Consider the following 72,089-nt stretch of genomic DNA (forward strand, 5'->3'; position numbering starts at 1 on the left):
AATAATTTTCTAAGATCGGACATCGGGATTACTAAATCTACAAGATAGATCTTTAAAAAACTTTCCCGTTCATCGGCAAAAAATGATTTTATTTGGGTTTGACTCGAGCAAAGAATAATGGAGAAACACATATGCAAAGACTTAAAGCGATAAAGGTACAAACTTTTACCTTTTCTACTTATTTTCCTCTTCGAGAATCACGTTTTTTGCTCCGATTTGCTAGTAATTTCTGCTGTTTATTTCGTATATCGTGTCTTACAAATTGGGAGGATTACATGTATTTATAGTGAAAAAAAACTAACAATAGAATCCTAATGCAACTAGACTCCTTGCTCGGTTGTTGCACGTTTGTTGGTGTGGTTGTTGCTTTAAAAGATATGGTGGTGGAAGAGTCCTCTTAGGAGAAGAACTCTTGCTAGCTCTATCTTTTAAGAAAATTGGTGTCTACACAATGGAAATGGTTTATGATACATGGTCAAAACTAGAGCAATGGAATTCACATAGCGAAAGGCTATGCCAGCCATTGGAGCCGCCCGTATAACTCAAAACTATGTCAAAGAAATGAACTAGTACCTTTCTGGGGTTAGTGTTTGATCAATTCTTGAGGTGGCCAGTCTTGTTTTGGTACCACATTTTCACAGGTTAAAATAAATGAGAATAAAGAAGAGGAAACTTGAAGCAATTATTTAGCAAAGACGTGGTTTCACACCATTTTTAATATTTGTAATTGGAGCCTCAGTTCTTGAATTGAACAAACAACGTGATGGCCGATCCACTTGCCAAATCGCTTCGTTTAATGCTTCTTGCTGCCTAAACACAGCCTGCCTTCTTCCTCTTATATAAGTCTCAAAGGCACACAATCTAGTCTGGTGATGAATAAGAATATATGAAAGTTATATCTATGACTCTGTTAAAATAGCATGCATTATGCTTACTGTCGAAGTTTGGTTTTCATTTGACACTTGAAATGTTTCTTTTTTTTTCAGTTTGGGGATTGGATGGGAAAGGTAGGAAGGAAGATAAACGGAAGAGAAATTGGACTCAAATCATATGATTTATGTGGTTAAGGGATTGTTTGTATCCCTTAAGATCTCGGGTTTGAACATCACTGCATAGTTGAAAGTATTTAAACAAATATTAATTTGTACTTACTCTAACATTATAAAGAAAAACGCAAGAGAAATTAGGAGATACAATGGTTTTTGTATATTTAAAAAAAACAAGTTCATGTAATATTTAATTTTATTTTCAAAATTTAATTTATAATTTTAAAATTCATATTTCAAAATGTTACATAAAAATTTAACAAAAGAAAAGTTTAATTAGATTAATAATTGAACTTAATTTTTTAAAATAAAAAAAATTAAAAAAATTAAATTTCAATTATACGAAGAACACATAAACTTGAAGCATATTTTAACCTTCTCGCAATTATATCATAAACATATAACTGAATTTATAAATAATTAAAAATTTATTTCGAAATAATAAACAAATGTAATTCAGTAATTGAACATATTTGTTATTTTTTAGATTTTAAATTATCAAATATCAATATTAATAATCATATTATAAATAAATTAAATAAACATAAATATTCTTTTAAAAATATCAACTTTACTAAATTAATTAATAAACGAGTTTATAAACAAACTAATTGAACATAAATGAGTTTTCAAATAAATTTGTTGATGGCCATAAACTAGTCGACAACTTCTACTCAAAATAATTTGTTTAATTAAATGAAAATATTTTTTATTTATATCCATTTATTTAGTTTAATAAACAAAACAATATACATTATAACAATAATATTTGATAAATTAATAACCTCTTTAATATAATATTTTTTCTCGATCCCGACTTGGACCTAAAGTCTAAATTAATAATTTCGATAAATTAGTAAGATAATAATTTTTCGGAAGACTCTTATAAAAATTTATGGTCCATTCGATATTATAAATTAATAATTATATAAAATTAAAAATATAACTATGACAACTTAGTAAAATATGATTCTATTGTTGATTGTTTTTTCTTAAAATTTAAATATAATTGTATTTCATTTCTAATTTTTCTTATTAAATCTAAAAGTTCCAGTGTTATATTCTTATACTACAATAAAAAAAATTGTAAAAGAGTTGTTGTCATTAAGAATGCTTCTTTTTGTGTAATTGGTTACAAATGCATTGTATCATCTTTAGTGTTGTCCTCAATATGATTTTCAATAACACTAGATAAAATTTCTTCTAAACTTCGAACCTTTAAACATGTATCATTTTTACTCGAATAATCTAATAATTAATTGACATCTAAAATTATTAATCTTCGTATCATGTTAATCAATGCATTCTTCAGTATTGTTAGTTCGTCAAGTAGTTCCTTCTTCATTACATGTCCGTAGTCATTGCCACGTATGGATACCGTCTGAGCTTTTGCCTGGAGCAGACACTTTTCATTGTATTTATTAGCTTTATTTCATTGTAGATTTATAAAATATAATATTGTAAATATATTTTATAAATTTAGATTATATTTGATATATTAAATAATATTATAATGTGAAACAAATATGAATATATATATATATATTATATGGTTAGAAAAAAAATTAAAAAATTAAAATTAATTCATACTTTAATTCTATGAATAATTATAATTAAATTTGTATAAGAATTCAAAAGACTTAAATTAACTCGATTTGAAAAAATTTCAAATAAAATTTGAGTCATAAAATGCGACTTATCAACTTTAATAACTCAAAACTTAAATTTGAATCATAAAATATGATTTATCAATTAGAATAACTCAAAACTTTTTGACTCGATTTGATCGAGTACTCGGAGGTACACATGACACGTTTTATTATGGACTAACAAAAGGAAGGGACTTATTTGAAAAAAAATAGTCATAGATCTTGACATGACTAAAAATGTAAAAGGACAGAAATGGAGAAAGAATATAGTTTGGAGACCAAAGTATGCAATAGCCCAAAGATAGAAAAGGAGTTTGGCGCTTAAATGAAATTAGAAAATCAAAACTGATAGCAAATAGCAATAGCAGAAGCCGATCTCAAAGAAAATGGAAGAATTGATAACAAACTTGGGCAAAAGTCTGGGATCATTCTGCAGCCACCTTCAAATCAGTTGCGACGCTATGAAGCAATCCATCGACCGCCGCCCCATCCCTCTTGGTTATCCCCTTTTCTTCTTTTCTAATTTCTCAACTTCTTTTATTAACCAAACTGTTCTTATTTTGATGATCGTACTATTGGCAACTCAGATTCGGCTTCATCGACGTTCATTCAATGCCTAAATCATCGCGTTTCAACCGCCACCGCCGACCTCAACCTCCTCGATTCCATGTCCTTCGGCACCGTTTCCTTCAAGGAACTCTTAGGTCACTGTTGTCAAGTCTTCGACAATAACCAAACCCATCTCCTTCATCTCCAAGATCGCCTCAAGCCTCTGGGTTATACTCCCCATATGTATCAACATTTTCAGTTACTTTTATTCCTCACTTGTTTTTTTATGCAAGTAGAAGTTGATATTGAAGATGAAGAGGAAGAGGATATTTTGGATTCAAAAGAAATATCTTCAACCGTAACGAGTTCAGCTTTGAAGAAGATACTTCGTTGTATCCTTCAACTTTTTAAAAACTTAATTTGCAAAAATTTTACCCCTCCTTAAGAATTTGACTAATACATTAAAAATCACGATAGTAGAATTGTAAAATTATCACGTTTAGTGCAAAACTTATATCATAAAATAGTACATTAAATTAATAAAATATTCTTTTATTAAGAACCGATGAAAAAGAAATTGGTTTTTTCCCTTGATGCTATTTCTTGTAGTCTCGATGAATCGCTGAGTCTGAAGAATTTCGGGCTCTCTGATGTTTGTCTTGCCACTTTAGCATCTCAAGGTTTGCACTTTTGCTTGCTTCTTTCTTTCCTACTTTCCCCCTTTCCTTACACTATTTAAATCATTATTTGTTGTAATTATCCGTAGAAGATGAAATGAATTATTGAAAAGTCAAATTTGGCTTTGTCAATTATAGTGGCAATAGCCGACTGCTAATTTAGTCTAAGTGGGCAGCCAACTTTGGTTGATTTTAGTAAGGTATAATTATAAAATTTAATCACTAAACTTTAGGGTATTTACAAGATTAAGTCCTTAAGATTTAGCTATAAATACCCTAACCCATTTAGCTTCAAAATCATCCCAAAGCATTCTAGCTTTCTTCCAATACTAGAGAGAATTTAAAGAGTTTCTTGAGAGTTGTTTTCTCCTTTTTATCAAGAGAGAATTATCATTGTTTTCTCCTTGATAGATCGAGAGAAGTTGTAATTCCTATTTTCTCATACTGAAATTCTTCTACCGTTGTCCGTGGTTTTTACCCTATATTATTTAGGGGTTTTCCACGTAAATTTTGTGTCTCTTTTATCTTCAATTTTTATTTTCTCAAATTATCAGTTGCGTTTTTGCTCTATCCGATAGCCGTCTTCCGAAATAATTGGTATCCGATCCAGATTAGAGTGTGTAATATCTGCTTATTGTCTTTGTGGCTGCCACCAAAAGGTTGATCCTCTAACATAAGAAAGTAAGAAGTTATTACCCATTCTTTGAAGGTTCCAGAGAACTATTCACGATAGTGAATAGTGGGAGCTATCCGTAAAAGAAGCTATGGCAACGAAATTTGATATTGAAAAATTCAATGGGAGAAATTTCTCATTGTGGAAATTGAAGATGAAGGCTATCATGAGGAAAGACGGTTGTCTAGCAGCTATCAGTGAAAGACCGATGGATTTCATAGATGACAACAAATGGAACGAGATGGACGGGAATGATATGGCAAACTTTTATCTAGCATTAGAAGATGAAGTATTGTCAAGCATCGAAGAGAAAAAGACAGCTAAGGAGATATGGGATCATCTCACCAAATTGTACGAGGCCACATCGTTGCACAATAAAATTTTCCTTAAGAGGAAATTGTATACTCTCCGGATATCAGAATCTACTTCAGTGACGGAGCACTTAAACACATTGAACACGTTATTTTCTCAGCTTACATCCTTAAGATGTACAATAGAAGAACAAGAACGTGCTGAACTTCTACTTCAAAGTCTACTTGATTCGTATGATCAACTCATCATTAACTTGACAAACAGTAATGTCACCACTCTAGTCTTCGATGACATTGCAGCTGCTATTCTACAAGAAGAAAATCGGCGCAAGAACAAGGAAGACAGATAAGTAAATCTGCAACAAACAGAAGCGTTGACAACGATGAGAGGAAGATCAACAGAACGTGGCCAAAGTAGCAGTCACAAACATGGTAGATCAAAGTCGAGAAGCAAGAAGAATTTAAAGTGCTACAACTGTGGAAAGAAGGGTCACTTGAAGAAGGATTGTTGGAGTCTAAATAAAAACTCCAATCCACAAGACAATACCGCAAACACTTCTGATGATAGAGATGCTCTATGTTGTGAAACGTCAACCACCGTGGAAGGTAGAAAGAGATATGCAGATATATGGCTCATTGATTCGGGAGCAACATATCACATGACCTCAAGAAGAGAATGGTTCCATCATTATGAACCTGTCTCAGGAGGATCTGTCTATAGTTACAATGATCATGCCTTGGAGATCGTTGGCGTGGGAACCATCAAATTGAAGATGTTCCGTGGAGCGCTTGTGGTGTTGAAAGGTGAAAAGATAGTTGCAAACTTGTACATGCTGAAGGGAGAGACTTTGCTAGAAGTAGAAGCCTTCGTTGCCTCATGTAGTTCAGATTCTGCAATGTTATGGTATCTGAAACTTGGACACATGTCAGAACAAGGAATGAAAATCCTTGTGGAGAAAAAGCTACTTCCAGGCTTAACAAAGGTATCACTTCATTTGTGTGAGCATTGCATAACAAGTAAGAAGCATCGGTTGAAATTCAACACATCAAATTCTAGAGGCAAATGTGTTCTAGAATTGGTTCATTCTAACGTATGGCAAGCACCAGTTACATCCCTAGGTGGAGCAAAATATTTTGTCTCATTTATTGATGACTACTCCAGGAGATATTGGGTGTACCCTATTAAGAATAAGTCAGATGTGTTTTCAACTTTCAAAATATTCAAAGCGCGGGTGGAACTTGATTATGGAAATAAGATCAAGTGTTTCAGAACAGATAATGGAGGAGAATACACAATCGAAGAATTTGATGACTTTTGCAGGAAAGAAGGCATCAAAAGACAGTTCACAGTGGCGAACACTCCTCAACAAAATGGAGTGGCAGAGCGGATAAACAGAACCTTGTTAGAAAGAACAAAAGCAATGTTAGAGATGCAGGCCTAGAAAAATCATTCTGGGCAGAAGCAGTCAATACCACCTGTTATTTGGTGAATCGAGCTCCATCAACTGCAATAGAGCTGAAGACACCAATGGAAATGTGGACTGGTAAACTGCTGATTATTCAAACCTCCATGTATTTGGAAGTATTGTGTATGTGATGTACAACTCCAAAAAAATTTCAAAGCTAGATCCAAAATCCAGGAAATGCAAATTCTTGGGGTATATTGATGGTGTACAGGGGTATCGCTTGTGGGATCCCACTGCCCACAAAGTGATCATCATCAGGGATGTTATCTTTGTAGAAGATAAGCTACAAAGAAAAGAAGATGATGATAGCGCTGAAAAGTCAGAGACTACACAGATACATATGGAAAATGAGGTTGAACAAGGAGATTCTTCTGAAGCAGAACCAACACATGATGAACAAGAACCAGAGAGTTCTGAAGCTCCAACAACTCGTCAATCAGATCGTGTTAGAAGACGTCCCAATTGTCACTCCGATTATGTTATAGAAGGTAATATTGCATACTACCTTTTAACAGAGAATGGTGAGCCATCAACATACCAGGTGGCAATAAACAACTCAGATGTTTCACTGTGGATAATGGCAATGCAAGAAGAAATTGAAGCCATTCATAAAAATAATACATGAGACCTTGTGCCACTACCACAATGAAGGAAACCAATTGGTAGCAAATGGGTCTTCAAAATCAAGCGAAATGGTGACGATCAAGTGGAGAGGTATCGTGCAAGACTGGTGGTCAAAGGATATGCTCAAAAAGAAGGTATTGATTTTGATGAAATCTTTTCTCCTGTGGTTCGACTAACAACAGTTCGAGTAGTATTGGCAATGTGTGCTACATTGAACTTACATCTAGAGCAGCTAGATGTTAAAAAAGCTTTTCTTTATGGAAATCTTGAAGAAGAGATTTACATGCTCCATCCTGAAGGTTTTGAAGAAAAAGAAAATAAGAACTTGGTTTGCAAGTTGAACAAATCTCTGTACGCTCTAAAGTAGGCGCCGAGGTGTTGGTATAAGAGATTTGATTCCTTCATTATGTTCCTTGGATACAACAGACTTAATGCAGACCCTTGTGTTTATTTCAAGAGGTCTGGTGATAACTATATTACTGTTGTATGTGGATGACAAGTTGGTTGCAGAACCCAACAAAGATCATATTGACGAATTGAAGGCACAACTGGCTAGGGAATTTGAATTGAAGGACTTGGGATCAGAAAACAAGATTCTAGGGATGCAAATTCACCGAGACAGAAGTAATAGGAAGATTTGGCTTTCACAAAAGAATTACTTGAAGAAGATTTTTTCACGATTCAGCATGCAAGATTGTAAGCCAATTTCTATCCCTCTTCCTATTAACTTCAAATTATCCTCCAGTATGAGTCCTAGCAGTGAAGAAGAGATGATGGAGATGTCTCGAGTACCGTATGCATCAGTAGTGGGAAGTTTAATGTTCGCTATGATATGCACAAGACCAGACATTGCACAAGCAGTGGGAGTGGTTAGTCGGTACATGACAAATCCAGGCAAAGAGCATTGAAATACAGTAAAGAGGATCCTGAGATACATCAAATGGACCTCAAATGTTGCATTATATTACAGAGGATCAAACTTACTAATCAATGGGTATGTAGATTCTGACTATGCATGGGATTTGGATAAAAGCAAATCTACTACAGGATATGTGTTCAAAATTCCTAGTGGAGCTGTAAGCTGGGTTTAAAAATTGCAGTCAGTTGTGGCTACATCCACAACAGAGGCAGAATATGTAGCAGCTACACAAGCCAGTAAAGAAGCAATTTGGTTGAAGATGTTATTGGAGGAGCTTGGGCACAATCAAGAGTATGTCTCTCTATTTTGTGACAGTCAAAGCGCCTTGCATCTAGCAAGGAATCCAGCATTTCATTCAAGGACAAAGCACATACGAGTTCAATACCATTTCATTCAAGAAAAAGTGGAAGAAGGGACGGTAGATATGCAAAAGATCCATACCAAAGACAACATAGCAAATTTCATGACGAAAGAAATCAATGCTGATAAATTTACCTGGTGTCGATCCTCTTGTGGCCTGTCAGATACGTAAGTAACATGATGATACAAGGTAAAAAGAATGGTGTGAAGATATTATTTTTCTAATCAAATCTTCAAGTGAGAGATTGTTGAAAAGTCAAATTTGGCTTTGTCAATTATAGTGGCAGCAGCCGGCTGCTAATTTAGTCTAAGTGGGCAGCCAACTTTGGCTGATTTTAGTAAGGTATAATTACAAAATTTAATCACTAAACTTTAGGGTATTTACAAGATTAAGTCCTTAACATTTAGCTATAAATACCCTAGCCCATTTAGCTTCAAAACCATCCCAAAGCATTCTAGCTTTCTTCCAATACTAGAGAGAATTTAAAGAGTTTCTTGAAGTTATTTTCTCCTTTTTATCAAGAGAGAATTATCATTGTTTTCTTCTTGATAGATCGAGAGAAGTTGTAATTCTTATTTTCTCATAGTGAAATTCTTCTACCGTTGTCTGTGGTTTTTACCCTATATTATTTAGGGGTTTTCCACGTAAATTTTGTGTCTCTTTTATCTTCAATTTTTATTTTCTCAAATTATCAGTTGCGTTTTTACTCTATCCGATAGCCGTCTTCCGCAACATCTGGGTTATACTCCCCGTATGTATCAACATTTTCAGTTACTTTTATTCCTCACTTGTTTTTTTATGTAAGTAGAAGTTGATATTGAAGATGAAGAGGAAGAGGATATTTTGGATTCAAAAGAAATAACTTCAGCCGTAACGAGTTCAGCTTTGAAGAAGATACTTCATTGTATCCTTCAACTTTTTTAAAACTTAATTTGCAAAAATTTTACCCCTCCTTAAGAATTTGACTAATGCATTAAAAATCACGATAGTAGAATTGTAAAATTATCACGTTTAGTGCAAAACTTATATCATAAAATAGTACATTAAATTAATAAAATATTCTTTTATTAAGAACTGATGAAAAAGGAATTGATGTTTTCCCTTGATGCTATTTCTTGTAGTCTCGATGAATCGCTGAGTCTAAAGAATTTCGGGCTCTCTGATGTTTGTCTTGCCACTTTAGCATATCAAGGTTTGCACTTTTGCTCTTTCTTTCCTACTTTCCCCCTTTCCTTACACTATTTAAATCATTATTTGTTGTAATTATCCGTAGAAGATGAAATGAATTGTCATCATTTTTTGAGGGGTTTCGAGTTAAATAATACCCACTTTCAATCTATAGAAGATGGATTGGAATTTTACCATTTCAGAATATGAATGAGCTTCTACTATTGCCATTTTTGTCTCCGCAGCTAATCAAAAGGTTGATCACTCTGATTTATCTTTTGGAGAAAACATGAAGTGAGTTTTCAGAGTCTTGAAAGTTCTTTATATTAATTGTACAAGGACCACTTGCTCTTTTGTTGGTCCTCTTTTTCTTTCCTTTACAAACTATTACTGACCCTCAATTGAAGGTACGATGGAGACAAAACAAGCTACAGATAAGCCTATTACAGACACAACTGAAGTAAATAGTGGTAGAAATTACTGAGTTTTACTACACTTTTAAGTTGCCATGGACCATCCATTTATTGGGTTTATGACTGACTAATAGCGGGTTGTAATCAATATTATGTCATTTATTTTACACCATGTTACATTGCAGAAGAGGAAAAGGATCCAAATCACGTTCAAGCTCAAGTTAAAGGGCCAGTGTTACAAGTTTCTAAGGATGCTTATGAAAGTCTTCCTTCGTATATGACAAATCTATCATCGTGGGAGGTATGTAGTTCATGTACTATGTTTTAAATTTCATGTACTATGTTAGAGTTTTGCCCTTATGTTAGAGCTACATCAGGATGGTTTTATAAAAACTCTGCACATTTGAAGAGGGCATGATAAAAACTTGGAACATTGGAAAAGCCGAATTAAAATGGTAAAAGAAAAAAATTACAACCTCTTCTTGAATTGATACTATTGCTTCTTGACATTGTGCCAAGAAAATGTATCATGGGATGAAGGATGAAGAACTGGGCAGAGCAAAAAATAGAAAATCTATTCGAACAGTAAGAATTGTATGTTCACGCTCCTGTTGTGATGCTTATATTATTTCTTTGTTGTATGGATGCACCTGACTTGGGTTAGCTAAGGTATTAGAATGCTGATTTCTGATTTAAAGATCTCTCCATAGGTGCTTAAAATCTGAAATATATTGAATACCAAATCCTGCAGATTTTTTTTAATCTTAAATTCTTAATTACCTGTTCTTTATAAGGAAAAGCATAACTGCAACATTCTCATTCGTAATCATCCAATACAGAACGTGTTCATTTATTTGTGGACTTTCAGGATCTACTTGCAGCCGTGGAGAGGATCAACTCAAGTTTGAGCAAGAAAGAGAAAACAAAAGGTTATAACTGCTTCCACCAAGATGAAATTGAAGCCTTGGACTTAGGTAACCCACTGCATCCTACAATTTTTCTCTAATTTGATTATAACTTATTATATTTTCATATATCACAGATTCAGGTGTAGCGTCAAACATGGTTTTTTGTTCAACATGATATGTTCATTTTTTTATTATTATTCTGAAGATTTTCATATATTTAGAGGGTCTTGGGAGCATTATTCTTGTACCTATATCCGAATATGTTTCTTGAGAGCGGCATATCCCTATATCCTATATCAGGACTTGATATAACATTGGATGTGGGTGCCGGATATGGATATTTCAATAAAAATAAAGAATGGAAACAATAAGATGAATATGTTCCGTTGGTTCAATAAAGCATGTGTCCTAAATTAATTATTTATTGTCCTAATATATTCCTCAACGAAGCATCATCAGTTCACACATATGGCATGTGTAGTCACCATTTTTCATCCATTACCTTACATTATTATTATTATTATTATTATTATTTTAAAAAAATATATTATTATTACAAACCCAAAATGCCCAACACCCAAAACTAGGCCCAGTTACAAACCCAAATCTGAGCCCAAACTAAAACACACTAGCCCAATACCCTAACCTAAACAACATCCAACCCTAACCCTAATATATCCTAAGTTGTCGCTGCTAAGATAGGTTCCAACAGTTTCCGCTCAAGTTTGTCCGAGTCCAGTCGCGTTGATCGTTGTTGCCATCAAGCCTACCCGAATCAAATCTCATCAGAGATCTCAATAAAGCTCGAAAATATGGGGCATTAAAAGAAAAATTCATCACAAACAGTATTTGTCAGAAGCAAGTAGGATTAGATTTTTTATTGAAAAAAACTATGTAATTTCGGGTATAAAACCCGAAGGAAAAAGTTGTAAAAGGGGACCCCTTTTGGTTTTTCAGAAAAGCAATAGAAAACAATTTTTTTTAAGGTAAAAAAAAAATATTTTTCCAGAATATTTCGAAGTACATAAAAAAAAGAGGGAAAAAAGAAACGTAGAGAACTTTACCTGTTTTGGTGGGTTTCATCGGAGTAGGGAGGGTGAATATGGGGTTCATTTTTTATCTATATTTTAGGTAGTCTACGCGGTGACCGGAGGTAGGGAAGCCGAAGAGTTTATAGGGCCTTTTGGGGTGTTTAGGAGTAGTATTTGGTGATTTAACCCCAGATCGGGGCTTAGGAGTGTAGATGGGAGAGAATAGTGTCGTTTGGGGTAGGTTTAGGAGCACCGACTATCGTGTGTGGTGGTCGGAACGGCAGTCGAGACATTGGCGTGACAGGTCGGTAGGGGGGACGGCCGAGAGGGAGAAGGGAGAGTTGAGAGAGTGCTTTTAGGTTGTTTTTTTAATAGGTTTAAAATTAAAAAAAAGTGTGTTTATAGAGGAGTTTAAGAGTTATTTACGTTTAAGTATCCCATAGTTAGTTGTGTTTTTGCCCTTTGGTCACCTACGAAGACCAAATTTGTTATTTGCCCTTCTTTTATTTGCACCTATATTGTTATTTCCCCTTTTTTATGCATGTTATATATTGTTGGTATATTTACTTTTTAGTCCCTCTAGTTTTAGCGTGTTTTTGCATTATGGTCACACGTAGTGACTATTTATTTTTTTTAAAATCTTATTGGTCTAATTGTGTAATTTTTGCATTTTTGTTTATTATTGCATAGGTGGCTTATTAAAAAACGAAAAATCACTCTTTAGTCCCTGGTTTAGGTGTGTTTTCACACTTGGGTAATTGAATATTATGTTTTGTTTTATATTTAAGGTTTGAATTAGGATACATTCTTTGAATAGACTTGTGATAATTACATGAAGTATTATATTATAATATATTTTTGTGTCTGTGTTTACAAATGTATATATTTTTTATTTATGGTAATTTATTATTATTTTAGTCTTATTTTTAGTGTATGCCATTCGTAATTTGCTTCCTAAATTGATTTAAAATTAATGAGATGACTATCCAGCTCAGTTGGTAGAGCACAAGGTTCTTAACCTTGAGGTCGTGGGATCGAGTCCCACGGAGGGCATTTCATAATTCGGAGGTCTTCTACGGAAGCTGCTCTCAATCTGGTGGTGGGGGTAGCCTACTATCTTACCTCCCCCTTACCCCATTACATATGGGAACAAGGGACAACCAACCATAAATTGATTTAATTAATTGATTTTGTTTTCCATTTTTTAACATTTCCTCTTAATTTGTCCGTTTACCCATCCTAATTTTAATTACTTCCCTTAATTTAGTCTCCATTTAATTTTTTAAAATTAACTTATTCATGTTTATTATGTTTCTTTCCCGTTTAGTATTTATTTATATTCTGTTAACTTTAATTTAGTTTAAGTTTATTTCTCTTTATGTTAGTTATCCTTTTTTATTTCTTTGCATTTATTATTTGTTTATGTATCTTGATTTTTTTTGCCATTTACTTGTTTCATAATTTTTGGTAATTTGTTTTTGTTTATGACTTCAAGTTTGCGTAATTAGTACTATGTTACTTTACTTTAAATTTCGATTTTTTTTTTGGATTTAGTCTTTGAACTTTAGAATAGGGGAATTCTAATTTGATCATTGCTTTCATGTCCAAGGGTTTAAATTGACTTTTCAATTAAAATGATTAATCCAACTAATAAATAGAGCCTTAGTTACACTTTAGTCCCTATACTTTAGACTTTTCACATTTTAACCCTTAAATTTTAATTAGATTATCCTTTTTGACATAATTGATTACGTTAACAATTAGAGCCCCCACTTAAGGTTAGATTTCAATTTAGTCCTATTAATTTAGGGACTGATATGAGTTGCCCTAGCCTAAATGCTCAAGAGACCATATCAATTATTCAATAGCTGGTTAAAATTAAGTAGGATTAATATTAGAGCCTACATTTTTAGGTTTGAGCCCCTAGGTTCTTTAATTTTCATAATTTGACACTCTAAGATAAAGAAAGTCTTAATCTACTCTTAGTTTAATTAGGGTTAATAATAAACTATTTGATTGCATCATTTTAAAATCTAAGGCAATGTTCACTTATTAGGGAATCAATAGTATATCTCCTGCAAGTATGCTTAGGGGGTGACTACTGGTGATTCCCGAAATAGGTTGACATCTTTTTCAAGACCGCATCATGATTTCTAAAATCGAGACAATGTCTGGTTATTGGGCACAATAGTTGATCTCCCGTATTCATGTTAGGGGCGAATGTTCTTGGCTTTAATAAATGAATACATTTTCAACTTTGCATCCATAATGATTTTTAAATTAGATAAAGTTCGAACTCAGAAGTTTAAATTCTAAATATGGGGTAATCAAATAGGTACCAATTTTTGGGTACTGTGGGGGTACTAATCATTCCCCACGTGTAACTGACTCCCGAACCTATTTTTTGGTTTTCATAGACCCTAAAACTTGGTATTTTGATAAAAATAAAATGTTTTATTAAAATCACTCGATTTTTATGGTGTCTCGGTCGCACCTTAAAATGATTGGTGGTGACTTCTAACATTTCAAAATCTTTTCAAAGAAAAACTTCCAAGTCGTACCATTTTATTCCCCTACCTGGCGAAAACGGTGTCGACAGCTTGGTGACTCCGCTGGGGACATTTTGTTTTCTAAAAGAAATCGAGAGTCAAGCCACAAGTTGATTACCCTACATTTGGAATTTAGAAATTTTGAGTTTGAATTTATTTAATTTACAATTCATTATGTTATTTCAAAAACAATTCTCTATGGTTAATGCTTACACTTCTGTGAATATTTAGGACTGTTGCATATCATAGCTCTAAACCTGAGCTCAATTCCAACTTACCTAAATAGGGGAAACGTCACACCTCATGGGGAACATTGAGCTTCCTCTTGTGGGTCTGACACATTACCCTTGGAAAGCATCCTAGGTTGTTTGTTTGGATATCAGTTCCGAGGCACACTTGCTGTTAGGAATCGTAATTGCCTTTGTATGCTTTATTTTTCAGTATCATCTTTGAGTCGTATTAAATTATTTTTGCTAAGAAAAGATGAAGACTTTGATTAAAAATCTGAATGTTGGTTGCGCAGCTAATATGATGACAGAAGATGAAGAGCTTGTTGGGAAGTATGGTAATCCAAGTCAACTCCAAAAATCGGGTATGATTTTAGAAAATGTGACAAAGATCATGCTGGGAAAAGCGAAAATTGAGATTGAAACTTGTAACATGAAAGTTGAGTCTCACTCTAAGAAGAGAGACATAGAGGTAATTCAAATGAATCTAAAGAAGGCTAAAAGGAATAAGAATAAAAAGAGGAATCAAACTTATTACCATTTCTCTTCAAAACTTGCCTTCTAGTACATATTCCTCCAAGGCCTAATACTTATTTGCGTCAAGATTGGCAAGGAATCAAAATTCATGCAGCTACCATTATGGAGATTTTAGCCACTTTATGGAAAGTTGTGCGGTTATGAGGTTAAATGTTCAAAACCTAACCATGGAAGGGTTGTTATACTTTGAAGATGGAATACTACCCGAAAGCTTAAAACTTATTGATAAGGGGAGATCTGCAAGCCAATGTCTCCCACAGATGTTAGTCAAAAGTTGAACCTTCAAAACGAATATCTCAATTATCATTCACTATGTCTTCAAGATGATCATAGTAGTGGCAAAGAGAAAATGAAGTCAAAAGAGCTTATACTCAATTTTCATTCATTTTCATACAGAAAATTATATCCCAAGTTGCTTGAATCCCAGCTAATCACTCCACGTCTGGCTAAGCCTTTGTTACCCCTTTATCCGAGTTGGTATAATGAGAAAGTGTCTTGTGAATATCATATCGGAGCCCAATGACACTCTATCAAGAATTGTGGTAACTTCAAATGACAAGTCCAAGATCTTTTGGCTCATGGAGTTATATAAGTGGATGTTAACAATTAGTCTGTTTCAGTCAAACACTTGGGAGTTAGCCCCTAGAATGAAGTTGATAGGGTCAAAACAAATGAAGTGCAAACGGAAAAAAACGTGAAGAAAGAAAAGAGTAAAATCAAGGAAAATAAGGTATGTGAGGTAGAGTTAAAGGATTCAACTCTATAGACTTCTCTGATGTCAAAGAAGAGAAGGAAATAGGAAATGATCAGAAGGAAATTAAAAGAGAAGTAATTCGAGACTTATTGCAAAAGATGTCTTGGAAAAATACGACCCTTAAGTTTTTTCAAGTGCCAATTTCTGACTTGTTATCCCCTTTAATCAAGAGTTAGTACCTCACCCCAAGGCCCTTTAGAATAAGGAATAGCCCGTATGCTTATGGCTATGACCCAAATAGTGCTTGTGATTTTCATCCGGGAGTATTGGGCCATCCCACTGACAAGTGCATACCATTGATGGAAGAGATAGAAAAGCTCGTCGATAATGGAGTCTTGACAAAAGAGATGATCGAGAGATAGGGATCAAATGAGGGTAAAGACCCTAATCAATTAGACACCCAACATTTTATGAGTAATAGGGCATTCTAGATGAATAGGTGGAGGTCGTCATCCACCATAGTTTGGGCCTTATGTTGAAAGCATTTTGTTTGAATTTATTTTTTATCCTTTCTCAACTTTCTTGTAAGGATATTTAAATGAACTTATGTTACTTTAAGATTGTGAGCATTGAATCAAATTTGCAATCTTGCAGTTCTTTGAATATCAATTGAATTAAAAACTCTTTAAATGATTAAAATTATGAACCATTGACCGAGTGACAAGATTAAACCCATGCAAAACAAAAATCCTTGAGTTTATTGCAGAACGTACCCAAGCACCGTACCATTTTATTACAGGGACCAAGATAGCCTTCTCTTTGCATGAAGAGATAATCGAAAGGCTTGGCATTCAAGTGTGTGTAGGGGCAGACAAAATGGGGAATATGACATATGAGGGTGCAAAACTGATTGGTTTCTATTTTCATTGATGACGTTCAATGATGATTCTAATATATTCAGATGGAATAGTTGAGTAGATGAATTTTGTTTTGGTCAGCTGCTTAGCAATTGAACTCTAAAGATGAGATTTTCTGACCATCAACAACACCTAGACTATAACAGTTTCTCCTCGACGAGCTTAAGAAATTGAATCTATATACCCATGAACGTAATTATATACGTATACAATAAAGCTTGAGTTATTCCTCTAAAGCAATTGGTTAAATGTCCCGACTTTATGAATACATTCAAATAGCCTAATAAGCGTGTTTTTGCATTCTGGACACACGCGATGACTATTTAATTTTTTTTAAATCTTATTGTCCTAATTGTTTATTTTTTGTATTTTTGTTTATTATTGCATACGTGGCTTATTAAAAAATGAAAAATCACTCTTTAGTCCGTCTGGTTAAGGTGTGATTTCACACTTGGGTCATTGAATATTGTGTTTAGTTTTATATTTAAGGTTTGAATTAGGATACATTCTTTGAATAGAGTTGTGATAATTACATGAAGTATTATATTATAATATATTTTTGTGCCTGTATTTACAAATGTATGCATTTTTTTATTTATGGTAATTTATTATTTTTAGTCTTATTTTAGTGCCTACCATTCGTAATTTGCTTCCTAAATTGATTTAAAATTAATTGATTTTGGTTTTTGTTTTTTTTAACATTTCTTCTTAATTTGACCATTTACCCATCCAAATTTTAAGTACTTCCCTTAATTTAGTCTCCATTTAATTTTTTAAGATTTGACTGATTCATGTTTACTATGTTTCTTTCCTGTTTAGTATTTATCTATATTCAGTTAACTTTAATTTAGTTTAATTTGATCTCCTCTTTATGTTAGTTATCCCTTTTTATTCTTTGTATTTATTATTTGTTTATTTATCTTTAGTTTTTTTTGGTCATTTACTTGTTTCATAAGTTCTGGTAAATATTTTTATTTTTAGTTTATGACTTCAAGTTTGCGTAATTATTACTGTTACATGACTTTAAATTTAGATTCTTGTTTTTTTTTTTTGGATAGTCTTTGAACTTTAGAATAGGAGAATTCTAATTTGGTCCTTACTTTCATACCTAAGGGTTCAAATTGTCTTTCCAATCAAAATGATTAATCTGACTATTGTTTAGATCTTTACTTACACTTTAGTCCCTAGACTTTAGACTTTTCACATTTTAACCCTTACATTTTATGTAACAACCCTACTTGTACCTGAGCCGGATACTAATATGAGGTGTCACATTAACTTTTTAACTCTTTGACTCTTTGAAAATTTTGACTAAACGTTTGAATTTTATTGGAAAAATGAAAACACATTTACAAAACATATCAGAGCATATACAATTTAAAACATAATCAGTACATGCCAATAACCTTTCAAATCAAAACTTATACAATTCAAATTTCTCTCTAATCTAATAATTGTCACTAGTATGTTGTCCTGCCCTTGCTTATTTAACTTACTCCTCGAATATCGTGGATCTTGCGTGTAAAAACAATCACACGCTAAGTCTATTACTTAGTGAGGCATAATGAGTATAATAAAATCATAACACATTTATTTACACATTTCATAGAAAACATTTCTCAAAGAATTTAAGTCACTTTTCATAAAAAAAATGTATACTTTAATCAATTGTTCAGTTTATATTACTTTATTTTTAATAGCCCAACGCATACTAGTGAGAACGCTAGGTATTTGAGTACATTGAGATTGTGCGCTAATGTTGTCACCACAGCTTAGATAATTTGCACCGAAATGCCACATATTTATCTCGAAGGACCACATAGTTTTATCTCGAATGACCACATAGAATCATTGACTCTTGGCATGTCAACTATACCTCTAATTCTCATACATATACCTTGGGCTTTAGCTTTAGCTTTACCATTATTTTTCATTTCACTATTTAAAGTGTATCTTATTCTCATAAAGTACATTCACATATGGTTCACTTTCACGTATATCACTTTTGTTGAGCACTAAGATTATTTTCATATAGAACATTTTCACGTATCATCTTCACGTAGAAACCTTTACATAGTATATCACATAGTATTATATTTAAATTCATATATCATTTCATGTCAAATTTCACAAACAAAATATATCAAATATCAGAAAAGATTATGTCATACTTCAAATCATTTACATTAACAAATCTTCAAGATTTGGCTCTTCACAAACCAAATTATTCACAATTTATTTATCAAAGTATGATAAAAGTGTTTCATGGTAAAATTCAAAACATTTTCTTTCAAAACATTCGAGGTTGACTCACCGCAAATATTCCTCTTATTATATTTAAAAGAATAGTAAAATGCACTCACTTTTGCCTCACATAATTTCTAAGCAAACATCATTTAACTGTATCTTACTAACTTTACATATCCATTCGTTCAGCACTTTCTTTCAATCAAATCTACACATTTAATATGACCCATGAATATCAAAACTCAATTACATTGAACCAATTAACTTTTACCTAAACAAAATGAAACACCAAATTTAACATTTCATCCTAAATAGTATTGGTACTCTTCCTGTAGTATCGATACTTCTCTTATATGGTACTGATACCTACTTTAGTATCGATACCATTTTGACATTCTGGAATTTCTTCTTTACTTACAGTATCGATACCTTATCCCTTATATCGATACCTTCACATCAGTATCGATACTTCTTCAACCATTATCGATATTATTCATCCAGTTCATACTATTTCCTTCAATTTAACCTTATAGTATTGGTATTGTTCTTCCAGTATCGATACCTTTACCTAGAATTCATCCATTTCACTTTGAAAATTTACCTAACTTCACTAAAATCTCCTGCTTAGACTCCATTCATGCCTTTAAACTCATTGACACTTATTACCACTAACTTATATCCATTAAAACCCCTCTAACACCTCAATTTCTCCATAAAACTCTTGAAACTAAAAATCTTATCAAATCTTCAAACTTGTTCTTAATCCTTTCTAACACTTCTAACCCCTTAATTAAACCCTTGGCAAGTCAAATATATCTTTAAAGATCCAAAAACAATCAATTTAAATCAATTCTTTTAAAAACTCATTTTATTAAATCACCATTAAATCATTAATCTCTTAGTTTCAATTCATCCTTAAGCTTTATTAAGCTTCAACATCACCCAAAGAACCAAAACCAAATCAAAAATGAAAGAAATAATCAACTTTGAAATCTCTTACCTTAGCATAGAGGTTCACGGGGAAGAGGAGAAGAGATGAGCAAGCTTACAGAGTTTTCCTTTCTTTCTTTCTCCCTTGATCACGTGTTAAATAACCCTTAAAAATGAATTTTTAATTCATTTCTTGTCAAAAGATCATTTTACCCTTCATTCCTTCAATATTTGATAATAAATCCTAAAACAAATCCCAAAATTAATACTTGAACTTTTCAATTTATTAAAAGATTACTGCTAACTTTTAAATCCTTACACTTTGGTCACTGACCCGATGTTTGGGGTGTTACAAATCTCCCCTTATAAGAAAATTCATCCTCAAAATTTCATTGTACAAAAAGATAAAGAAGTTTTCTCTTTACATCCTCTACATGCTTCCATGCCACATCTTTCTCTTTGTGATTACCCAAAATACTCTTACTAATGAAATCAACTAATTTTTTATTTATTAATCTCTATATACCATTTCTTCTTTACAGTCGATTAAATTGAACTTCTATTTCTTCTGGTTCTATGATGTGAAAAAGATTGGATCAATATCTCTTGAGCATTGAAACATAAAAGATACTTGTGAATCCTTTTCATTCTGGTGGCAACATTCACTAATAGGCTACTGGTCCAACTTCTTTAAGATCTCAAAAGATCTAATAAATCTAATATTGAGCTTTCCGTTGTATACAGAACATAAAATTTTCTTTCAAGGTAAGATTTTGATTTGGAATTCAATTGCCTTTCTCTTCAAATCCATTTAGGACTTTTGTTGATTAACAACTATCTTAAAATTGTCTTAAATAATATTCACTTTTTCATCAACTTCTTTGATCAAATCTAGTCGCACTAAGTTTCGATCTTCCAATTCGAACCAACCTAATGGTGTCCTATATTTTCTTCTACTTAAAACTTCACTTAAAGCTATCTTGATATCATTCTTAGACTTACTAAAATTCCACTCACTTAAAAATAACTCAATGACAATTTTATCCATGGCATATAAACATTCATCAGACTTTAGTCCTCCATTTTCCTACTTATTTGTACTTAACAAGTACATAAATTCCATCTTTCTCTTAAGATCCTTAAATCGATCAAATATCAAAGGCTTAAATTTAATTATACAATCAAAACACTATCTATCTAAAAAGACAATTTCATATTCATAACTCTTAAAATGAAAGTCTCTTGACCCTATCGTATTAGCACCATACTTCTCCTTTCATGATTATAATTGATAAACACATCCTCATTCTTCAAAATTTCAATCTATATCATGTCTTTACACTTCTTCTATTCAACACATACTCTTGGCTTTTAAGATCCTGATAGATATAACATCATTTACCTTGAAGTTAGTAGTTTCTTGTCAACAAAGTATCTTCAATTATTGCTAACTAGATATTGTGAATCAGATGATTTCTTCCATACTTCTTTAGTAGCTTAACAGTGTAACTATAACTTTTCTTCTTATACAAACACACACACATCCTATAATTATAATACACATTGTTATGAATAACACCATCTTTCCAAATTCTAATCATACAAACCTTGGAATTTATATCAATATTCTTCGTAACCTCTTAACATTTCTTGACACTTACCAATCCAATTAAGTAATATGTCTATCCTTAATAACTTAGTCAGAGAAAATACAATTATTGATTGTATTCTTATCAATCCTTGTAATTTCATTCAACTATATCTCAAGTTTCCTTAATACACATATCCTTTTCCTCTTAACTGAGTTTACAACACCAAGGAATATAACCTTAGAAAATCCTCACTTATGCTTGGTCAATTTAACATAAAAAATTTCTCCTGATCCTTGAAACTCAATCACACATGCCTTAATATAAATTTTAAAATCTAAATAACCTGATCGGACTAACCGTCTATATGTGGACGGAAATTAATGCTAAATTTAAATCGAATTTTAAAGGCCTTGCTCAATTAATTCTAAAACCTTAAAGTAAACCTTAGATCTCATCAGATACAATTAAAACTGGCATTCCATGCAGTCTACTATCTCCTGGATGTATAGTTTCATATACTTATCCATTGAAAAATCATTTTGAACCGAAATGAAATGTGTGATCTTTACTAAATGATCCACTAATACCCAAATTGAGTCATTTTTATTTCATGCCAAAGGTAACTTAGTTGCAAAATCCATGGTTATATTTTTCTCATTTCTACTGAGAACTAAAAATTGTTTCATTTCATTTCAAATTTATGCAATACCTTATTTCTAATATATCTACCTTATGAGCTAAACCTTTTAGAAAAATCTTTGTCATACTTAGTGCTGCAAACCATTCACTTTAATTAACAAAATAAATTAAACTTTATCTTAGCATTCTTGGTTCTATATTCTTCTTCTTCCAACAACCAATGGGCATAGCATATGAATTTCTATAACCTTCTTAATATCCTTAGAGAGTTCTATCTTTCTTTTGTTTTATTTTCGACTTTGTAATTTGACCAACATTTCAAGTTTCTCCTCTTTATCACTAATGTCGTTGATCCAATAATTTGTCATCATCCTTAAACAAATATAATAATTTAAAACTTCCTTATACTCATAATTTCTCTACTTCAAACGAAACCCACTTGTTTTATTTTCGATACTATTTATAATCATTTTCAAATATTCTCTGCTACATTGCATTTATTTCTCCAGCTCACTATTTCAAACTATAAATTTCAACTGATCTTATTATTATTACCTTCATTGCATTTCCTTGTTTCTTACTAATCCAAATAATTGTTGCCTCATTTCAAATTCAAAATAACTTTTCTACTTTCTACTCAGACATTGTTCATACTTACACTATGCTTTCTACTATATATATGTGATGGTTGCAAGATAATGGAAATATAGAGAAGATATTTCAGGAAGAAGAAGCAGAAAAGATATGAGAAATCAAGAATTCATTCAGAAAATATGCATAATTCTCTCTTTACAGGTACCCGTTTTATTTGTATACAATAGTACTAGAGAATCTAACTAGTCAGCTGGCTGTCCTTGCCTAACTAATTTGGTTACTTCAACATGAATTGGGCTCCACATTTGGGCTGTTCAATTGCTGGATTAATGATCGTCTGTGCCTCTCACGTGCCAATGCCAGGTATCAATTCCTAATTTTTCTTTCAATCCCTGACCCTTGACTCTCTCTTTCCCCAAATTCATCTTCGTTTTCTCGTCCTTCTCCCCCGACTGTGACAATACCCGCCGCTGGAGACGATCCTTGTCCCCAAGGATCAAAGTTTGGAAACTGTCCTCTGAGAACGGTATAATCTTCCTAGGTATCACTCGTCTCATCAAATCCAATATCATTGAAAAGTACAATTATTGTTGGCTTTCGTGTACAATTGGGAATTCAATTCCCTAGCACATAAACATCAACGAAATCTAGTTCAACTCCAAATTTTTCGCCAAAATATCCTTAATCCCTTCTAATTCTAATATTCAATCAAGTTTATAAATAAATATTTATATACTTTTAACTGTGAAACTCGTTAATCTTTAACAAGAATCTTTATCAATATGAATCCTTGTTGCATCTTATCATGGAATTTAATTATTCACACTTGTTTCCTATAAAATCTTTTTCTTCTGAACATTTCTAAATTATTAACCTTGAACAACCATCTATTAGGGCTTAATATGGAAGAGGTCCAATTCGTAACCAAATTTATCCTGAATTCTTAGTAGAGACTTATATACTATTCATCATTTCTTTTTTGACCTAAAACATTTAACACTCACTTTATATTCTAATATAAAATTTAAATCCATCAGTTCTCAACTTCTTTTTTACAATCAAATGTTTCTAAACTTCATATCCTGTTTTACCTCGGGAGCTCTCGTAGTCTGACATCTATTAACATTTAATTTCATAACTAGACTAGCAAGGACATCATACTCATTACACCATCAGATTAGAGATACTTGTTATTTTGTTGGCATGTACAAACTAAACATTTTTTACAGTCGACCGACCGGTCTATTTCAAAAACATGTACTTGAGCCAGATACGAATATGAAGTGTCACATTAACTTTTTGACTCTTTGAAAATTTTGACTAAATGTTTGACTTTTATTGGAAAAATGAAAACAGATTTACAAAACATATCAGAGCATCTACAATTTAAAACATAATTAGTACATGCCAATAACCTTTCAAATCAAAATTTATACAATTCAAATTTCTCTCTGATCTAATAATTCTCACCAGTATATTGTCCTGCCCTTGCTTATTCAACTTACTCCTCGAAGCTCGCGGATCCTACGTGTGAAAACAATCACACACTAAGTCTATGACTTAGTGAGGCATAATGAGTATCATAAAATCATAAAACATTTATTTACACATTTCATAGAAAACATTTCTCAAAGAATTCAAGTTACTTTCATAACAAAATGTATATTTTAATCAATTGTTCAGTTTATATTACTTTATTTTTAATAGCCCAACGCATACTACTGAGAATGCTAGATATTTGAGTACATTGAGGTTGTGCACTAATGCTATCACCACAGCTCAAATAATTTGCATTGAAGTGCCACATATTTTTCCAGAAGGACCACATAGTTTTGTCCCAAATGACCACATAGAACCCTCGACTCTTGGCATGCCAATTATACCTCTAATTCTCATACATATACCTTGGGCTTTAGCTTTACCATTATTTTCCATTTCATTATTTAAAGTGTATATTATTCTCATAAAGTACATTCACATATGGTTCACTTTCACATATATCACTTTTTCTGAGCACATAGATTATTTTCATATAGAACATTTTCACATATCATCTTCACGTAGAAACTTTTACATAGTATATCACATAGTATTATATTTAAATCCATATATCATTTCATGTCAAATTTCATAAACAAAATATATCAAATATCAGAAATATTATTTCATACTTCAAATCATTTACATTTACAAATTTTCAAGATTTGGCTCTTCACAAACCAAATTATTCACAATTTATTTATCAAAGTTTGATAAAAGTATTTCATGGTAAAATTCCAAACATTTCCTTTCAAAACATTCGAGGTTGACTTATTGCGAGTCTTCCTCTTATTATATTTAAAAGAATAGTAAAATGCACTCACCTTTGCCTCACATAAGTTTTAAGCAGACATCCTTTCACTGTAGCTTACTAACTTTACATATCCGTTTGTTCAGTACTTGCTTTCAATCAAATCTACACATTTTATATGACTCATGAATATCAAAACTCAATTACATTGAACCAATTAACTTTTACCTAAACAAATTGAAGCACTAAATTTAATATTTCAGCCTTAATAGTATCGGTACTTTTTCTGTAGTACTGATACTTCTCTTATGGTATCGATACCTACTTCAGTACCGATACCATTTCAACATTCTGGAATTTCTTCTTTACTTAAAGTATTGATACCTTATCCTTGGTATCGATACCTTTACTTCAGTATCGATACTTCTTCAACTAGTATCGATATTGTTCATCCAGTTCATACTATTTCCTTTAATGTAACCTATTAATATCGATATTGTTCTTCCAGTACCAATACCTTTACCCAGAATTCATCCATTTTACTTCAAAAATTTACCCAACTTTACTAAAATCTCCTATTTAGACTTCATTCATGCCTTTAAACTCATTTACACTTATTACCACTAACTTATCCATTAAAACCCCTCTAACACCTCAATTTCTCTATAAATCTCTTGAAACTAAAATCATATCAATTCTTCAAACTTGTTCTTAATCCATTCTAACACTTCTAACCCCTTAATTAAACCCTTGACAAGTCAAATAATCTTTAATGATCCAAAAATAATCAATTTAAATCAATTCTCTTAAAAACTCATTTTTTTTAAATCACCATTAAATCATTAATATCTTGGTTTCAATTCATCCTTAAGCTTTATAAAGCTTCAACATCACCCAAAGAACCAAAACCAAATCAGAAATGAAAGAAATAATCAACTTTGAAATCTCATACCTTAGCATGGAGGTTCACGGGGAAGATGAGAAGAGGAGCAAGCTTCCAGAGTTTTCCTTTCTTTCTTTCTCCCTTGATCACGTGTTAAATAACCCTTAAAATGAATTTTTAATTCATTTCTGTCAAAAGACCATTTTACCCTTCAATCCTTCAAACCTTGATAATAAATCCTAAACAAAATTCCCAAAATTAATACTTGAACTTTTCAGTTTATCAAAGATTACCGCTAACTTTTAAATCCTTACACTTTGGTCAATGACCCGATGTTTGGGGTGATGCATTTTAATTAGATTATCCTTTTTGACATAATTGATTAGGTTAACAATTAGAGCCTCCAACTTAAGGTTAGATTTCAATTTAGTCTCTTTAATTTAGGGAGTGATCTGAGTTGGCCCTTGCCTAAATGCTCAAAGGACCATATCGATTATTCCATAGCTGGTTAAAATCAAGTAGGATTAATATTAGAGTATAGGTTTGAGCATCTAGGTTCTTTAAGTTTCATAATTTAACACTCTGAGATAAAGAAAGTCTTAATCTACTCTTAGTTTAATTGGGGTTAATAATAAACTTTTGATTGCATCATATTTTAAAATCTAAGGTAATGTTCACTTATTAGGTAGTTAATAGTATATCTCCTGTAAGTATGTTTAGGGGGTGACTACTGGTGATTCCCAAAATAGGTTTACATCATTTTCAAGACTGCATCATGATTTCTAAAATCGAGGCAATGTCCTGTTATTGGGCACAATAATTGATCTCCCGCATTCATGCTAAGGGGCGAATGCTATTGCCTTTAATAAACTAGATAAAGTTCAAACTCAAAATTTTCAATTCTAAATATAGGGTAATCAACTAGGTACCAATTTTTTGACGTTGTGGGGGTGTTAATTCTTCTCCACGCGTAACCGACTCCCTAACCTATTTTATGGTTTTTGTAGACCCTAGAACTTGATATTTTGATAAAAATAAAATATTTTATTAAAATCACTCAGTTTTTATGGTGTCCCAATCGCACCTTAAAATGATTGGTGGTGACTCCTCACATTTCAAAAAAATTTCAAAGAAAAACCCTCAATTCATAGAAGTGTTTTTTCCCACCCGAAAAAACAGTGTCAACAGCATGTAATGGTTTATAGCTAAAAACTGAGTTCACAAGTTCTGGTTGGTGCATACAGGGCCTAAAGGACGTGCTTACTTGCTGCTACTGGTGCGCATGAATCATCTGGTTGTAGAGACAATTGATGGGCTGATTTCTTATCGAGTCTTGTGAATGAGAGTCAAACTGATGGGCATATCAACTTTATCAAGTATACAAATTGCAAACAAGATCAAAGTAGACAACCAAAAGACAAATTTGCCTTGTGTGTAACATTTGAAACTATCACTGGTTCTTGAGAAAGTAAACGAGGTATCTATTTTCACAAGCTATTTGAATTTAGTTAAAATTAAATAAATATCAAGTTCAGCTCGATTGTTGTTTAGTCCAGGATCCTGATATCAAGTAATTTTGTGTTTTGTTTTTTCTGTATGACCTCAATTCACGATTGACAATATGCATAAGCAGTAAGTGCAATAGTATCTTGTCTTCTTGCATCCACTAGTCCATGTTCTTAACATCGTCCGCTATATGAGGCAATTTTTCTACATGCGAACATTCTTTGACTGAATGATGCATATTTCAACAATTTTGCCCGGTCTTCCATCAAAGTTCGAGCCAATTGTGGTGGTTATAACGTTGATTCGATTGCCTTACATGCTTGATAGAGTTTGCAACGCCTTGTCCGATACAGAAACCCGATAGTAAGACTTGCTTAGCCTGAATATTTTTTCAGTTAACTTAACACATGGAATTGTTCAAAGTTCAAGTTCAGTCAATCGGAATTATAGTCTAGTTGGAGCGTATTAAAACTCTAAAACAAAAATATGATATACCTTCCCTTGGCTGAGGTCCTCCGACTATATCTGAATGCGGCTGAGTATCTCTTCGTCTTGTTGTTGTTTCAAAATTTAAACTTAAAAACTATTAAAGCTCTGTAAACAGCATTTGTTTGGACATCCACGTATGTGAAACTTGAAATGTCTGCATACCTGCTCCAGCATTTGTTGGGACATCCCATGTTTATAGCCGATGTAAATAACATAGTTTCACTTTTATTCATACAATAGCCAGCGCAATCGAGTTAAAAGCTATGTGGAGCTCCATAAATGCTCTTTCTCAGTTCATTGCTAGAGAAGTGGGCAATTTTTGACACCCGAGATGCTTGCTACATGATGGTGATAGGTTTTTATTGGTTCTCAGCATGTTCAGATGTCTTGTAAGCGTGACTAGCTTTAGCATTATTTCATGTATAGGTTAGTTTCTATGTCAGAATTTGCATATATAGGAAATTTCCTTGAGAATATGATTGAATGTCATACTGATGCAGCTTTCATTAAAACCATCTATTCTGTACTGCAGAGTAATGGTATCTGAACATGTGGAATGAGTCCAACCCTTTGTTGAACTCCACACTGACAGGTCAGGATCGAAATTCCTATCTATGCTTTTATCTGGTAGGGGTCATGCCATGCTTCCTACATGCATTATTTGAAGGTTTTTGGCCTTTCAATCAGTTACTTGTTAACCTTATTGATAACAATCATCAGTCATTAAGGTATTAATGATTAGCCACATCCTTCACATCAAAACCATTACCTGTTTCTCAGGTTTACTGGCATCAGCAGGGATTATGGTGCTGAGTTAGCACTTAGAAAGGTGCACATTTGTGCTGTTATTGTACTACAAAACACTGATAAAAATCATTCTAAAACCTACCAGTGCTCTGTGGTTTGTGCATTCAAGGGAAAAGGAAGGCCCGTTTGCCACTAAAATCTTTGCAAATTGCTCTGCATCAAGAACAAGAGAAGGCAATATGATCACATGGCAGCTACATAAAAGACAGCACGCAATTGCTGGTCCACCAGCTGCAGAATTCTCAATAAAAACAAGTCAGCTTTTTGTTGTTGTATATCATTCAGTAGAAGAAGTTTTTGGATGTTTCCAATTGACGTTATCTTCTCCGTATTAGTTTCATGCATTACAAAGCAAAAATACTTTTGAGAATGAATGGCTTTTTTCTAACCCGTAGAGCAACTAGAAATAGCCATTATGGACCACATCGACTTATTGACATTGCTACTAAATATTAATTTACAACTCAAAATGTCATTCTTGACGTTGTCCAACTACAACGTCATGAGCTGATTTCAGTGCTTTTGGGAAAATGCTATATTCAGTATTTTTTACAGTGAAAAAAAAACCCTTTCTTTATGGGAAATGATTGTCAACATTCGGTGAAAGCTTGAATCAATCAATGCTGTAAGTAGGGTTTAATGAATTGAAAAAGATAGTATGAAGCATAACATACTTTTCATCCCATTAAAAGATGTAAGATGCTTTCACCGATTATGAAATAAGAAAATGTATTATTGTATAAACTTGCACGTGTAAATCCATGTCAAACTGATGTGTAGTTTTTCCAAATTTTAATGGATTGTGTATTATTCTTTTCCTGACATTTTATAGAGTTTCTGATAATGTCAATTCAGAATTCATCTTTCAAGCTGTCTTTGATTGTATCCATCCACTCAACTCCTCACAGGAACAAGGCTGCCTGTTTTTCTGCTTTAAAGCTGATCTCTACTAACTTTAAAAGAGGAAGAAATTATGCAACCTCTGCTTTTCTTTTCCGTTTTCATTCAAGTTTAACACCTGCTACTTTTTTCTCCACCATTAATCAACTTGTTTCTCATAGGATTGCGGAAACAATAACGATAGAAATTTGTGAGCAGAAAAAATAATCAAAGTGATATTATCGTAAAATAAGACATAGGTATCCTATCCTCTTATATGAACCAAAAGTACTTGGACATTGATTTTTTGTTAACTACTAGGTGAATAGACTCTTAGTTGTTAATCCCTCAGGTAGGGCCTCATAATAATCATCATCAATCAGAAAATTAAAAGAAATAAAAGTATTTAGCAATCAAAGAGACTAATTGCAAAAGAAAAGTCTGGGAGAAAAAGGGGGGTCCAATTCCAACTACAGATTTGGTGTGATGGTGTTGAGCCATGTTAGGCCAAATCCAACCCCATCTTCTTCTTCTTTTGCAGGTCCACTAAAGTTATCTTTTGGCAAGGTTTTGGTATACATGTATATAAGGACGGATCGAAGGGGTGCGGTGTCCCCTGAAAATTTTAAATTCCTATATAGTTTATATATTTTCTATAATTTTACATCTCCAAATTTCTAATATAACTTTCAAAACTCACATCATAAAATCTTGTTTACGCCCCTGTATGTATGTATGTATGTATGTATGTATGTGTATGTATATATATATAGGTCAGATTATGGTGGGGTTAATGTTTGTATAAAGGTCATAAGGAAGCATTCTAAACTCTCACCTTTTTTTATCAGATTTATGTGGTTACAAACTACGGTAGACTATTCAAAGATAAACAAAGGTGTAAAGTTTAAAGTAGTCCCCTTTCATTTCAAAAGAGAATTTTAAATTTGGGTTTAACTTAATCAAGTGTCTTTCAAGGACTAAGATTACAAGGATTAGAGTTTTTTTATTAGTATGTATGATTAAAGTGTAGTATTTTCAAAAAAATTCTTAGTCATTGATATGTATTTACATTTTGTAAATTTAGCAGCTCAAACTTTTATCACGTTTAATAGATTCATATAGATTAGAGATTTTTTCTATGGGAATTTTTTATGGGATTTAAAGAATTCGTAAAGGAAAAACGATGTAACGTGTTCAGGGTTGCTTTTCAGTTAAGCAAATTTATAAGGTATCAAACAATAAAACAATGATGTAGAAAAAAGGTGTTATAAATTTAACAAGCTGGGCATCACCTTGAAGCATAAATTATTTTATGGTTGAGGTAGTGTGGCATTTCACCCACAGTCCTCTTTCTATAATCCCAAAGGCAAAATCATGTGAACAAATTGTGGTCCCACGAATCCATCCAACATCCCCAAGTTTAAGCTTTTTAAAGTCTTTGTATTATGTTTTAAATAATACATGAAATATTGGTTTTCCCAAAAACTAGTTTTATGTCATATTTTTTATTTTCCCAATCTACAAAAATCAAAATCTATGAGTGTTGGGTATATGTTGAATGTTTTGTTGTCTTGAAGCATGGTGGGACAAATAGTCCAAAGCCAGCATTCCACTAATGATGTTGAAAGAAATCGAGGAAGACAAAGAACAAACAATACATGGGAATATCTCTACAGCAAAATAAATTCTGAGGCAGAGCCACCCTTCACATTGGAGAAACAAATCAAACCACAATAACCTCACCTCTGCTACCATAGCTTTGTATTTTGTTGTCCCCTAAAAAACCCAAGATAAGGACAAAACCGGGAACCTTCCTATACATTTAAAAAAAACTCAAATTTTTGTGAAATTGTGAATGTCAAGGTTTAAGACTAAAAGTTGAAGACAATAGGCAAGGAATTCAATTTGAAGGAATTGGGGGAGTGACATTGGAGAAAAGGTTAAGGTATGCATTTATAGTTTTGGATTTTAGAGATCTAATGAAATAGATTAGATAGAGTGTTGGTGTTTTTGAAGTGATTAGTGCTAACTGTGTGGGTCTAATAATAGGAGTGTGGGAGTGGGAATAAAGGAAGGAAAGCGAAGGTGCATGCCATTGCCCTGGGGAAGGGTAGATTATGGTAATATATTTATATGACAAATTGGTAGTATGGGATATAGTGTAAATAGTATAGGAAAGGGAAAAGTAGGAATTTTGGCAGGGTTTGTGAGGGATTAGGAGGCAAAGAATGTGAAGGTATTGGGTTGGTGATAGTGGGTTTGATGCCGCCCATGCACGCCGGCAGCTTTTACTCTTTTTTCCTTTCCATCTCGCACGCCTACTCTCACTAAATCTATACCATTTTTCATTCTCTTTCTTCCCCAATAAAATATGCACAATACGTCATGATATCTACATAGTACCTTGTATATATATTTGATTATACAGCTATTCAACAACCCATTTTATGATATGGGCTCTCTTCTCTTTTTTCTTTTCAGATAAATTATACTATTCCCTAAAACACCAGCTTAGCTGATGTTAACTAGCCACGAAATAAAAGGAAAATGAAATTAGAAAGCAAGCATGCCCTAAAAGAATAAGCTATGCTAGAAAAGAACCCTCGGCCACTACCGGCCACCTCCATTTTACTCATCGATTACACAAAAGAAAAGCATATTTTTGACTGTCACAACATAGATTCCCAGCCCCTTTACTTTTCTTTTTTCTTAATAAGTAAGTGATTGTGTTTGCCAAAACCCAATTACATACATAGTTTTTAATATCCTCCTTCATAGACTACATCCCATGTAGTATATACTGCTAGAAAACACAGCAACTCACCGGTCTTCCATCTCTTCAAACACGCTTTCTCTTTCCGACAACCTGAGTCCAAAGTTCATTGATGTGGGTCTGTTGGTGTTGGATTTAGATGGATACCTTGTTTAGACTTGTGAGTCTTCAATCATCCGATCAATCTTTCAATTCTAGAACATCCAGCTCTAGATCCTCCAGACAAACAATCACTACCAACAAGAAGACGAAGAATGCTTCAACGTTTTCATGATGAAGAAGACTTCTCTTCGTCTTCTTCAAAGAACTATTACCCTATTATCATTACCCTCAACAACAACACCAGACCACCTTTCCACCACCACCACCGCTACTCCTACAAACACCTCCCACCACTCACCATGCTTTTGAGTCGTCTGATTACTCCACCACTTTTCCCCCGCTCGTGACCTCAACAACTTCGATTTCTCCGGAAAGTGGGCTTCGGATATCCTCCTGGAAACGGCGACGCTATCGCCGATCGGAACAGCGGACGGTTTAAACAGCTGATGTGGATGCTTAACGAGCTTGGATCACCTTACGGTGACACCGATCAAAAACTGGCTTCTTATTTTCTTCAAGCTTTGTTTAGCCGCATGACTGACTCCGGCGAGCGTTGCTATCGGACGTTAGCCTCGGTGTCTGAGAAAACATCTTCTTTTGAGTCGACGAGGAAGACGGTATTGAAGTTCCAAGAGGTAAGCCCTTGGACTACTTTTGGTCACGTTGCTTGTAATGGTGCAATCATGGAAGCTTTCGAAGGCGAAAGCAAATTACACATAATTGATATTAGCAACACTTATTGCACACAGTGGCTACTTTGCTTGAAGCCCTAGCAACCCGTAGTGACGAAACCCCGAATCTAAGGCTAACCACGATCGCCACTAGAAAAAACGGTGGCGTTTCAGGCTCATCATCACAGGGCTTAGCCGTTGTCCAAAGGTAATGAAAGAAATAGGGAAAAGGATGGAAAAGTTCGCCAGGCTTATGGAGTTCCTTTTAAATTCAATGTTATACACCATGCTGGTGATTTATGTGACTTAGATTTATCAGAGCTTGATATCAAAGAAGACGAAGCCTTGGCCATCAACTGTGTCGGCACGCTACATTCGATCACAGCCGTCGATAATCGTAGAGATATCGTGATATCAAATTTCAGGCGATTGCAGCCGAGGATAATCACGGTCGTTGAAGAAGAAGCTGATCTTGATGTGGGGGTTGATGGGCTTGATTTCGTTAAGGGTTTCCAAGAGTGTTTGAGATGGTTTAGAGTTTACTTCGAAGCCTTGGATGAGAGTTTCAATAGAACAAGCAATGAAAAGTTGATGCTCGAACGAGCGGTCGTCGAGCCATCGTTGACTTGGTGGCTTGTCCGCCGTCCGATTCCACCGAGAGACGAACCGGCCACGCGCTGGTCCAGACGGTTCCATGCAACTGGGTTCAGCCCTGTGGCTTTGAGTGATGAAGTGTGCGACGATGTGCGGGCCCTATTGAGAAGGTACAAGGAAGGTTGGTCAATGGCACAGTGCCCCGACGCCGGAATATTCTGTCTTGGAAGGACAGGTGGTGGTCTGGGCCAGTGCGTGGCGGCCTTGACGACGGCCGTCGGCGTTTCCTTTTTCGTGCATGGGATTGGGATGGGGAGGGAGTGCTTCACACGTGTGTTACGTTTCTCGTACGTGTAATGTGTATTGGCGTATTTTATATGGTGTATGGGATATATTTAATTTGTGTTTTTGAATGAGAAAAAAAAGAGAGACAGAAGGGTGGGGGAGTTCCTATGAATTCGCTTTTGATTTTCAATAGGGTTGGGCATAATTAAATTGATTTTCACTAATTATAATTACTCATGGTTTTCCACATTTTGTGATTATTTATTAGATGTAAAATTAGAGGTAGTGGGTTTGAAATCATCAAGTTGAGATGTTTAACTTCTTCATTTAATTGCTCAAATAGATAAATACTGCATGCGCATGTAAATTGATAGCGAATTTTCTTATCTAACAATCAAAATTTGATCGTGAATTAAATTTAGATTAATCAGTATTGAATAATTAAATATTTAATATTTTTAATAGATGGAGATAGATTTATTTAATATAAATATTATAAAAGTAATTAAAACTTAATTAACATCGCTAGCTTCATTTGACTGAATTGGCTTGCTGAATTGATCTTAAGACTAAGCAAAAAAAATTATAAAAAAAAACATTTTTTAGTCTAAACATAAGGTTGGTGTTGTACACAATAAATAATTAGCATTGCTAAGTAGCTTTTCTATAAATCATAGTTAGCAAGTAGGTCAAATTTGAAATGCGGTTGGTAGTTGGTTTTAAAGGGTGACATCAGCTTAAGGAAATTACTTAGTTTAAAATTATAAATTATCCATCTTAAAAAGCCATCATGTCGTTTGTTTTGGTCTTAGGACGGCCATTGGATTCCAATTTTGGATATTTCATATAAAAGAAATGTGTTGAATGGAACTAAATTCAGAATATTTTTAAATTATTATAATTATAAAAGCAAACCAATTATATTTCTACTTTTTCTTTTAATTCTTAGAAAGGGAAAGCTTTGTTTGGTTTTTCACATATAAACTGGACCCCACCATAACCTATAAAAATGCATTCATGGTGGTGGTAACGTTAACAAGTCGGCTTTTGGCCCACCAAAAAAGAAGCAAATAATTTTAAAAAAAATACTTATCCAAAAAAAATTGCGTAGTGGGGGCTTCTTTTCTATACTTTAAAGTCGATAATAACCAAACATTGTGTTTATCTATCGGAAAACATCATCTGAATAATTATTTATGAAATCTAATTTATCAAAACATTTAATCGTTTTTAAGATTATGCATTCCATCTAAAGCCTTTTATAATGAGTTTAAAAATGGGGTGTTTATTGTTGGACTAAAAAAACTCAGCCCATGAAGCCCGCTTTGATCGGGTTTAATTCACTGATTATACGTGCACAAAGATTTTTTATGTTTTAGCATATTCATTTAATTTTTTAATAAATCACTACCCTTTATTCTTTTTTTAATAATTAAATTTATATTTTAATTTTGATGTTTGAACGTTTATTAAACACGTGTAATGGTGAAATTGAGACACCAAGCAGTGGAAGTGTTTATGAGAAGTTTAGTTATATTTATTCATTTCGAAAATTCATACATATGTAAATATTGACGTTAATAAATAATCAAAACTATATACAATGATCAAATTAAAAAAATAATTAAATGTTATTGTTCCTATTTTTTATTAGGTTAGATTATTAATATATATATATATATATATAATAGCCTTTGGTTATTTTTCCCAAAAATTATATCAAGATAATATGTTACTTGAAATTTAACTTTAACATAACTCATATTAATTTTATTCATTCAAACTTATATTAATTAAATTTAATATTTTTCGATAACGAAAAAGAGTCGTTAAGCTTAATTTATGCATTAAAAACTTGTTATATGTCATTGACAAAAGACCAGCTAGCTACTGTATATTGGGCCTCGCCAGCCTAAGTTGGAGTTCAAAAGATAATTAATTAACTAATGTTCACAAAAAGATTATTGGATCTCTTATTTGACTTTGGCACTTTTAATATCATATATGGTTTTCTACGAATCTAATTATCTCAGTAGTTAAAAGAATTATTGTTGTTTCTAGAGGTTATGTTCTAACACCAACAACTACAAGTAGGAGTGTTCAAATCCAGGTAGGTACCGAGTATTTGATTTTCTGGTCTGTGTCCTACCTGAATGTTACAGGTATCCGGATTTTGCAGGTACTCGTAATTCGAGTACCCGATATTTTATCATTTTATATTTTTTTCTTTTTAAAAAATATAACTTATATTATTAAAAAAATATTATATTAATTATTAAACATACAATATTGGGTGGGTGTGGTTTTTTCTTTTAATTTTTTATTTTATTTAATATATAAAATTATTAATAATTAAATATAATATTATAAAATATAAAAAATGTAACTAGGTATTCGGGTAACCGACTACCCGAAAAAATGTAATTTTGTGATCGGTTCCGACCCGGAAAATGTCGGATAAGGTATTTTTTTTTTAAAACCTCTTTTTTTATTCAGGATTGACGGTAGGTAAATCGGATCAGATATTTTTAAACACCCCATAACTGTAAGGGTGATTGAGTATTTTTTATCAAATGATTTATAATACCTAAAATATATACTTCTTATAATCAATTATTTTAGCTTTATCAATATATATATATATATATATGGTTTAAACTATCTTTGGAATTTTTATGTTTCCGTTTATTTTCTTAGCTTTTTGGTACGAACATGTGTTTTAATTTTAATAACTAATTTAGTATAGTATTGATAGTCGTTGAATGTATAATAAGATATATAATATTTTTGATAAAATAAATAAATTTTAATTTTTAAAAAGATATCATTTGAAAAGACCATAACTATGATATAAATTTTAAAAAATAAGTGAATATGAATATGAAATTTTAGTTTCAATTCTTGGATTAGGTTCCAATGTATCCTCCAAAAATTTGATATAAAGCCTAGTCAAGGTGATATAATTTTTTATATTTTCCATTTATACAAGAACGGGTTTTTTTTAAACGATTATGCTTGTTGAAAAAGAAATAGGCTTCAATTAAGTTTTTAGGAATTGATATGTGAGGAAAAATCCTCTGCCTTTGGGGACTGGGGGACCTAACATTTCCTTTTAGTATTGCATGCATGGGACAACGTTTTCAATATGCCATCGTAAATTATGGTCCTAACCTTTCACCTTTGTTATCTTAAGTTTCAACATCAATTTCCCTTGTTTACTAACAAGATTTGTTAAAAAAATGATCAGCCCATCTTTCTATGACCTCCAACCCATGGAAGTCTCCACTTCTCATGCAAATATATTGACACCCTTGGCCACGATGGAAATCTGAAATCAAACTCAAAAGGCAAACCGGCTGAGTCGTCGACTGTTAGCGGCAACAGTACATACCTCTAGTCGTTTAATTGAGCCGGATTCCACTGATCCGCCATAAAAACATATGAACCCGACTGCCTGCAAAGGAATCACAAATGTACTCTGAAAAAACCTGCAAGTCGAAACAGTTCGTCCCTCCAAGCACGGGTCGCTGATGGTCTCCCATGGCCCTATCATCGGCTCAGCCGCATGTACCAATGCTTCATTTGGTGCCCATCCGGTGCAAGCGAAGCGATTATGTAATAAATCCCCTGGTAGTTAAAAACAGTAGGGCTTTCCGGTGCAGTCCAACCAGAATCCTCTGAATATCAGGTAGCACATCTAGATAATCATCGGTTAAAGGTCCGATGTGAAGTTCACTATTGTTCTGAGACGAATAAATCAGATATGCTACACCATTGTCATCCTTGAACACGGTCATATCCCGGCTGTCATGTCCATGGGGCCTTGGGCTACGGAGAACTAGAAACGACCGGTCTGGGAATCGCTGATGGTGACACCCGACAGCAGCTTTAGAAGTAGTTGACAGTGTCGATATGCATCCACATTACATATGTTCCTGTTATGTCTTGTAAATAACTCTGGGCTGCTCCAACTCGTTGGATATGTGGACATCATGGGTTTTATTTTCCAGGTCGACAGCCAACACAATACCCTCGTTTGTCCATGTCCACAAATCTTGGAAGAATAGCAACCGACTCCAATAACGTCCATCTGATCACAAGAGGAAACTTGTTAGAATAATAAAACATGGATTATCCATGCATTCCAACAATAAAATCACACGTCCCGTCGTTGAACCCTTGGGAACTTCTCTGTACTCTCGTACCAATAGTATGTACCGGAGATTGATCGTCTAACACACCCACCTCCATGAGCTTGAATAGGATTTACATCAGTATCCAACCAACTATTCCCCGGATGGTAGTACTTGTCTCCGTCACCGGATCTATAGCAGTTGCCGTATCTAGAAAGAATACACAACGAAGCGGGGAATTCTCATCGAGGAAACTCATCAACCAGAGTTGCTGGTTGCCTCTCTCTCCGTTTTAGCAGCTTGGAGGAATGGTTTCGACGTCCTATGAAAGGGGCCCTCCACCTAAGCTAGACCCACACGCAATTGGCTATCTCCGCTCATTGCATTTTGTGCGGCTAGCAACTAAGTAGAGTTGGAGAAGAAGGAACCCCACCAAGCTCAACGCCATAACACCCTTGAGCACCTGTAGTACCCTGTATTGCAAAGGAAAGCAGTCGTTTCTTATACGAACAGCAACCATTCTATAAACCCAAATTTATCTCGTACACACATATTAAAATCGAGAATTTTGGATTAATTGGGATTAAATTGAATAGAGTCGCCATCGACCTTTGGGTTAGGTAGGTCGAGTACCCAAAAACGTCTTTAAAAAACAATTTTAAAAAAATAATTTTATAAGACAAAATTTTGGTCTATGTTACCAAAGATTCATTTAAAACAGGTTCGGGAGTCGGTTACGTGTGGGGAAGGGTAAACACCCCACAACGCCCAAAATTGGTACTGTGTAGCTTACACATCGTCATAGATGGTGGAAATTATAAGTTCGAATCTTTAGTAAAAAATATGATCTATTTATTGAATATTTGTTAAAATAATAGAAATACTTCACTTGGTAAGAAATCTCAAGATTTGCAATCCTCCAACGGGAAAGCTATCTCATCTATTTCTTATCTATAAAGTATATCCTATCTTTGAATTACCACTAAATAATATCATCATGAGTAGAAAATAAAATATGCTTAATTTATGTATCGTTAATATTAACATAACAACCATTAATACAATAAAAATTATGAAAAATATAATAATAAATAAATTATGATCTATTTATTGAATATTAGTTAAAATAAATAAATAGAAAAAATCCTTTTCTCGATAAGAAATCCCGAGATTTGCAATCCTCCGCCGGGAAAGCTACCTCGTCTATTTCTTACTTGTAAAGAATATTTTCACTTTAAAAAAATAAAAAAATGACGAAAATGGACATAAAATGCATCATACTACTTTTCCAAAACATACATCACTCATATTAAGATTCAATGAAGAAATAATAATAAAGATTAAAATTTAAATATTAAACAATATGAACATCAAAAAATAAAATAACAATAAAAATAATGTCTAAGCTTGTAAAAGGAAGAATTTGTGCTTTCAAATCCATATTTTATTTGAACGTCGTATCGGATTGCACCACTTCGGTCAAATAGTACTTTCCACGCCCGTTCTACAAATTCATGTTCTTGAAAAATATTTGAATGAAATTAACAACTAAGGAAATAAAATAGAAACAAATATGATTGCAAATGACAAATAAAATATTTACAATATTAAATAAGAACATTTACTATACATGTATAAAGGATTGAAAAGCAAACAACTAAATATTACAAACCAAACTAAAATACCAAAATAAATCATTAAAGGCAATAAAATGTAATTAACGGAAATTAAAAGAGCTAAAATGACAAAACAAAAAAAAATATTAGGGACTAAACTGCAAAAATACAGGAAATTAAAGAACCAAAATAGATATAATCGAAACTTTTGAAACCAAAATAATAATAAAAAATGAATTTTGGGAACTAAAACAGTAAAAACAGAATCCTCAAGGGCTAAACAGCAAAAACAGGAATTAAAATACTAAAATCAATAACAGAAAGTTAAAGGACCAAAATGCCAAAAACAGAAACTAAAGGACTAAACAGCAATTACAAAACAAACAGAAACCAAATATAAAACATTAAAAATACAAATACTAGAAACCAAAATAACTCAACAATATTATTAAGGACTAAAATAAAATGAAAGTAAAACAAGCAAGCCATATTCAGCATTTAACCCAATATATAAAAGTAGTGATCAAAATGCATTCAAAATCAAAATACATGGATTATAAACATGAATAAAACATGTATTTCTTTTACATAGTAAATAGTGACTAAAATGAACCAACAAATAAACTATACTGCACATGTATAAATAAATTTAAGTTTGATGGCTGAAGCACAAATATAACCACAAAATGTTAATAGCAAATAATGACGAAAATGTAACAAAATAAAATAAAAGCTCAAAATGAAATGATGGAATTTCATTAAAGTGGTAAGATTACAACCATTACACAAGCTGCAGGACCTAAACTGTTGTTTACCCATAAACTCTAAGGACACGCGTGCAAGAGTACAGAGGTAGAGGACCAAATGGGCTATTAGCCCTTAATCCCACCACTCGGCCTCACTCATGCCTCAAAACGACGTCGCTCGACGTCTGAATTATAACCCTTTTAAGGGTTATATTAAAACCCTAAAATCATTTACTCTCCCCCTCATTTCCTCAGCCGCAGACCCAAACCCGTGGGAGAGAACTCTCCCTCGGCTCACCGCCATGAGAGGCGACCAAGCCTCCTGCCACCGCTAATCAGTGGCCACTAAACCTAAACCGATCAACTATCCCCCACTAACGACCTCTCCTCTGAAACCCAACCTCTAGAACCCAAACCCACAACTTACCACCCGAACCGAACTCCCCCCAAAACCAAAAAAAACAAAGGCTTTACCTTCAGAAACGGGGCTAGCTGGGATCGGAGAAGGTCACAGAGAGATCCACGGTGGGGTTAGAGAAGGTAAAACTTTTTTTTTCTCCCTTTTTTCTTCTATTTTTTTTGTTTCCAATTTCTCCCCTTTTCTTCTTTTTCTGTTCTTTTATCTTTGCTTGCCTCTGGATTCCTGGTGAGATGATGATGATATCTAGGTAGATAGGATTTGATTTCTCTGATCGGGTGAATAAAATCCAGATTTTTCGGGATTTTAGGGTGCTATTCTAATGGGTTTTTTTTAGATTTGGGGTAAGTTAGGCCACTGTTATTTGATTGGGTCACTATTTTTACAGGAACCGGTCACTGTTCATGCAGGAGAGCAGTCGGCGGCGACGGGACACCTCGGCTTGGTGGCTCGGTGATTGGCTCACGGTTGCTCACGCGGCTCAGGCATGACTGGTGAAGATCAACGTGCGGCTGAGGGATTGGAATCTGGCTTGAGCGGCGGCTGTGTAGTTAGGGGATTAGGGTTTGAAACCCTAGTCTGATTTAGGGTTTGAAACCCTAAACTGGTTTAGGGTTTGAAACCCTAAACTGATTTAGGGTTTGAAACCCTAATCTGATGGGTTGTTGGGCTCATGGTCTCTGGGCCAATTGTAATCAGGCCTTAATTTGGCCTGCAAAAATACATGTAATTAATTTATAATAAAAATAACGATAATAATAATAATAATAATAAAATAACGGGAAAAAAAACCCGGACAAAAACGGGTGTCTACAGCTGCCCCTCTTTGCACATTCTTGTGTTAACAAGAATAGGGCAAAGACGACAAGAAAACACGTTTTTGTCTGGTCCTCCTCCTTTTGGTTTAAAAAATGGATAATTTTGTTGGTGGGGACGACACTGCTCGTACGCAATGAAGAGGTCTGGTCGTCTAAGGGTGACACGGCTCCTACGTGATGAAGAGATCTGGCCATCTAAAGGTGATAACACGGTTCCTACGTGATGAGGACGGCTGGTTATCTATGGTTGACACGGCTCATACGTGATGAAGAGATCTGGCCATCTAAAGGAAGGGTGATAACTCGGTTCCTACGTGATGAGGACGGCTGGTTATCCTAATGTTGACACGGCTCCTACGTGATGAGGAAGTCTGGTCAGTTGATGTTGACTGACTCATTGCTTCAATAAGTCTTGAAGATCCTGTAAAAAAAAAATGGTCATATGCCATGATTTCATGTTATCAATATGCTCTAAGAATGATCTAAATGCATGTTTAAAGGGTTATGCTCAGTTCGTTCCTGGCATTGAGACTCCTTCATACTCTTTGATCGAAACATGCGATATTTATGCGTTTATCCATGCCTGGTTACTTTCTTGACCTCTCATTAAATATTCTTTGACTTTGTCCCTCTGATCTACCCCGAGAGAGTTTATCTTGCCTCTTTGATTCTTTGGTCATTGATTGATTTTTCAAAGAAAATTCATTCAGAATGGCATCTCCTTGTTGCATGCCTTTAAATTGGGACTTCTTTGTTTGGGGAAAGTATGATTATGTTGAAACTGATTTCTTTGATTTAAACCCTTCTTTTTCAATGATTTGTTTAAGGATTGGTGGGAGCGTGTCTTTGTATGTGCTCTCTGGCGAACACCTGTTTCAAAATCCCCATACTCTGACACTTTTCAGAGTAAGGCATAATAATCAAATCAATAATTTGGTGAATATACAAGGACAATGAGTCAATTTGACAAGTTTCATGGAAAAGAGGCAATGAGAAATTATCTTTTGGGGACAAGAAACAAGTAAATACAAAGGAAGATCAAAGGACAAATATAATGAATATCAAATGCTGAATCCTTTTACTTCTTCACCCCAAATCTTTCTTGAAAGTTGACATGTGTTTCAAAGATTCAGATCGTACAAAAGATGTGTGAGCATGAGAGTCTTTCCCTGAACTGTCAGGCTTCCGAGGGAATCCGCCATTTCAACTTCTGGCTATTCGAGCCGTCCATTACGGATTTTCAACTCGAATCCTCCTTTGGTTTCAAGACGCCCATTTTGGGTTTTCATCTTGAACTTTTCTTTTTTTTTTCTTTTTTTTTTCATCATATTTTCATTTTTTTCCTTTTTTTTTTTTTTTAAGTGTAATATCGTTTGACCGAATCGGAATTTACGGGATTAGGCAAATCTTCTCCATCCATCTCTGTTAACACCAAAGCTCCTCCTGAGAATGCCTTTTTTACGACATAGGGACCTTCCCAGTTCGGCATCCACTTCCCTCGAAAGTCTTTTTGCATAGGTAGGATCTTTTTTAGTACCAAATCGCCTTCACGAAATTCTCGAGGTCTGACTTTCTTGTCATATGCTCGTATCATCCTTTTCTGGTACATTTGGCCATGGCAGATAGCTCTCAGCCTTTTCTCCTCAATCAAATTTAATTGATCAAACCTACTTTGTACCCAATCAGCCTCGTCCAGTTTCAACTCCATCAACACTCTCAAAGAAGGTATTTCCACTTCAACAGGTAAAACTGCTTCCATCCCATATACCAAAGAGAATGGTGTTGCCCCAGTAGATGTACGAACGGACGTGCGATAGGCCAGCAACGCAAAAGGTAATTTTCATGCCAGTCCCTATATGTTTCAGTTGCTTTGTGATGATCTTCTTGATGTTTTTATTCGCTGCCTCTACCGCCCCATTCATTTTTGGGCGATAAGGAGCCGAATTGTGATGTTTGATCTTTAACTTTGTGCAAACTTCCTTCATTAAATCGTTTGTTCAAATTCAATGCATTATCTGTGATGATCCTTTCAGGTGTTCCATATCTACAAATGATTTCTCTTTTTAGAAATCTGCACACTGCTCCTTTTGTGACATTAGCATAAGAGGCAGCTTCAACCCATTTGGTGAAGTAGTCTATAGCCACTAAGATAAAACGATGTCCATTTGAGGCCTTCGGTGAAATTGCCCCAATGACATCGATGCCCCACATTGAAAATGGCCAAGGTGCGTTCATCACATGGAGTGGTGAAGGAGGAACATGTATTTGGTTATCATGAATCTGGCATTTATGACATCTTCGAGCAAATCTGATACAATCTCCTTCCATAGTGGACCAATAGTACCCAAACCTCATGATTTTTCTAACCATTGTGAATCCATTAGCATGTGTTCCACAAACTCCTTCATGGACTTCCTCAAGTATTTTCTTGGCCTCGATTCTATCCACACTCAAAAGCACCTGATCCTTGCCCTTTTTATACAATATATCTCCATCAAGGACATACCCCATTGCTAATCTTCTTAAGGTCCGCTTATCATTCTCAGTTGCCTCTGCTGGGTATGCCCGATGCTTCACATACTGGAGAATATCATAATACCATGGGAGATTATCATCCTCTTCTTCCTCTATGTTGCAACAATGAGCTGGCATTTCTCTTATACTCATCCGAATAGGCATCATTCGAGATTGATCATCGGCCTTAAACATAGCTGCCAACGTAGCCAAGGCATCTGCCATTTGATTTTCTTCACGAGGAAGATATGCAAAAGAAATTTCTTCAAACTCTTTGATCAACTCCATCACTAAGTTCTTGTATTCTATCAACTTGGAGTCTCGAGTCATCCATTCCCCGCGAAGCTGATAAATAACCAGAGCTGAATCGCCGAATACTTCCAGGCTTTTAACTTTGCGCTCAATTGCAGCTTGAATACCTAAGATACATGCTTCATATTCCGCCATATTGTTAGTACATTCAAAGGCGAGCCTACTAGTACAAGGATAATGATCTCCCTCAGGTGAAACTAGTATTGCCCCAATTCCATGTCCCACAGCATTAGAAGCGCCATCGAAGTTCATTTTCCATGCTTCATTTTTTGGAGTATCTTCTTCAGTAACAAATATACTCATCAAGTCCTCATTCGGAAAATCGAATTTTACTGGCTCATAGTCTTCTAATGCTCTGCTTGCCAGGAAATCTGCAATAGCACTTCCTTTAACTGATTTCTGGTTCATGTAGACTATATCAAATTCGGACAACAACATTTGCCATCTCGCCATCCTTCCAGTTAGAGCCGTTGATTCCATCAGGTACTTTAACGGATCCAGTCTTGATATCAACCAGGTAGTATGATACAACAAATACTGTCTCAGCCTCTTAGTAGTCCATACTAAAGCACAACACAGCTTTTCGATAGAGGAGTATCGAGTCTCACAGTCAGTGAATTTCTTACTGAGATAGTAAATAGCTCGCTCTCTTCTTCCAGTTTCGTCATGTTGGGCCAACACACATCCCATTGACTTCTCAAAGACAGTCAAATATAAAATCAATGGTTTGTTTGGGATTGGTGGCATCAAGACAGGAGCATTAATTAAGTAACTCTTAATTCTATCGAAGCATTCTTGGCAACTATCATCCCATTCTCCTGGGTTTTGCTTTCTCAGTAATCGGAATATTGGATCACATTTCTCGGTCAACTGAGAGATGAATCTGGCAATATAATTTAACCTTCCCAGAAAACCTCGTACTTCCTTTTGCGTTCTAGGGGGAGGTAATTCCAAAATTGCTTTGACTTTATCAGGATCTATTTCTATCCCATTCTCACTGACTACAAATCCCAATAACTTCCCTGAAGTAGCTCCAAATGTGCACTTGGCCGGGTTAAGCTTGAGCTGGTATTTCTTTAATCTTAAAAATAGTTTCTTTAAGACTTTTACATGTTCTTCTCCAGTTTGTGATTTGGCAATCATATCATCCACGTACACTTCTATATCCCTGTGCATCATATCGTGGAACAACGTAACCATGGCTCTTTGATATGTGGCCCCGGCGTTCTTAAGTCCAAAGGGCATCACCTTGTAGCAAAACGTACCCCACATTGTCACAAAAGTTGTCTTTTCCATGTCTTCTGGGTCCATCTTAACTTGATTGTAACCTGAGAAACCATCCATGAAAGAGAAAAGAGCATGACCAGCCGTATTGTCAACCAAAGTATCGATATGTGGGAGTGGAAAATTATCTTTGGGGCTCGCTCGATTGAGATCCCGGTAGTCAACACACATCCGAACTTTGCCATCTTTCTTTGGAACTGGCACTATGTTTGCTACCCATTCAGGGTACTTGGCCACTTGTAAAATCCAGCATCGAATTGTTTTTTACTTCTTCCTTGATTTTTAATAGCATATCTGGTCTCATTCTTCGAAGTTTTTGCTGAACAGGCTTGCATTCCGGTTTTATTGGTAGCTTGTGCATCACAATGTCAGTCTCCAACCCCGGCATATCTTGATAAGACCAAGCAAACACATCCCTATATTCCCGAAGAAGGCTTATAAGACCATCTCTTATTTTGGTGAGAGTGAAGTGCCAATTTTAACTTCCTTTATATCCTCTTCTGTTCCCAAATTTATTGTTTCAGTTGTCTCTTTGTGGGGCAATATTTGTTTATCTTCTTGCTCCATCATTCTAACAAGCTCAGAGTTTAACTCACATTCCTCTTCATCTTTATAACCCTCAGATTCTTCGAGACACATGTCATTTTCAAAATCAATTTGTGGTTCAAAAGTATCATTACTCGAACAGTTGATATCTGAAGACCTGCGAATCAAAAGGAGTATATTTGGCTGTGGACAAAAATTTTATCTAATATTTATTAAGAGAATAATTATCAATAAAGAATAAAGAATACTCAAGAGATGAATAAAATACTTGCTAAGATTAGAATGAAAGAAGAACACTGTTTCATTAAAGCAATGACAAATAACAATTTGTCCTTTTACAAAAGCCCTATTATATTTGGGTCAAAAGGAGACAGATTTGTTATTATGCATTACTTTGAAAAGTGCTTATAGAACACAGGGAGTTCTTCAACAGTGTAATTGTTCAAAACATAGCCAGGAGGACACGGACGGATTGATGCCAATGAACACTCTCCAGTAGAATCTTCTGTGATAACGTTGATGCTCAGGCTTCCCCATAAATCTTCAACAAATTCTGTATCTTCAATATCCCATGACTGTTTCAGCGTGTTAATCACAAATCCTCTAGACACAAAAGATTTGGAGAGTGGTGGGATAACCATGGGTCCCCAAACAAGATCCTCTCCCTTTACTCTTGCCTTCCTCCTTTCCTTAAGCTTTTGTGCATCCTTGACTTTATCATGGTACGTTGGCTTGTATCCGAGACCAAAATAATTTCTTTTAGGAACTGGAGCCGACCCTTCAGTGATTCCTTGCAGTTTCTTTCCCAAGCCTTTCCCTACCTTTGCTCCTCTAGCTAATGTCTCTTTTAATTGCATCTTTGTATTTTTTGAAAGATGAGGAATGGGAATTCTTTTGCCTTCAGAGATAAAAGTAGCATTAACAAATTCCAAGGACTGGAAGAAGGACTCTAGTGCATTTTCATCTACCCCTACATATGGTGCATCTGTAGTGATAGAGGCAATGATGTCTTCTTCCGCTTTGATGGTCACCAGAGTCCCATCAACAATGAATCGGAGCTTTTGGTGAAGGGAGGAAGGAACTGCCCCAGCCATGTGAATCCAGGGTCTCCCTAGCAAGCAACTATAACTCGGATGAATATCCATGACAACAAAATCTACTTCAAATGTTGTAGGGCCAATTCTGAGAGGGATAATCATCTTCCCCATTATCTTGCGTTCTGTCCCATCAAATGCCCTTACAGCATTGCCACAAACTCTCATTTGTGATACATCCACAGGAAGTCTATTTAGAGTGGCGAATGGCATAACATTCAAGGCCGATCCGTTGTCAATTAACACCCCAGAGACGATGACTCCTTTGCAATGAGCCGTAATGTGTAAAGCCTTGCCCCTGCCTTTTCCTTCTTCAGGTATTTCGTCATCATAAAATAAATAAATTATCTGCATTAATATGATTTACCATCCTGTCCACACGTTCCACTGGTATATCCTTCCCTACAAAAGTTTCATTCAGCACTTTGATCAGAGTATTTCGATGTACTTCCGAATGCAACAGTAGAGATAACATTGAAATCCGTGCTGGGGTCTTATGAAGCTGTTCCACAATATTATACTCGCTATGTTTCAGAAACTTTAAAAATTCCTGAGCCTCCTCAATCTTAACAGGCTCATTCAATTTATCATCAGGATCTTTAATAACCACATCTCTTGCTTTATCAGCCTTTCTAGGAGCATAGCATCTTCCACTCCTGGTGAAAAATCCAACTTCAGCAACCTCTTCCCCCTTACTCTCAGGAGTATTAATTTGGCATGTATAGTCCCAGGGAACACTCTTGTTACTCTTATAGGCAAAAGGCGCAGGGGTTTTGATCACCACCCTAGATGTTATACTTCCACTGCTGGCCTCGTAATTTGGCTTCGATATGACCAGGACCGGTTTTTTTAAATTCTTTTCAGCTTCCCTTGAATTTTCTTCAGAAGCGCAGATATATCTTTCATTCTCACTCATTCTTTCTTCATAGAACTGCAACTCCTGAATTCTTGACATCCTGAATCTGATGACCATTTTCACCATGGTATTCACAAAAGTTCTCTGTTTTTTCCATTGAGCATTCATTTCTAGGGCTCAACAACCCTCTCTCCTTTATTTGAGCATATACCCACTTCAGTGGTGTTCTTATTTCTTCAATTCTCCTTTTAACTCTCTGATTTTTCTCAATAGCGTTTACTCCCTGATTCTGATGATTTGGAAGCGGGTTTGCAGCAACACATGGTGCTTCAGAATCATTAAAGGACACCACCTTTCTCTTGATCAGATCTTCAACCACTCTTTTAAAAGCGAGACACTTTTCAATGTTATGTCCTCTGAGATTTGCATGATATTCGCATGTCTCATTTTCGTTGAACCATTTTGGATAAGGTGGTTTAATTGGATCAATGAATTTTGGTGACACTACGTGAGCTTGGACTAATCCATGGAAGAGCTCGCTGTAAGTCATTGGTATGGGAGTGAATGTCATCCTTTCATTGTTATGTTCGCGCTTAGTCTCTCCTTGAGATGAAGAAGAGTTTCCCATCTTCGGCTTACTCACAGAGAAATTTACATTATTCACCTCTCCTTCTTTCCTTTTCACATAGGGTTTCTTTGCAGGAGTTTGGCTACCGACGATCTGCCCCTTCTTTAATGCTCTCTCGATCATCTCTCCGCACATCACGATATCAGAGAAGCTCTTAGTTGCCACTCCTAACATATGATCAATATAAGGAGATTTTAACGTATCTATAAACATGGTTATAAACTCCCTCTCAATAAGTGGTGGGTGCACTTGAGCAGCAATATCCCTCCAGCGCTGAGCGTACTGTCGGAAGGTCTCATTATGCTTTATCTCCATATTTTGGAGAGTAACACGATCAGGCATCATATCGGTAACGTGTTGATATTGTTCTTTAAACGCATTGGCCAAATCCTTCCAAGACCCTATTTTAGCTCGGGTTAATTGGTTATACCATCTGACAGCTGACCCCGTCAAGCTGGCCTGGAAACAGTGAATTAATAGCCCATCATCCTTCACAAATCCTGTCATTCTCCGACAAAACATGGTCAAGTGAGCAACAGGACAAGTTTTTCCATCATACTTTTCAAATTCCGGCATTTTGAACTTTGGTGGTAATACTAGGTCCGGCACAAGACTCAATTCCTCTGCATTCATTCCGTCTTGAGAACCCTGCTTTCCCATTTCTTTAAAAAACCCTTTGCACCAGTCCTTTAAATGCTCTGGTACTTCCGTTTTAGGTTTCTCCATTTCCTCAGGGTCTACATCAATATACTCATGAGGACTGTTTTGAGGGTTAGTCGTGGCCATTTGAACATTTACAGCTGAAGACCCTGCAGGATGTTCAACTAGCTTTTCAGGTGAGATAACTAGTCTCGGGGTAGACTCCTGCCTAGAAACTTCAACAGGGGCAGTGCTTGGTTCTTTAACTGTTTCAGTACGTAACCCAGACATCTTGGTCATCATCTCATTCATCATATTAGCCAGGCTTTGCAGGATTTGATCTATAATTGACTTTTGTGACTGATCCATCTTTGCCTGCCATTCTTGTTGTATTCTTAGTAAATCTTCTTGCATTTCTTTCTTTAATTGATCAAGCTTGGCCTCCATGGCTCTACTTCGCGTGTGATAAGGATTGGAGTTCTTACTTGCCAGAATCGTCTGTCACATAACCCTTCGGAAATTAATTTTATTGTTCTTTTAAATTCGAATGCATATTATTGGTAATGTGTTATAAATGATATATTTTATTGGTGATGCATTATAAATGATGAATATACTTATGCATAATGAATGATGCAAGTATGAAATGCAAATAAAAGGCGTTGACCCAAGCAGTAACCATTCGGAAATACTTTCATTGGATAAAAAGTTTCACTCATTACAAAGGAGTTCTATTACATATAAGGCCTAGCCCTCAGACTCAGCTCTACAATTTCATTCATAACGGCAATGATCTCCCTTGTATATTCGAAAACCGGATTTGTGCGCAGTTGGATGATCTCCGCTCTATTGGCTAATTCGTTCATGTACCGAGCCACTTCACCCATTTGAGCAATAGCTTCCCCCATCATGCGCTCGCGTTCATCTACCAAGGATCGATAATGCTCATATGTATTTTCCCATCCCTTATTGATGTGTTTGATTTCTTTTTCTAGACTGGTAATATGAATTCGGCATTTCTGGAGTTCACCTTTCAATTCCCTGATTTCCTTCTGGAAGGATTTGTTTTCTTCGAGAGCAACTCTTAGGTCCGCTGAAGCGGGAGGAACTTGCACTTGCAGAAGGGATTGCTCAAGGTTCGATACATGACTTTTGAGCTCATCATTCATAGCTCGAGATTGGTTCATCTCATGTTCGAATCTCATCTGTAATTCTCCCATTTCTCCCGTGAGCTCATCTATTTGCTGACTTTTTGTCGAGAATCTCTGCATCCACGATCCAATCTCTGCCTGCTTTCTATCGAGGAATCGATTCCATCCCTGTCTCTCAGACCACATCTCTTCTTTCTTTTGCTTTCTTTCTTCTTCGAGCTCTAAAATTCTTCGATCTTTGTCCTCAAAGTCCTCAATTATACTGTTCATCTCAGTTTTTAACCCCTGGACTTGATTCTTTTCTTCTTCTAATTCTTTCAGGCTGACTTCTTTTTCTTCATGGAGTTTTTGAGCTCTACGAGCCTCAGCTTTATACTGCTTGATCAATTCCTTTTTATCGGCCTCTAGCTCGCATACTTTTGCTTTTCCAGCTTCTATTTTCTTGATCTGACACTTGTTCTCAATTTCCAGACTTTTGATTCGCCGTCTTGCAGCCGCTAATTCTCTGGATCCAAGTTTCTTTCTCACTTGCTGCACCCTTTGATAATCTTTTTTTAATTCTTCTAAATCGGCTTCCACCTCCTCTTTCCGTTCTCTCATCATTATAAACTGTCTGGCATGAAATTCAGCCTCAATAGTCAACATGAAGTTTTTCTCTCCATCTCTTCTATTTTCTTGGAATCTTTAGCCTTTTCCATTTCAAACTCAATTCTTTGGATTTCCAAATTCGAAGGGATATTTCTGATTTGTTCTTCTATCGACCTTGATCCCTCTCCAGATGTCAAAGGTATCTTATCATTTACCCTCCTGATTCTCCAGGCTTCATAATCAGGCGTCAAGATAACATCCGCTCCAATTACTTTAGTTCTAAAAGTCATCCTCCAGGAATCAGCCACGTCTTTGATTTTCTTTCTATAATTGCCTTCTTTATAATCAAATTCAGCACCAGTCAACCCATGAGTCACGGGAACAAACTGTCGGGCACCATACTGTCTCAATATCAACAAAGGAGCGTATCCCACTCCTCCCCACAGTCCTAGTAATATAATCCAATCCAAATCTCCACATTTGAACAAGATTTGTGTATGCATCAGCCACGGTGTTCGCCATGCTATGTTTTGACTTTGTAGATTCCGGAAGAAATCAATCCATTGATCTTTCTGAGATACTTCAGGCCACTCCTTCGTAAGGTACTCAGCAACAGGAGAATAATCTTTCAAAAAACGGTTATAGTTGACCTTTTCTTCCTTCCAGAAATGGCTTCTGATCCACACAGTAAGCAATTGAGCACAACCCATAAAACGACCTCCCCCCAACCTTCTACATATATTCAAAGATCGGAAAGTTTCAGCAAGAATTGCATGGACTGGATTCACCTCTCTTCCTAACTTCTCAACCAAATCGACTACTGATAGCTCGATCAGCCCCAAACATTTTGGAAAGATTACCAAACCATATATACCCAAAGCAAATACATCTCTACGCACGTTTTCATCTACATGTGCTTCAGCTATCTTTTGTAAGTGAGACCACGGCACTCCCTCACTTTCTCCCTTGCGTTGCAAGCGATCATTTACCCATTTGTCGCTTGTGCCCGAAATCTTTGCAAGCTTTGACTTCAAAGAAGGCCCTTTTATCGACCGGGAGTAAACTTTGTCTACTTTAACGCTTGGCAAATTCAACAGAAATTGGTATTCCTCGAGGGTTGGAGTCATGTCCTCTCGGTTGAATGTGAAACAACTATAGGCCGGATTCCAAAACTGTATTATGCATCGTATGAGAACCGGGTCTACCTTCACGTATATCAGATGAAATATATCCCCATAAGTCTGCTGAAAACTTGCCTCTCAATAAGATTCCAACTTTCCCAAATTGTTTTCAATCCCTGAAGCTCATTCTGTTTTAAAGAAGCTGGTGTATAATCAGACAGATCTGACACGTAGTTCCCTGATAGACTATCTCCCTGCTCTTTCTGCTTGGCTTCGGACCAGTTCCTTACATCTGCTGGATTCACTTCTTTGTTTAGAAAACTCCTTTTCATCGTGAAAGTCTTTCCACTTTATCGATACTCACAGATCAATCGCCTTTTCTAATGATATGTCTATGCAGTATGAAAAAAATAAACAAAACAAACAAAACAGTTAGTCAAAACAATTGTATAAATTTAACATAAAAAGATAAGTAAAACGGGCAATAAATCTATTCTATTTATGTATTATCTACCCGAATAATATTCCTCAAAAAGGGTCCTACCCAAACATGCTCTCTACCCTCCTAAAATAATTAAATTCTAACTGCACCTAAATTCTATTTCACATGCTTTAAAAGAATAAATCTATTCTACACACTCAAAAATAAATAAATAAAATAAAATAAAAGGTTAGAGGGTTTCTCCATTGTGTACGCCTATTTTGGGTACCTATTGACGGACCGAGGTTCAGTATGACTCTACCTAGTGTGACCGTTCTATGGTTCACTATATGCATGGTTTCAGCTCTAACAGGAAAAAAGGAACTCGAATCGTCCTTGATGTCAGTGCCCCCTTGGGCTACCAAACCCTCAATCCTCACCCATTACAGGTTTCAAACGGACCGAGTTCAATTCGAGGGGATTCACTGCCTTATACCCATACGAGGAATAAATTCCTACGAAGGTATAAGGTATGTATCCCATGGGTTATTTGCTAAAACTCATACGAAGAATAAATTCTTACGAGAGTAAAGCAATCACCCTAACTAATTTGGATCGAAACTCATGTCTAGAGCTCATGTTATGCTAATGAAAGTGATGTGTGTGAGGAGAAACAAACAAACCTTTGACTCAAAAACAGGGAAAATAAAAATAAAAAAAATAACACCCAACGAGAACTAAGAAATATCTGAAAAAATGAAAACAATTAAAATGTTAGTATATAAAAATAAAGAGATAAAATAATACATAAAAATTCAATAAATAGATCATAGTTTTACTAAAGATTCGAACTTATAATTTCCACCATAACGACCATATATAAGCAACCGACAGCCTGACTCTTTAGATGTCCCCAGCGGAGTCGCCAAGCTGTCATAACCGTTTTTTTTTAAAACTATTTTTTATTACTTTTTTAAAAAACAATTATGACTTTTATTTTGAAAAATCGAGAATTTTGGATTAATTGGGATTAAATTGAATAGAGTCGCCATCGACCTTTGGGTTAGGTAGGTCGAGTACCCAAAAACGTCTTTTAAAAAACAATTTTAAAAAAATAATTTTATAAGACAAAATTTTGGTCTATGTTACCAAAGATTCATTTAAAACAGGTTCGGGAGTCGGTTACGTGTGGGGAAGGGTAAACACCCCACAACGCCCAAAATTGGTACTGTGTAGCTTACACATCGTCATAGATGGTGGAAATTATAAGTTCGAATCTTTAGTAAAAAATATGATCTATTTATTGAATATTTGTTAAAATAATAGAAATACTTCACTTGGTAAGAAATCTCAAGATTTGCAATCCTCCAACGGGAAAGCTATCTCATCTATTTCTTATCTATAAAGTATATCCTATCTTTGAATTACCACTAAATAATATCATCATGAGTAGAAAATAAAATATGCTTAATTTATGTATCGTTAATATTAACATAACAACCATTAATACAATAAAATTATGAAAAATATAATAATAAATTATGATCTATTTATTGAATATTAGTTAAAATAAATAAATAGAAAAAATCCTTTTCTCGATAAGAAATCCCGAGATTTGCAATCCTCCGCCGGGAAAGCTACCTCGTCTATTTCTTACTTGTAAAGAATATTTTCACTTTAAAAAAATAAAAAAATGACGAAAATGGACATAAAATGCATCATACTACTTTTCCAAAACATACATCACTCATATTAAGATTCAATGAAGAAATAATAATAAAGATTAAAATTTAAATATTAAACAATATGAACATCAAAAAATAAAATAACAATAAAAATAATGTCTAAGCTTGTAAAAGGAAGAATTTGTGCTTTCAAATCCATATTTTATTTGAACGTCGTATCGGATTGCACCACTTCGGTCAAATAGTACTTTCCACGCCCGTTCTACAAATTCATGTTCTTGAAAAATATTGAATGAAATTAACAACTAAGGAAATAAAATAGAAACAAATATGATTGCAAATGACAAATAAAATATTTACAATATTAAATAAGAACATTTACTATACATGTATAAAGGATTGAAAAGCAAACAACTAAATATTACAAACCAAACTAAAATACCAAAATAAATCATTAAAGGCAATAAAATGTAATTAACGGAAATTAAAAGAGCTAAAATGACAAAACAAAAAAAAAATATTAGGGACTAAACTGCAAAAATACAGGAAATTAAAGAACCAAAATAGATATAATCGAAACTTTTGAAACCAAAATAATAATAAAAAATGAATTTTGGGAACTAAAACAGTAAAAACAGAATCCTCAAGGGCTAAACAGCAAAAACAGGAATTTAAAATACTAAAATCAATAACAGAAAGTTAAAGGACCAAAATGCCAAAAACAGAAACTAAAGGACTAAACAGCAATTACAAAACAAACAGAACCCAAATATAAAACATTAAAAATACAATACTAGAAACCAAATAACTCAACAATATTATTAAGGACTAAAATAAATGAAAGTAAAACAAGCAAGCCATATTCAGCATTTAACCCAATATAAAAGTAGTGATCAAAATGCATTCAAAATCAAAATACATGGATTATAAACATGAATAAAACATGTATTTCTTTTACATAGTAAATAGTGACTAAAATGAACCAACAAATAAACTATACTGCACATGTATAAATAAATTTAAGTTTGATGGCTGAAGCACAAATATAACCACAAAAATGTTTAATAGCAAATAATGACGAAAATGTAACAAAAATAAAATAAAAGCTCAAAATGAAATGATGGAATTTCATTAAAGTGGTAAGATTACAACCATTACACAAGCTGCAGGGACCTAAACTGTTGTTTACCCATAAACTCTAAGGACACGCGTGCAAGAGTACAGAGGTAAGAGGACCAAATGGGCTATTAGCCCTTAATCCCACCACTCGGCCTCACTCATGCCTCAAAACGACGTCGCTCGACGTCTGAATTATAACCCTTTTAAGGGTTATATTAAAACCCTAAAATCATTTACTCTCCCCCTCATTTCCTCAGCCGCAGACCCAAACCCGTGGGAGAGAACTCTCCCTCGGCTCACCGCCATGGGAGGCGACCAAGCCTCCTGCCACCGCTAATCAGTGGCCACTAAACCTAAACCGATCAACTATCCCCCACTAACGACCTCTCCTCTGAAACCCAACCTCTAGAACCCAAACCCACAACTTACCACCCGAACCGAACTCCCCCCAAAACCAAAAAAAACAAAGGCTTTACCTTCAGAAACGGGGCTAGCTGGGATCGGAGAAGGTCACAGAGAGATCCACGGTGGGGTTAGAGAAGGTAAAACTTTTTCTTTTCTCCCTTTTTTTCTTCTATTTTTTTTGTTTCCAATTTCTCCCCTTTTTCTTCTTTTTCTGTTCTTTTATCTTTGCTTGCCTCTGGATTCCTGGTGAGATGATGATGATATCTAGGTAGATAGGATTTGATTTCTCTGATCGGGTGAATAAAATCCAGATTTTTCGGGATTTTAGGGTGCTATTCTAATGGGTTTTTTTTAGATTTGGGGTAAGTTAGGCCACTGTTATTTGATTGGGTCACTATTTTTACAGGAACCGGTCACTGTTCATGCAGGAGAGCAGTCGGCGGCGACGGGACACCTCGGCTTGGTGGCTCGGTGATTGGCTCACGGTTGCTCACGCGGCTCAGGCATGACTGGTGAAGATCAACGTGCGGCTGAGGGATTGGAATCTGGCTTGAGCGGCGGCTGTGTAGTTAGGGGATTAGGGTTTGAAACCCTAGTCTGATTTAGGGTTTGAAACCCTAAACTGGTTTAGGGTTTGAAACCCTAAACTGATTTAGGGTTTGAAACCCTAATCTGATGGGTTGTTGGGCTCCTGGTCTCTGGGCCAATTGTAATCAGGCCTTAATTTGGCCTGCAAAAATACATGTAATTAATTTATAATAAAAATAACGATAATAATAATAATAATAATAAAATAACGGAAAAAAAAACCCGGACAAAAACGGGTGTCTACACGTTTCTTATACGAACAGCAACCATTCTATAAACCCCAAATTATCTCGTACACACTTATTATTTATCTTCTAACTTCAATTAATTATCTGTGATAGTTGGAAAGTAGTAATTTATAGAGTGTAGAGATTTTTACTAAAAAGACTGATTTTAGAATTATATCCATACCACCAAGAAAGCCTTTTTCTGTGGAATCATGTAAAGAGTATTTAACTTTTAACTATGCTAAAATTTAATTTAAACGGGATTTACTACATATTATCAGCTACATAATTAATCATTATCTTTATAAGATATTTGTCGTAACCGTCTTTCGGTTGGGCCCCGGAATCGGGCTTCGACTTGGAAAAATGGATTGGAGTCGCCACCGACCACTTTAAAATGAATTTAGGTGGATCGGATACCATCTTACATGATCTGCATTTTTACCAGAAATGTGTCGGGTTCGGGAGTCGGTTACGGTCAAGGAAGGATTAGCACCCTTGAACCGCCCTTTCGGTACCAATTAATTTGCCGGTTGTCTTAGTTGCGAAAATTTAAATTAAAATTAAAATTTAAAAAAAATCAATTCGAATAATTACCTTTGATCGATTAAAAATATCCCTAAAATGTAAAGAATGATAGATTTTAAAGGTAATAAAATAAAAATAAGAAAAGACAAATAAATAAATAAAATACACTAAAATTAAAAGAGAAAAAAAATGAATAACTAAAATAAAAATACTAAAATTAAAAAGGAAAAAAATGAATAACTAAATTGAAATAAATAAAAATTGATGGATTAACTTGGTATTAAAAAAATGAACTGCAAAAGAAAAAATAAAGAAGTTAGAGGACCAAATCACACTGAAAAATGACTTTAAGCAAACAAATGAAATTTATCCAAACCTGTAAGGACTAAAACAACAATTTGGCCCTAACCTTCCAAGACCAACCGGTTATCCCTTTGAAAATGCAACCAGTGCACTGCACGTGTTTTATGAAAGCCAAAATTCAATTTGGCTTAATTCTCCTCCCTCTCCACGAGATGAAGCAGGAAAGTGCACGCCTCAGCTTCAATTTCATCGTAATATTCAAGCACAACCTGGAGGCTCAAGGTGTTCTTCACTGCATCCGGCGATAGGCCTGAAAGCTCTGACATATGAGCATTGTCGACGACAAGAACAGTGATACTCGGCTGCTGGTTGATCTCATTAGCAACGCCGGTTTTAAATGCTTCATTATTAGGATCGATCTCTAGGCCCTTCTTGTAAGCCAGAACAGCTTCTTGGTATTGGTGCAAACCGAGGTGAGCTGCGTCGAGTCTGCTGCAACCTTTGGACCAATCTGGTTCAAGGTCGACGGTTTTCTTGGCGTCGGATAATGCGACATCGTATTGATAGAGGGAAGCGAAAGCGGAGGAGCGGTTGGAGTAAAGGACGAAGAACCGTGAATCCCTTGCTGCTTCGCCACATCAAGAGCCCACAGAAGGAATGAGTCATTCACCACATAAGTAACCGGGGTACCGGCGTGTTTAAACTTGTGGATGAGCTAAGTCAGGGTTCGGGACCCTTGTTCCCTGAACGACTTAAGGTAAAACTCGACATTTCCAGCTTGCGAATAGCCGCCTTCGTCGAACCCATCGGAGATAGTCTCGACACCGGTGCACAAATGGAACCGACGGTGTAACGCGTGGTGGCTAGTGTTGCCTTCACACCTTTAGATGCTAAACGCTTGGCGAATTGGAGAAGGGGGTTGATGTGGCCTTGGCTTGGGTATGGCACCACTATTACGTGCCCTTTAAACTGTTTGTTTTTCATCTTCTATGTCTACATCTGCCACTGATAATATCTGGCGAAAACATAGAAGCATGGAATGCCACGAATCTGGATACATGCACCAGACATGGAAGCTCTTACCAACACGTGTTCTTCTACCTCTCTTGTTCCTTTTTTATTTTTTTCTTTGTTATTGCCCCCCCTCTGTCAATCTCAAGTTTATTTAAATATATAGCAAGGCCCCTATCCGATGAAGCTTTCCACTTTCCTTTTGAGAGATAAAAGGAAGAAAACGTGCGAAGTGGGTGATGAAAGTGAGAGTGGTGGAGGTTGTTGGGTATTTGAGATAATGGTGGGTTGAAGATGTGGCCTACAAAATTAAAAAAATATTAACAATAATAATAAAAATAAAAATAAAAAATAATTATACGATAAAATATTTTTTAGACCCGGACAAAACGAGTGTCTACAGCTGCCCCTCTTTGTACATTTTTGTGTTAACAAAAATAAGACAAAGATGAAAAAGACAACAAGTTTTTGTCCGGTTCTCTTGAGTCTTGATAGTGTTTGTCGTGACACTAAGTCAATCCCTTGGGTACGATATCGTTCTTCGTGAAGTCGAAGTCGTCCCTTCGTTGTGAAGTTGAGTCGTGAAGTTGAAATCCAATGTGCTGTTTCGATGTCAATATCCTTCGCTGTGAAGTTGAAATTGCCTTCGAAACTGGAAAGTTTGTTGACAACCAATCGTCCCTTCGTTTGTGAAGTTGAACTTGTGCTGTCTCGAGTCTAATATCCTTCGCTGTGAAGTTGAAATTGACTCTGAATGAAATTTTGTTGACAATCAGCCGCCCCTTCGTCGTGAAGTTGAGCTTGTGTTGTCTTGGGTCCAAGATCCTTCGCTGAGAAGTCGAAATTGGCTCTGAAATTGGAAAGTTGTTTATTGACAACCAGCGGTCCCTTCGTCGTGAAGTTGAACTTGCGTTGTCTGGAGTCCAATATCCTTCGCTGAGAAGTTGAAATTGGCTCTGAAATTGGGAAGTTGTTTGTTGACAACCAGCGGTCCCTTCGTCGTGAAGTTGAACTTGCGTTGTCTGGAGTCCAATATCCTTCGCTGTGAAGTTGAAATCGGCTCTGAAATTGGGAAATTATTTGTTGACAACCAGCGGTCCCTTCGTCGTGAAGTTGAACTTGTGTTGTCTGGAGTCCAATATCCTTCGCTGTGAAGTTGAAATTGGCTCTGAAATTGAAAAGTTGTTTGTTGACAACCAGCGGTCCCTTCGTCGTGAAGTTGAACTTGCGTTGTCTGGAGTCCAATATCCTTCGTTGTGAAGTTGAAATTGGCTCTGAAATTGAGAAGTTGTTTGTTGACAGCCAGCGGTCCCTTCGTCGTGAAGTTGAACTTGCGTTGTCTGGAGTCCAATATCCTTCGCTGTGAAGTTGAAATTGGCTCTGAAATTGAAAAGTTGTTTGTTGACAACCAGCGGTCCCTTCGTCGTGAAGTTGAACTTGCGTTGTCTGGAGTCCAATATCCTTCGTTGTGAAGTTGAAATTGGCTCAGAAATTGAGAAGTTGTTTGTTGACAACCAGCGGTCCCTTCGTCGTGAAGTTGAACTTGCGTTGTCTGGAGTCCAATATCCTTTGTTGTGAAGTTGAAATTGGCTCAGAAATTGAGAAGTTATTTGTTGACAACCAGCGGTCCCTTCGTCGTGAAGTTGAACTTGCGTTGTCTGGAGTCCAATATCCTTCGTTGTGAAGTTGAAATTGGCTCTGAATTTGAGAAGTGTTTGTTGACAACCAGTGGTCCCTTCGTCGTGAAGTTGAACTTGCGTTGTCTGGAGTCCAATATCCTTCGTTGTGAAGTTGAAATTGGCTCTGAATTTGAGAAGTGTTTGTTGACAACCAGTGGTCCCTTCGTCGTGAAGTTGAACTTGCGTTGTCTGGAGTCCAATATCCTTCGTTGTGAAGTTGAAATTGGCTCTGAATTTGAGAAGTGTTTGTTGACAACCAGTGGTCCCTTCGTCGTGAAGTTGAACTTGCGTTGTCTGGAGTCCAATATCCTTCGTTGTGAGGTTGAAATTGGCTCTGAATTTGAGAAATGTTTTGTTGACAACCAGCGGTCCCTTCATCGTGAAGTTGAACTTGCGTTGTCTGGAGTCCAATATCCTTCGTTGTGAAGTTGAAATTGGCTCTGAATTTGAGAAATGTTTATTTACTCTCGAGCAAATTGTGAGTTCGAGAGAAAATTTTCAATCTGTCGAGTTGGTCGAAGTGTAGCTTCTTGCTGCCGAGCTAAGCAACCACCATCGTTCTTTAAAGGCGCTTACGAACCAAGTATCCTTGACTCTAAAAGCTGCAAAAATCATGTATGCCAAAATGAGGAATGTGATGCACCTAATTATGTCTAAGATGCATGCAACATGACTGAATTATGTGTTATCTCTTCGTGCTTTGTCTGCCAATCTGGTCCATGGAATCGATCGTGCCCCATTTGCTTCCCGAGCTTTGGCTTTACAGACCTTTCATATCTGAGACTGTTCTGCTTGAAAATGTTTTTCTCATTTTTCTTGTTTCAGGAGAGAAAATGATAAAAATGCTGTAAAATATTATTCGCAATTGAATCAAATTAAAAACGTGAGTTCAAAGAATATCAAAGGAATCAATAGCTCTTTTAACGTTTTCAGAGTTACAGTTTTTTTTGACCAATGTCAAATGGATGGGTTGACTTTAGCTTGGCCTCTTTTATAAGGTTTTGGTAAAAAAATGTCATTTTTTTTTAAATATCGCAACATGCTTTGGCACTTCAATTGGGTGCGGACAAAATGACACAACTAGCATGATCACTTACTAGACCTTTTATTTCAGTCCTCTGAAATCTTCTATTTGTTCAAGCTTTGTAGGCTCCTCTAACAAAGGCAGTGCGAAAGATATCGGTCTAAAAATGAAATTCTTGAGTGCTCGTGTGTAGTCGACTATAACAGGTGTTCCTTAACTCCCTTAGTTCAACATTACCGAAAATTTCTTGCTCAGATAAATTTGATTTAATTTGGCGTTATCTGACTAGCTGAATCCATAAAGCCGGGGCGTTTAACCAATTGCTTTAGAGGGACAGCTTAATATTATAATCACAGTTATCAAGTTAACTGAAGGGTTCATCTCATCACAGAGTCTTCAGCCTGACAAGAGTAGTGGAGCAAACACCGAATTGCCAAGTGTCCGAGCAATGTCATGGTTTGAACGTAATCTACTCATAAGGCCAGGGCTTTCATGTTTCCTCTATAACCAATTGCCTTAGCAGAATAGCTCAGTTTTTACGGATTTAATTTCTTAAGATTGTTAAGAAGAACCTGTTATAGCCTAGGTATTTGTTGAAAGTCAAAAATTTCATCTTTAGAGTTCAATTTTCAAGCAACTGACCTAAACTAGATTCACTTACTTGACTATTCCATCTGTGAAGATCATTATCATCACTGAACATCTTAAATAAAAAAACATAGTAATTGTCATATGCAAATGATGCCCCATGTTGTGCGCACCTTATGAAAGGAAAAGGGTATATTGGTTAATTGCAAGAGCGGGGTACGGTGTTTGAGGGTATATTCTGGATAAGGTCAAAGTCCTTGTTTTAAACCATGTTACTTCGTCAAAGATCTGTAACTTTGAACCGTTAACAGAGTTTCTTAATTCAAATGATATTCAAAGAATTGCAAGTTTGCAAATGTGATTCATTGTTTAACATCTTTAAAGTAACATAAATTTATTTAAAAGTCCTTACAAAAACTTGAGAAAAAATGAAAAAACAAATTCAAACAAAATGTCTCAAATGATGAAATGGTCTTCCTCACTTGGATGCCCCCAAGTTGTTGAAGTCGATCTGATTCTTGTTACGTATTTTATGTATGATTCTCTTGATTGTGGAGTAATTCTCGATAGTACACCCTGGGACTCCGCTATGATTTTCGCAATGAGCGTTCTCATCATACTACCCGGGGTACGGGGCTTCATGGATTTCTCTGGATATGGTGACACCACGTGTGCATCAAACAACTGTTGGTAAAGCTCCTTATATGTCATGGGATCGGAATGTTCTCATTTTTGATGAGACATGTGAATGTAATGAAAAAAAGGGAATCATAATGCGAATGTAAAGAAAAAAAAATAACAAAATGCACAATATGTCTGAATGTATGATGCATGAAATGTTCGAGGCATTGATCCGAAAAATGTGCCTATTATTCTGAATAATCCTTATTGGGGACAAAAATGTTACGTCTGAAGAGACAAAAAACTTTTTTGATGGTATAGATCCTGCACAGCCTCTGGAAAGTTGATTCGTCTTCCGCTTTTTCACCGGTTGAATATCTTGTCAAACCATTCCAGTTCCTTTGGCTAAACTCGTGCGGGTAACGAGTTGCTTGCCCCAAAAAAGGTCTCGAATGACTGCATCTCCGGCCTTCGCTCTATGCCGAGCTCGTTCCAAACGAAAGTGCCATTGGAGCCCTCAATCCGAAGTTTATCGACCTATTCTTGGAATTAATCAATAATGGTCTCCGGCTTAGCTAGGGTTTCATCATCTTGTTCTCGTAATTTTCAAAAGGACTCTCCGGGTCAGTAACCATTTCCTCGTCTTGCCCCTGCAACTTTTGCCTCTGAGTATTCTTTGATCACGGTTGGACTTCTGAGCTTTTTATCTCTTTGTATTATAACCCCTTTGTCCATTAATGCAGATTATTTACGTTTAACAAACACATTTTTTGTGGATCAATACCTCGTTTTAATGATGCAAATGATAAAAAAAATGCCAAAGAATAAAAATGAAATGAGGAAGAAAAAAAAAAGTTAGTGAGATATTGATGATAAAAAAAAATGATAAAAATGAAAAGTCTTACCCCACATGATATCTACCCCACATGCTTATTATTCCTACCCGGACATGATCTCTATCCTGCATGCTAATTTCAAACAAATCATAACCGCATATTTGTCTAGTTCGCATGATTTGAACAGAAACTAAATCAGAAAACAAAGCAGCCTAGGGTTTGGAATGAGGTTTTGGGGTGGGCTCTAATTCTCCATGGTCTCCCGGTTTAGGTGCTAAAAAATGGTACCCGAGTTCTCCTTGCTGGTGCCCCCTTGGGCTTGCCAGACCCTTAGTCCTAAACCCATCACAGGCTTGTGTGGACTAAGTTAAACTCGAGAGGACACATTCCCTTATGCCCGCACGGTGAATAAATTCACACGAAGACATAAGGTATATGAATCCCGAAGGCTACTTGCTAGGCATATGCGGTGAATAAATTCACACGAATGCGTCGCTTTCACCCCCACTTAAAACGGGTTCGGAGCTCGGGTTTAGAGCTTAGAGATGACAATTTTGAAAAAATCTGAAATCATTAACAACGTCAGTACAACTATTTATTTGAAAATAATCAAAGATAAATAATTGGAATCGAATAAATAAATTAAAATTTACCGTTTTCGCATAAAAGACAACCGAAAATTAATTTCGGCCTGACTCACTTACCTGGTCCCCAGTGGAGTCGCCAAGCTGTCGTAACCGTCTTTCGGTTGGGCCCCGGAATCGGGCTTCGACTTGGAAAAATGGATTGGAGTCGCCACCGACCACTTTAAAATGAATTTAGGTGGATCAGATACCATCTTACCTGATCTGCATTTTTACCAGAAATGTGTCGGGTTCGGGAGTCGGTTACGGTCAAGGAAGGATTAGCACCCTTGAACCGCCCTTTCGGTACCAATTAATTTGCCGGTTGTCTTAGTTGCGAAAATTTAAATTAAAATTAAAATTTAAAAAAAATCAATTCGAATAATTACCTTTGATCGATTAAAAATATCCCTAAAATGTAAAGAATGATAGATTTTAAAGGTAATAAAATAAAAATAAGAAAAGACAAATAAATAAATAAAATACACCAAAATTAAAAGAGAAAAAAAAATGAATAACTAAAATAAAAAATACTAAAATTAAAAAGGAAAAAAAATGAATAACTAAATTGAAATAAATTAAAATTGATGGATTAACTTGGTATTAAAAAAATGAACTGCAAAAGAAAAAATAAAGAAGTTAGAGGACCAAATCACACTGAAAAATGACTTTAAGCAAACAAATGAAATTTATCCAAACCTGTAAGGACTAAAACAACAATTTGGCCCTAACCTTCCAAGACCAACCGGTTATCCCTTTGAAAATGCAACCAGTGCACTGCACGTGTTTTATGAAAGCCAAAATTCAATTTGGCTTAATTCTCCTCCCTCTCCACGAGATGAAGCAGGAAAGTGCACGCCTCAGCTTCAATTTCATCGTAATATTCAAGCACAACCTGGAGGCTCAAGGTGTTCTTCGCTGCATCCGGCGATAGGCCTGAAAGCTCTGACATATGAGCATTGTCGACGACAAGAACAGTGATACTCGGCGCTGCTGGTTGATCTCATTAGCAACGCCGGTTTTAAATGCTTCATTATTAGGATCGATCTCTAGGCCCTTCTTGTAAGCCAGAACAGCTTCTTGGTATTGGTGCAAACCGAGGTGAGCTGCGTCGAGTCTGCTGCAACCTTTGGACCAATCTGGTTCAAGGTCGACGGTTTTCTTGGCGTCGGATAATGCGACATCGTATTGATAGAGGGAAGCGAAAGCGGAGGAGCGGTTCGAGTAAAGGACGAAGAACCGTGAATCCCTTGCTGCTTCGCCACATCAAGAGCCCACAGAAGGAATGAGTCATTCACCACATAAGTAATCGGGGTACCGGCGTGTTTAAACTTGTGGATGAGCTGAGTCAGGGTTCGGGACCCTTGTTCCCTGAACGACTTAAGGTAAAACTCGACATTTCCAGCTTGCGAATAGCCGCCTTCGTCGAACCCATCGGAGATAGTCTCGACACCGGTGCACAAATGGAACCGACGGTGTAACGCGTGGTGGCTAGTGTTGCCTTCACACCTTTAGATGCTAAACGCTTGGCGAATTGGAGAAGGGGGTTGATGTGGCCTTGGCTTGGGTATGGCACCACTATTACGTGCCCTTTAAACTGTTTGTTTTTCATCTTCTATGTCTACATCTGCCACTGATAATATCTGGCGAAAACATAGAAGCATGGAATGCCACGAATCTGGATACATGCACCAGACATGGAAGCTCTTACCAACACGTGTTCTTCTACCTCTCTTGTTCCTTTTTTAATTTTTGCTTTGTTATTGCCCCCCCTCTGTCAATCTCAAGTTTATTTAAATAAATAGCAAGGCCCCTATCCGATGAAGCTTTCCACTTTCCTTTTGAGAGATAAAAGGAAGAAAACGTGCGAAGTGGGTGATGAAAGTGAGAGTGGTGGAGGTTGTTGGGTATTTGAGATAATGGTAGGTTGAAGATGTGGCCTACAAAATTAAAAAAAATATTAACAATAATAATAAAAATAAAAATAAAAAATAATTATACGATAAAATATTTTTTAGACCCGGACAAAAATGAGTGTCTACAATATTAGGTTTATTTGTTTTCCTTCCACTCTTTTAAAGGGTTCTCTTTAAAATGTAAAGAACAGGAGTTCTAACAATTCATTTAGAACTTGTTAGATGTAGAGCCAATTTCATAACTTAATAGTCCATGCGTCACCATGTTTGACTTTCCTTTTTCAAACAAAAGGAAACGGCAATCATGGCTGCCGCTTCTTAATCTGGAAAACCTGTAACGGTCTGGTAGCCATGGACACGGGATGCTGATGGTTAAAAAACTTTCTTTTAGGACATATTTATTAGGATAAAAAATTTCCTTTCCTCCTCCCCTAACTAGAAATTATTCAAGAAATTTTTTTATTCTTATATATTCATATATCCTAAGTCTAATAATATAATTTAATATACTATTTTTTAATAATCTGACGTGATTGCAAATTAATATCTATTCATAACATTTATTAAGTATTAAGTATTGATTATGCATATACACCTTCCAAACATAATTGCTCAAATCCTAAATTTCGGAACAAAAATAATATTTTATTTTCTCATTGAGGTCCTTTAATGAATAACTTTAACCCACTATATCTGTCAAAGTTCACAACTATGCAAAAACCAATGTGCCAACAGTTTCCCTTCTTCAGTTAGGTTGTAATATTTTGAAATTTCCTTCAAAATCCTAATACATAAATATTGCAAAGATTAATTTAGTAGTTCTTTTTGTATTTATAATCAGGAACAATTTTTTATATTTATAATTAAGAACCTTAATTTTTATAATTTTATAAATTTTTAATTTTTGACCATCTTTTTTTTCATTTCTCTTATTAATTCATTCAATTTTGAATTAAATTTAACTAACTTTTATATTTATAATTAGTAACCCTAATTTTTTTAATTTCATAAAATGTTTGGGTTTTACCTTCTTTTTCTCATTTCTCTTATTTATTCATTTAATTTTGAATTAAATGTAATAATTTTTCTGTCTTTTTTTTCAAATCTTACCCTTTAATTTATCAAATATTCTTTAGTTTTTAGTCTTTTTTAATCTCAATCTAACAATAAAATAATATACAATTCTTTTTATTTATTTATTATCCAAAATCAGGCTATGTATCATACATACATTCAATTTTTTATATTTAGTATCTTTTAGTTGTATAAGTGTTTTCTTAATAAAATAATAAAAATAATGCATTTCACAAAATTTAATCATTTTCTATGATCTATTTATGTAATATTAAATTAATTGTTCAAAGTAATGAAATAAACTTTTATTTTATAAAGGCATATTGTTTAGTTTACGTTCAATGTCCCGAAAATATTTGAGACGACTCTAGTTTTAATAATATCAATTTAAAATTTTTATAATGCAATCTACATCTTTAAAAACATTTTTGTAAATATAGGAATATATTCTAAAAAATTCTTTGGTTAATTTTCTTGTAACGTTAATGTGAGAAAAATTTGTCGAGTTCTTTTTTGTATTTAAAATTTGTTGTGCGTGGTTTTTTTATTTAATTAATTAGTCCAATAGACACAGAGGAATTTATTTAGTGATATCGTCACGTTTGGACACTAAGGTGACGTTTGGTTCACTGAAATGTTTCTGAGGGAATTGAAATCTATGAAGGAATTGGAATCTGTCAGGAATTAGAATTCAATTATATATTATATTTGGTTGGCAGGAAATGGAATTGAAATCCAATTCCATATTCTGTTTGGTTCGCAGACTGTCAGATGAATTTGATTTCGATAATATAAAATGATAGAATTACCCTTCTTATTTTTTTGCTTTATTTTAGTTTGTTTTACAACTTACATGTAGTAATATTATAAAAAATTAAAAAATATTAAATTTTCATTTTATTGATTGATTATTCATTTCAATAAATTATAAAAATCATGCTAATAAACATCATAATTTAAAATCATCGCAATCAAAATATATTAATAAGTTACCAAAAGATATATCAATATTTCGATACATTCCAATCGGAGTATGTTAATTAGTTACCAAAAAATATACCAAAAACTATTTTTATTCAATATATGAATTAGAAACCCAACCAAACACGACACGAAATAATAAAAAATTATTTTTATTCAATAAAAACATTGACTTAATTGAAAACAATTATATATAGGGGGTTATTATTTTAATTATTCCTAAATATATAAGGTAAAATTATATATTTTTTTCGGGTCGGGTTCAATTTTTTCACCCTAAACCCGAACCCGGCCCGAATATCACACTTAAAAAAACCTGACCCGACTCGACCCGAATATCACACTTAAAAAACCCGACCTGAACAAAATAAAATTTCACCTGACCCGAATATATGAATTAGAAATCCGACCCGACCCGACCCGAAATAATAAAAAAATTATTTTCATTCAATAAAAACAGTGACTTAATTGAAAAAAATTATATATAGAGGGGTATTATTATAATTATTCCTAAATATATAAGGTAAAATTATATATATTTTCGGGTCGGGTATTTTTCACCCTAAACTCAAACTCGACCCGACCGAATATCACACTTAAAAAAACCGACCCGGCCCGACCAAAATAAAGTTTCACCCGACCCGACCCGACCCGAATATATGAATTAGAAACCCGACCCGAAATAATAAAAAATATTTTTATTCAATATATGAATAAGTTACCAAAAGATTAATGAGGGTAGTATGGTCAAATTTCAATTCCCTCCAACAAGGGAATTAAATTCTATCTATTCTTGGATGAAATTCACTTTCCCTCATTTGATGAAAAGTTGAAGCCATGAGGGATTCCAATTCCCTTAGAAAACTTGAATTAAACATGAGAAAGTGGTGGGATTGGATTTCAATTTCTATCAATTCCAAGGGATTCATGCCAACCAAACGCCACCTAAGAAATTTGTTTCAAAAGCAATTCCCATGTCACTCAAAGCACGAGTTAGTAAAAGTAAAACATGAAGCCCAAGGCAAAATGTGGTTTCCCCCTCCTTTTGGGTTTGAAAAAACAAAGTCTCAACCAAATAGTAATATTTCCTCTGAGCCCCCATTAATCATTTTCCAAATCAAATATGAACATTACCTACAAATAGAAAATTTGTAAGTGAACTGAAAACTGCAGATTAACCATGTACGCTGTATTCTTGAGGCATGTACACTTAGAAAAGGGTTTGAAATTAACGAGACAAGGATTCAAACCAGTGCAAGAATAGGTGAAGAGCATTACTCACTCATTTTGGTACCCTCCAACCCAAGGGAAGTGTCCACTTTCGATGCCAATATATCGATACCCTTGTCCATGGTGGAAATCCGAAATTGAACTCAAGGGGCCGATCAAGAAGGCCGCCAACTATTAAAGGTAGCCACACATACCTTGTGTCCCTTAACTCAGCTGGATTCCACCGATCTGCCATAAAAATATATGAACCTGAAATGCCCGACAAAGGAATCACAAATGTACTCTGTGCAAAAAAAGTAGCAAGTCGAAACATTTTGTTCCCTCCAATACAAGGGTTTCCCATTATCTCCCATGGCCCCATGATCGACTCCACCACATGTGTCAGTGCTTCATTAGGTGCCAATCCAGAGCAACCCGATGTGATCATGTAATAACTCCCTTGGCACTTAAAAAGAGCTGGGGCTTCCCGGCGTTGCCCAACCAGAATCCTTTGCATGTCGGGTTGCACATCTAGATAATCATCGGTTAGTGGTCCAATGTGAAGTTCACTATTGTCCTGAGATGAATAAATTATATATGCTACACCACATCGTCCTTGAAAATGGTCATGTCCCCGCTGTCAAATCCATGGGGCCTTTGGCTACGGGGATACTCAAAGGGACCTGTTGGGTAATCGCTTATAGCAATGCCGACAACAGCTTTAGTGTAGTTGGAATTGTCGATATGCATCCACATTACATACTTTCCTGTCCTCTCATTTTAAACAACTTTTAGTCGTTCCAACACATTGAATTTGTGGAGATCATGAGTTTCATTCGTCTGTTCCGCAGCCAAAACAATTCCTTGGTTTTTCCATGTCCACAAATCCTTGGAAGAATAGCAACCTACTCCTATAATGTCAACCTGATTGCAACAATTCAATGGGAACTTCTTAAAACTAAAGATTTAGATATGCAGTTACATTTCAGGCCCGGAAGGTAATAAACTTGGATTATGTATTCAGAATAGTAAACTTACTCGTGCTGCACCCTTCTTATGTGCATGGTAGGTAGGTCCATCTTTGTATTCTCCATACCAATAATATGTACTAGATCTTTCATCATATAGCATACCACCTCCATGAGCTTGAATAGGATTTCCTTCAATATTCAACCAAATTTTCCGTCAATGGTAGTAATGGCTTTCATTTGCTGCTTCCTTCATCGGATCTATAGCAGTTTTCACATACGGAAAGAATACATGCCGAAGCTGGGAATTCTCATCAAGAAATTCATCAATCAGATTGATTGGTCGCTTGTGTCTACGTTTAGCAGCATGTGGAGATCGTTTCTTCCTAGGAAGGGGACTTGAATGTTCTCCTCCTCCACCTGTTCAAGTTCACGGACAAGTGGATAACGACTCACATGCAATTCGATATCCCCTCTCACTGTACTTCTGTGGGTAGCAAGAGAGTACAGTTGGAGCATAAGAAGAAACCCCACCAAGCTCAACACCAAAGCTGATTTCGAGCATCTGTACCCTGCATTGCAAATGAAAGCAGTTGGTTTCCTGTTTTTGCATTAAGAAAATGCAACACATGAAGATCCAAACATGAACCACAACATTACTCATCCTTTCTTATTTCACAATTCCATCAACATTTAAGTACATAAAACTCGAAACCAATACGATCAATTGAGAATCAATAGCAGCCAAGTGCAGAAACATTGTCAAAATGCAATCTTTTAGGATTAGTATATTTGCATTAAGTTTCCACCTTTTCGGCATGCACCAATACCATACACTAATCTTAAAACACCATCAGATACAGTTTGAAAAAATATATATACCGAAACAACAAATTTAAGTTCAGTATCAAATATCAGCGCACAAAAAGCTATTACATCGTTATCACCTCCGAAATTAATAATCAGCTGTAAATGTAAAAGCCAAACCCACAGAACATGCAAAAACAAATTAACTTAGCAGAGAACTATTAATACCCACTTACCCAGACAAAGAAGAAAACATACCTGACAAAACTCTAGGAAGATTTCCAGTCCCAGATATTGGCATCTCTACTTTGCCCTTTCTTCAATGTTCCGAAATACAAAATCAGCAAATGGCAGTCAGATAAAAAAACCGACTTCAAACAGTTTCCAAGTTCCAAAAATCTTAATAAATACAATGAAAAAGAGTAAAGGAGTAAACTTTGTCAAGAAGAAGAAGACGATAAAGTGAGGAGAAGTATGATAATCGAAGATAAGATCTAATGAAGGTTTCTATGAAGATGATTATGACTTTTGAACAAATATTTATTTCTTTCTCTCGTTCAATTTATCAATTATCTATTTTTGTTCCATTGTTCCTACTTCTTTGTGCTGAGTTTTGGAACTTTGATGCCTTATTTGGTTATATGTATTTTACTCTTTCCTGTGACTTCCTTCCTACTTTTCAGGCTATTCCTCGATTCAAATCAGATTTTAGATATTTAATGATATTTTTTGACAAATTGTTTTACATTTTGTTCTTGCAGATGATCATTTTATTGAATGGGCGAAATTGATTATGGTAAAAACTGTTCAATTCCCAATTCACCTTTCTTTGAAAATTATAGTAAAAGGGAAAATGAAAAAAGAAATAAAATTTGCCAAGCCCTTACTACCCATCAATCGATTAGCCGAACCACCACTCCGTTTATTCGCATTAAGAATAACATTAAGATCATCTCCAATGAACCAAAGAACGGTGTCACAGATTTAACCTTGCTAAATGTGTCGTAACCGTC

The 72,089-nt window shown here is 35.1% G+C and overlaps 1 protein-coding gene and 3 pseudogenes across 1 annotated transcript; 2 read left to right on the forward strand and 2 right to left on the reverse strand.

Moving 5' to 3' along the window:
- Positions 1-9,854: 9,854 nt before the first annotated feature.
- Positions 9,855-27,338, forward strand: LOC120216514. Its single transcript, XM_039213910.1, has 4 exons — positions 9,855-9,912; positions 10,041-10,156; positions 10,724-10,829; positions 27,138-27,338. The coding sequence occupies exons 1-4, from the start codon at positions 9,855-9,857 to the stop codon at positions 27,230-27,232; spliced, it is 375 nt and encodes a 124-aa protein (XP_039069841.1). The 3' UTR covers positions 27,233-27,338.
- A 5,148-nt stretch (positions 27,339-32,486) lies between these two features.
- On the forward strand, positions 32,487-34,248 carry LOC120216394 (annotated as a pseudogene).
- A 2,944-nt stretch (positions 34,249-37,192) lies between these two features.
- Positions 37,193-38,652, reverse strand: LOC120216515 (annotated as a pseudogene).
- A 30,722-nt stretch (positions 38,653-69,374) lies between these two features.
- Positions 69,375-71,377, reverse strand: LOC120216516 (annotated as a pseudogene).
- Positions 71,378-72,089: the final 712 nt, after the last annotated feature.

This window comes from Hibiscus syriacus, unplaced genomic scaffold (genome assembly GCF_006381635.1).
Source record: "Hibiscus syriacus cultivar Baekdansim isolate YM2019G1 unplaced genomic scaffold, ASM638163v2 tig00110160_pilon, whole genome shotgun sequence".
NCBI classification, from domain to species: domain Eukaryota; kingdom Viridiplantae; phylum Streptophyta; class Magnoliopsida; order Malvales; family Malvaceae; genus Hibiscus; species Hibiscus syriacus.

Coding starts and splice junctions, on each gene's coding strand:
- LOC120216514 (XM_039213910.1), top strand. CDS start 9,855: ATGGAGACAAAACAAGCTACAGATAAGCCTATTACAGACACAACTGAA. Junction 10,157..10,723: donor CAAATCTATCATCGTGGGAG/GTATGTAGTTCA, acceptor GTGGACTTTCAG/GATCTACTTGCAGCCGTGGA. Junction 10,830..27,137: donor AATTGAAGCCTTGGACTTAG/GTAACCCACTGC, acceptor TGGTGCATACAG/GGCCTAAAGGACGTGCTTAC.